General features: G+C 33.9%; 10 protein-coding genes and 1 pseudogene across 12 annotated transcripts; 8 read left to right on the top strand and 3 right to left on the bottom strand.

Annotated features, from left to right (window-relative positions):
- The first annotated feature begins 1,291 nt into the window (after window positions 1-1,291).
- Window positions 1,292-6,352, top strand: LOC129873515 (LRR receptor-like serine/threonine-protein kinase FLS2). The gene is made up of 2 exons (XM_055948626.1): window positions 1,292-5,112; window positions 5,577-6,352. Exons 1-2 carry the CDS (start codon window positions 1,968-1,970, stop codon window positions 5,945-5,947), a joined length of 3,516 nt encoding a protein of 1,171 aa, XP_055804601.1. The 5' UTR covers window positions 1,292-1,967; the 3' UTR covers window positions 5,948-6,352.
- A 3,616-nt stretch (window positions 6,353-9,968) lies between these two features.
- LOC129874889 (LRR receptor-like serine/threonine-protein kinase FLS2) lies at window positions 9,969-14,257 on the top strand. Its single transcript, XM_055950267.1, has 2 exons — window positions 9,969-13,120; window positions 13,571-14,257. Exons 1-2 carry the CDS (start codon window positions 9,988-9,990, stop codon window positions 13,939-13,941), a joined length of 3,504 nt encoding a protein of 1,167 aa, XP_055806242.1. The 5' UTR covers window positions 9,969-9,987; the 3' UTR covers window positions 13,942-14,257.
- Window positions 14,258-16,594: 2,337 nt separating this feature from the next.
- Window positions 16,595-17,564, top strand: LOC129875254 (chlorophyll a-b binding protein 1C, chloroplastic). The gene has a single exon (XM_055950707.1). The coding sequence runs from the start codon at window positions 16,672-16,674 to the stop codon at window positions 17,467-17,469; it is 798 nt and encodes a 265-aa protein (XP_055806682.1). The 5' UTR covers window positions 16,595-16,671; the 3' UTR covers window positions 17,470-17,564.
- A 2,499-nt stretch (window positions 17,565-20,063) lies between these two features.
- Window positions 20,064-21,045, top strand: LOC129875255 (chlorophyll a-b binding protein 1B, chloroplastic-like). The gene has a single exon (XM_055950708.1). It carries the CDS (start codon window positions 20,156-20,158, stop codon window positions 20,951-20,953), a length of 798 nt encoding a protein of 265 aa, XP_055806683.1. The 5' UTR covers window positions 20,064-20,155; the 3' UTR covers window positions 20,954-21,045.
- A 1,512-nt stretch (window positions 21,046-22,557) lies between these two features.
- LOC129874461 (chlorophyll a-b binding protein 1B, chloroplastic-like) lies at window positions 22,558-23,509 on the top strand (annotated as a pseudogene). Its single transcript, XR_008762899.1, has one exon. The product of XR_008762899.1 is annotated as a chlorophyll a-b binding protein 1B, chloroplastic-like (transcript).
- Window positions 23,510-24,951: 1,442 nt separating this feature from the next.
- Window positions 24,952-25,985, top strand: LOC129874460 (chlorophyll a-b binding protein 1B, chloroplastic-like). Its single transcript, XM_055949745.1, has one exon. The coding sequence runs from the start codon at window positions 25,111-25,113 to the stop codon at window positions 25,906-25,908; it is 798 nt and encodes a 265-aa protein (XP_055805720.1). The 5' UTR covers window positions 24,952-25,110; the 3' UTR covers window positions 25,909-25,985.
- A 1,642-nt stretch (window positions 25,986-27,627) lies between these two features.
- LOC129874515 (chlorophyll a-b binding protein 1C, chloroplastic-like) lies at window positions 27,628-28,612 on the top strand. The gene has a single exon (XM_055949807.1). The coding sequence runs from the start codon at window positions 27,721-27,723 to the stop codon at window positions 28,516-28,518; it is 798 nt and encodes a 265-aa protein (XP_055805782.1). The 5' UTR covers window positions 27,628-27,720; the 3' UTR covers window positions 28,519-28,612.
- Window positions 28,613-29,868: 1,256 nt separating this feature from the next.
- LOC129874514 (chlorophyll a-b binding protein 1C, chloroplastic-like) lies at window positions 29,869-30,921 on the top strand. Its single transcript, XM_055949806.1, has one exon. The coding sequence runs from the start codon at window positions 30,027-30,029 to the stop codon at window positions 30,822-30,824; it is 798 nt and encodes a 265-aa protein (XP_055805781.1). The 5' UTR covers window positions 29,869-30,026; the 3' UTR covers window positions 30,825-30,921.
- Window positions 30,922-31,019: 98 nt separating this feature from the next.
- Window positions 31,020-42,593, bottom strand: LOC129874512 (probable starch synthase 4, chloroplastic/amyloplastic). Of its 2 annotated transcripts, none has more exons than XM_055949805.1 (16): window positions 42,226-42,593; window positions 41,440-41,641; window positions 38,965-39,046; window positions 37,757-38,825; window positions 37,622-37,668; window positions 36,662-36,780; window positions 36,497-36,572; window positions 36,218-36,402; window positions 35,946-36,140; window positions 35,768-35,839; window positions 34,709-34,918; window positions 33,196-33,321; window positions 32,164-32,313; window positions 31,999-32,060; window positions 31,828-31,903; window positions 31,020-31,656 (listed from the first exon to the last, which is right to left on the bottom strand). In XM_055949805.1, exons 1-16 carry the CDS (start codon window positions 42,372-42,374, stop codon window positions 31,480-31,482), a joined length of 2,997 nt encoding a protein of 998 aa, XP_055805780.1. In that variant the 5' UTR covers window positions 42,375-42,593; the 3' UTR covers window positions 31,020-31,479. The 2 variants fall into 2 exon arrangements, with proteins under 2 accessions (XP_055805780.1, XP_055805779.1); XM_055949804.1 differs by having other exon boundaries at window positions 36,662-36,784; window positions 37,622-37,673; window positions 42,226-42,592.
- A 1,580-nt stretch (window positions 42,594-44,173) lies between these two features.
- On the bottom strand, window positions 44,174-46,457 carry LOC129874628 (probable purine permease 10). The gene is made up of 2 exons (XM_055949943.1): window positions 46,383-46,457; window positions 44,174-45,487 (listed from the first exon to the last, which is right to left on the bottom strand). Exons 1-2 carry the CDS (start codon window positions 46,417-46,419, stop codon window positions 44,364-44,366), a joined length of 1,161 nt encoding a protein of 386 aa, XP_055805918.1. The 5' UTR covers window positions 46,420-46,457; the 3' UTR covers window positions 44,174-44,363.
- Window positions 46,458-60,629: 14,172 nt separating this feature from the next.
- Window positions 60,630-62,138, bottom strand: LOC129873342 (purine permease 21-like). Its single transcript, XM_055948420.1, has 2 exons — window positions 61,979-62,138; window positions 60,630-61,881 (listed from the first exon to the last, which is right to left on the bottom strand). Exons 1-2 carry the CDS (start codon window positions 62,016-62,018, stop codon window positions 60,761-60,763), a joined length of 1,161 nt encoding a protein of 386 aa, XP_055804395.1. The 5' UTR covers window positions 62,019-62,138; the 3' UTR covers window positions 60,630-60,760.
- Window positions 62,139-71,112: the final 8,974 nt, after the last annotated feature.

Here is a 71,112-nt window from a genome sequence, read left to right on the forward strand (position 1 = left end):
CTTGCCTCTTTCGTGTGGTTTGCGAGCTATTGCATAGAAGTGAGGATTTTACCCTATGCGTACTCAAAGGATAGCGACTGCGGATTTTCCTTGTCATAAAAAAAATATATTACCACCAAAAATATGTATAAAATAACACAAGATCATGAGGGCAAAAAATTTTAAATCTAAATTGTAAGTGGGAATGAATAATAATATCACAACAATTTTAGAGCAAAAATTGAAGCATACATTAGAGAACCTATGGTTTCTTTTTTGTGAACTCTGTTATCTCATGTTTCTGAAAATTTCATTTGAACAATAGTTTTTATTTTTAAGAATAGGAATACAGGGGTTTACATGGATCAGATTGGTTCGAATTTTTTACAAACCAAACCAAACCATTTGTGTCGGGTTATTAAATCTATAAATCAAACCAAACCAATAAAAGTCGGGTTTTTCGATATCAATTTTTCTCGAATTTTTCGGATTTCTCATAGTATCTAATAAAAAGCACAGAGTAATGCTTCTTAAAAAGAGTTCTAGTACAAAATATCAACATATAAGATGGAGACAGAACACTGTTTGAAGTTTTAACTTTATAATATAACTTTATAAGATGAGCTTTTTTTGTATATTATTTCTATGAGCTTCTCAAGTCCAAATCTAAATGTAAGAAAGAAAGCAAAAATTATGAATTTTTTTTTTTTTTATAAATTACATTTTAATAAATATTTTTATGTATAACATAATTTAAAAGTAGAATATCTACAATCGGATCGGTTTGGGTTCGGTTTGACTTTTTTTAGTTAAAACCAAACCAACCCTATAATGGTCGGATTTTTTTTTCAAACACCAAATCAAGTCAAACCAAACCACTAGTCGGTTTTTTTTTCCGATTTAATTCAATTTGTCGGTTTGGTACGGTTTATCGGTTTGACCCCTACCACCAATGAATGCCAGTCTTTCCACTTCTTGACACCGAAAAGCCTTACTTTGCTAGGTAAATTTCTTTCTACCAAAGGAAACTCCATTTTCCATTGCGCAAACCCGAAATATCTTTGGTGGTATGTAGTCTGTCAACTTATCTTCTGCGAATGGATAACTCATATAATAAATTAATAATTCATCATATTCATATTGGACTCTCCTGCCCAACTTGCAATTCTTTTGATTTTCAAAATTGGCTCGTGACCATCTCTTGGACCCTATTCAATGCGCGTTCGGTACACAAATTTGTCATTCTTCTAGTAACATTATAATCTTCCCTCTTTTCAATTTAATATTTATTCACCTTTTTTCGTTTGTTTATTAGAGTAATGATTCTCTTCATTCGTGACTTTCCAGTACCTTCACACTAATACACTTGCACTAAAAAAAGTGACTATTGGAAGTATTTGAAACCTACATAAAACCATTAGTTACAGCCTATTGGCACTTTAAATAAAGTACATGGTTCATCTAACAATTTAAGTTGTATCAAAGTGAAATTGCCCCTTCCCTCACAATTCTATCTAGCTTGCCTAACTCTGCTCTTTCTTCAGAAACAACTTTCCCTTTCAAGAATAGAGCAAACGGAACTGAACTTGTATGATACTTCTGTCCATGTGCAACTTCTAGAAAAACAATTGACTCAATAAAATGTGAATGCGCAATTTGAGTTTACTATCTATATGGTGGTCAGATTGCTTTGATATTTTTTATTTACTCCTAGGTTTCAAGTAGGTGACATCGCTCTTGTTGTCTTTTCTTGTGTGGGGGTACATGCAACTTGTTCTTTAACACAGGACATCCTATATTAGAGGCATGCTTGGTATTTTCGAACAGATTCATAGAATGCCAGTCATTTTCCTTAGTATGAATAGATGACTAATTGGCTTCTACTGAAAGCAGTGGTATTCACTGAAAGATTCTCTAAGAAATGTGTATAAAGGCCTCATTGTCAGCATAAGTTTATTCAGTGAGTAAAGCTTCATTCTTTTGAACCAATGATGTCAAAGACAGTTGTATATGCTTTAGCCATATTTTCTATTACCTTTTTCATAGCTCTGTCATCTGGGCAAAGTCCAAGCTTGGAAGTTGAAGTTGCTGCGTTGAAAGCTTTCAAGAGCTCAATCTCTGACGATCCTTTTGGTGCACTTGTGGATTGGAATGATGCAAATCACCATTGCAACTGGTCTGGAATCATATGTGATCCTTCTTCAAACCATGTCATCAACATTTCGCTTATTGAGACGCAGCTCAAAGGCAAAATTTCTCCGTTTCTAGGAAACCTCTCCAAACTCCAGGTTCTTGATCTAACTTTGAATTCATTTACTGGAAATATCCCACCCCAGCTAGGGCATTGCACAAACTTGGCTGAGCTCGTTTTTTATCAAAACTATCTTTTTGGTGAAATTCCTGCCGAGCTTGGAAACCTAAAAAAGCTGCAGTTAATAGATTTTGGAAGTAACTTTCTGAATGGGAGTATACCTGATAGTATATGCAACTGCACTGAATTGTTGTTAGTAGGCTTCATCAACAACAGTCTCACAGGCAAATTACCGTCTGAAATTGGTAATTTGGCTAATCTTCAGTTGTTTGTAGCTTATAAAAACAATTTGGTCGGTTCTATTCCTACCTCCATTGGAATGCTGACAGCTCTGCAAACCCTTGATCTGAGTGAAAACCAGTTATCTGGACCTTTACCACCAGAAATTGGTAACTTGTCAAGTTTAGGAATTCTTCAGTTACATCTCAACTCTCTTTCTGGGAAAATCCCATCTGAACTTGGCCTCTGTATCAATCTTTCTATCTTGAATATGTATACTAATCAATTTACAGGAAGCATACCTCCTGAGCTTGGAAGTTTAAAAAACTTGCAAATACTCAGATTGTATGACAATAAGTTTAACTCCAGTATACCTGCCTCAATATTCCACCTGAAGTCATTAACTCATTTAGGACTCTCAGAGAATGAGCTAACTGGTAATATTCCTCCCGAGTTGGGATCGTTAACGTCACTAGAAGTGCTTACCCTTCACTCAAATAGGTTATCTGGGGAGATTCCATCAACTATAACAAACCTGGCAAACTTGACATATTTGTCTTTGAGCTTTAATTTATTGACTGGATCACTTCCATCGGAGTTTGGGTTACTCTATAATCTGAAGAATCTAACTGCAAATAATAACCTCCTGGAAGGATCTATTCCATCTAGCATAACAAATTGTTCACATCTTCTTGTTTTAACCCTCACTTATAATAGAATAACAGGGAAAATACCAAATGGATTGGGGCAGTTGTCCAATCTTACATTTTTGTCATTGGGATCAAACAAAATGATGGGGGAGATTCCTGATGATCTCTTTAACTGCTCAATGCTTGAAGTTCTAGATCTGAGTGTTAACAATTTCAGTGGGAAACTCAAACCAATGATTGACAGACTCTCTAAACTTCGAGTTTTAAGAGCCAGTACTAATTCATTTATTGGGCCAATCCCACCAGAGATTGGTAAATTGAGTCAACTGGTGGCTTTAGTGCTTCACAAAAACAGTTTCTCAGGTGTGATACCACCAGAAATTTCAATGCTTTCAAACCTCCAGGGTCTTTCGCTATCGGACAACAAGTTGGAAGGTGAACTTCCTGTGCAACTTTTTGAGCTTAAACAGCTTAATGAACTCCGGCTGCAGAACAATAATTTCTTCGGTCCAATACCCCATCATATATCCAAACTAGAATCACTTTCTCTCTTGGACATGAGTGGAAATAAGCTCAATGGTCCAATCCCAGAGAGCATGGAGAGCCTCCGCAGATTGATGACTGTAGATCTTTCACACAACCTTCTTTCCGGAACACTTCCTAGAGCAGTACTTGCCAGCATGAGAAGTATGCAACTTTACTTGAACTTTTCCAGCAACTTGCTGGACGGAGAGATCCCAGATGAGATACGCGTGTTAGAAATGGTTCAAGAGATTGACATATCAAACAATAATCTGTCAGGCAGCATTCCCAGATCACTAGAACACTGCAAAAACCTATTCTCACTGGACCTATCAGGAAACATGCTCTCTGGTCCTGCTTCAGGTGAAATTCTCACCAAATTAAGAGAGCTTGTGTTCTTGAACCTCTCAAGAAACAGATTAGAAGGCGAACTTCCTGAACTAGCAGGATTATCACATCTTCGCTCTCTTGATCTTTCACAAAACAAGTTCAAGGGAATCATTCCCGAGAGATTTGCCACTATGCCTGCATTGAAATATCTCAACCTTTCTTTCAACCAACTAGAAGGTCACATTCCAAAGGGGGGTGTATTCAACAATATAAGGTCGGAGGATTTACTGGGAAATCCATCTCTATGTGGAACAAAGTTTCTCAGCCCATGCAACATAAAAAGAAACCGAACAAGTTCTCATGGTTTTTCCAAGAAAACCTGGATCATAGTTGCAGTACTTGGATCTGTTTTCAGTCTCATTCTTCTTGTCATGGGAATATATTTATTTCATTGGTACATGAAGAAGAAGGAAAAAGTGAATGACACGGAGGATACAAATCCAAAGTATACCTCAGCACTGAGCCTCCAGAGATTTTGTCAAAAGGATTTGGAACATGCTACCAATAATTTTAGTCCAGAAAACATTATAGGAGCCAGCAGTTTAAGTACTGTGTACAAAGGTACACTGGAAGATGGGAAGATTGTAGCAGTTAAGAAACTGAATCACCAGTTCTCAGCAGAATCTAGTAAATGCTTTGATAGGGAAGTCAAGACTCTGAGCCAACTCAGACATAGGAACCTAGTTAAGGTGCTTGGTTATGCTTGGGAAAGCAAGAAGCTAAAGGCTTTAGTTTTAGAATACATGGAGAATGGGAACTTGGACAACATTATTCATGGTCAAATGGCAGATGACTGGACGTTGTCCAATAGGATTGATATTTTAGTTTCAGTTGCAAGTGGACTGTCATACCTGCATTCAGGATATGATTTTCCAATAGTGCACTGCGACTTGAAGCCTTCAAATATTCTTCTGGATAAAAATATGGAAGCACATGTGAGTGACTTTGGGACAGCTAGGATGTTGGGTATTCATCTCCAGGATGGGAGCAGCATATCATCAGCATCCGCATTTGAAGGAACTATTGGTTACATGGCGCCAGGTAATAATTCTTACAACTTCTTGACCCACACTTTACTAGATTCTACATTTACTAGATTCTTCGTTACAATTAACATGAATAAAATATGTCTATAATGTAAACAAGCTTATATGGGTACCACAAACCATATCCTGGTCAATGGTGAATGTTTCAAATACATTTCATTTTAGCATCATTCAGTAGTAACATCACTTCTGTCAATCACAATACACAGCGTAGCAGGAGTTTTTTCCTTTCAATCACAAAATACTGATTAACTTGTATGTGGAAGAATGGACAAGCACATAAATGATGCAATGCTTTGAACATATAATCTGAAAAGTATTTTTTAAAATGATAATGTCAGCTTTAATCTATCCAAAAAATGTTAGTGCCAGCTTTGAACTTCTGAATTTCTTGGACATTTCACATGCTCCTTATTAAGTTGAGACCTCACTTACATGAAATGTTTATCTATGAAACAGAGTTTGCATATATGAGGAAAGTGACCACAAAAGTGGATGTATTCAGCTTTGGTGTAATAACAATGGAGATCATTACAAAAAGAAGGCCAACAAGTCTTACAGGAGCAGATGAATTACCAATGACTTTGCATCAAATCGTTCAGAATGCCCTTTCGAATGGCATAAACAAGCTAGTCCAGATTGTGGATCCTAATCTAGCTTCATATGTCTCCAAGAAACAGGATGTAGTAGAGGGACTTCTTAACTTGGCTTTGTCCTGCACCTCACCTGATCCTGAAGATAGACCTGACATGGAAAAAGTTCTGTCTTCTCTTTCAAAGCTAAGTAAGATGGACTGCATGCATTCACGTGCTTGTTTGGTAAAAGATTAAATTTGATGTACAAGAATCTGGAGTATCATCACTCTTAATGTGAACCACCACCAAGTTTCCCTTGGTGGCCAATGGAACTAGTCCATAACAGAGTGTAATTACGATTTAAATAGAATTTACGTTTTTCAAGCCATAAATGATCTCTCAGGTATTCCTGCTTTACTAGAGAGATATAGTTAAATTAAGTTAAAGTTGACTTGCATCATGAAATTGAACAGAAGAGTATTTCACCTTAAAAAACAACTAGGGAACAAAAAGCAAGATCTTTACGAACTACTCTAGTGACATGAAATAGAGTCAGTGAGCAAGCAGTTGATTGCAAATCAAAGGGCTGATGTAGTTTGTCACTAAAGATTGTCTATAGGAAATGAGTACATTTATGAACACACATATATAGAAGTGAAATTAAGAAAAACTCAATAAAGGCCTTAATAAGCCGACAATTCATCCCGTCATATTTTACCTTGATATATGCATTCTAGAAATTTATTTACTAGAGAGGGAAGAAGCAACCTCATCTATTGGTGGATCCTTATGCATGAACTCATCAATGGTAGAGGGAAATTCAAAGCTTCCAACACCATGAGAAACCTCTGAATGAATAAGAGCAGCTTTGCCTAAAAGCAGATGAGCCAACCTGAATGATTCTCTTCTCTCTCCATAATTACTATCCAGAAAATGCTCAATCCAACCTTGTAACCTCTCCACTTCTTTTTGGCTTTTTGGCCCCTTAACCCCAACAATCTTTCCATAAAATGCATCATCACAGCCCAAATCCACTTCCACCCTTTTGGATCCTTCCCGTTTACTATCCGATAAACCCAATAGCTGCATCATCAGTTCAATCTCATCAGCCTCATTACCACCAGCTTCAACTATACCAACTCTTTCTTGAACTTGTGTAGAGTTTATCTGAGGTGGGGTTTCTTGGGCAAGTGGGCAATTAGAGAGAAATTGAAGTGGGGTTTCACTTATGTTGCTGGTGATGGAGTCAGCAGGGGTCTCATCACAGTTAAGGTATAATGGGCTGATCAAAGACTGGGTTGGTGTGTCGATGGCTTCTTGTTGAGTTGGGTCGTCAAGTTTCAATCTTTTCTCCAATTGTTTGAGAGAAGAGAAGAAATTTGAATGTGGAGAAGGTCTTTGCATCTTTTGTTGATGGAATCAAAACTTGAATTGGGGGTTTAGGGTTTTAGCTGTGAGTAAAGAAGGGCAAGTATTTGGCAACAGAGAAGAATTAAGAAAATGAGCGCCAATTGCTCAGAAAAGACTGTTGAATCGATAGTTAGAATAATTACTATAAGTCTTACGTATAAGATTATTTGATGATTTATTTAATATGAGAGTTATCGTGAAATAATTAAAATTTCTCTTAATCACTTATATTAAAAATCAGATTTCAATATGGGATATTAGATATGAATGAAGTGGAAAAAAAAGAATTTCTTTAATAAGTAGTAGCTTTTCTTTTCTTGAACAGGTATCTACCATGGAATGTAAAGGACTGTTTCTATTCTACTCTTTCTAGTTTCTTGTGATCCAAATGTTTAATTTTGATGTCAAATATGGTATTTCCTCGAGAAGGAAGGATGCTTTTTTAAAAAAATTGTGAATAAATTAAAGAGGATGGAGAAAGTGAGGTTTTACTGTGATATTTTGGCCAAAAACTTATTTATGAATTCTTCAAGGAAATTAATTAATTCTTTTCTTATTCATATTTATAATATCCAAGAAATTAGTTTTCTCAAATTTATTTATGGAGGACAAGGATTGAATAACATATGTTGTTGTGAACATGGATAGTCCTGATAGTGTTTATGGACAAGAAATCTAGCCAAGCTGTCGGGCCTGGGCATTGACTTATCACTCATTTTGATCTAAGATAAGAAAACTTGTACTATTAAACGGGAAACTATAATTACAAACAACTATTTTTTTATTTTTATATCTTTTATTTTTTAACTGTTAATTCGCATTTGCTATTTGATATCATTAAAATATATATATATATTCTCCGATGATGTCAAAGAGAAAGAAGCAGTGCTTCAATGAAAAAACACTACTCAGTTACTCCTTGATACCATTTGAGTATATACATAACAAACAATGTTTCGACGAAAAGACTATTCAATTACTGCTTGATACCATTAATATATATATATACCATTAGAATATATATACACACTCCGGTGGTATCAAGGATGAAGGATCATTGGTTCAATTGACAGAAAAAGGGGGAAATCAGGTAAATAGTTTGAGCCGTGGTCCAATCAGGGTAATAGTTTGAGTTTGGTCCAATTTAGATAAATACTTTACTTAGTGAGTCCAATTTGTGTAGTTATCCCTTTGATCTAAGTGAACTTTGTACGGAATGTATCATAATTCATTTATTGATTCATCTTTTTTAAACCCTCTAGACTCGACTAGTTTATTTGATGCTCCTAATAATTTTCTTCCAATAAAAATTGCTTGAAGTTGTTCAACTGGCATGTTTATTGAATTTTTGGGCAAATAACAATTTAATCCTTACATTATTGCAAGTTTTAGTCCATATATTATTCGTTTGAGCACATTAAATCTCTGATTAATTGAAATGTGTGATATATTGATTCTTTAAATTAACGGAAATAAAAAATTTAACAAAATTATTAGTTGAAAAGTTTGATGGATCAATGCAGCACGTTTTAATTAATGAAGGCTTAATGTGCTCAGTGAAATAACACAAAGGACTAAAATTGTTCACCCTTACTTTCCTGATCAACTCAATCTAATGATATCTAGTAGCAATAATGACTGAGATTTGGCGACTTATTTATAACATGAGTCTCTAACAGGCGTGTTGCCTACAAAACAGGTTATGATTAGTCAAATTTATTTATTTTCAAACAGAAACTACTTATTTGCATACTTTTTTCCACATTAATTCTCTTAGAGGTCAGATTAAAATTGTGTGTACATCATCTATTCAAACATGTTACCAACTACAAAAAATTATAAATTTGGGTCGTTGTTTGTCTCTCTTTGACCGAATGTTCAAAGTCTACACGAGTGAATGACAAATGATATAATAAACATATTATTATTTCATATAGAAGGTTTAGGGTACTGTTTATCACCTATTATTTCATTTTGAACAATAGTTTCAGGAATAGGAATTTATCGAAGGTATCCATAAAATTAAAGACACTATATTATTCAATTATTAGAAACAGAGGTGGATCTACTATTTCTATAAAAAAGGAAAGGAAAGGAAAAATAATAATAATGTGATAATTGATACTTGTTCCTTTGGGCAAAATAACTCAACATTCCACCAAGTGTATCATTTAGCCTTATTGGAATATGGGTGGCAACAAATAGTATTAGGTCAATCCCAGAAAATATTACATAAAATAACTAGTTTAATGGAAAGACCATGAGTTCGCGTGCACTAGAATAACTCGTATAGCCTATTGGCTATCAAATTTAGTTGTATCAAGAAATGAGATTTCTTGATATGTCTTTTTTTTTTTCCATTTGGTGTTCGGAGCTCGCATTGGAGCTTCGGCTAAATTCGGATAGCGCACTGAGCCCATTCAGATGTAGTGCTGACACCAAAATTTTCTCCATACCTAAGAGCTCGAACACGAGACATCTGATTAACGGTGGCGCAGTCCCATCACTGCACCACAATCTAGAAAAGCTGAAATGAACTTCTAGGATATTTCTGCTCCATATGCCACTTCTAGAAAACAAACAAACAAACAGTTGACTTAATGTAATGTGAATGCACTCAATTTTCTTAACAATAGGACTAGTTCTTGTAGTCTTTTCCAGTGTGGAGGAACAGATAACTTGTTCTTTAACGCGGGGAATCTAGATTAGAGGCATTCTTGGTATTTTCTTACAAACTCATAGAATACAAGTCATTTTACTTAGTTTTGATGACTAGTCGACTTCTTCAACAGAAATCATTGAACAAATATCACTAATAAATGTATAAAGTATTCATTTTCAGCTTAAGTTTGTAAGGAGAGTGAAGCTTCTTTCTTTCTGAACCAATGATGTCAATAACAACTGTATATACATTAGTCATATTTTCTGTTACCTTTTTCATAGCTCTGTCATCTGGGCAAAATCTAAGCTTGGAAGTTGAAGTTGCTGCTTTGAAAGCTTTCAAGAATTCAATATCTGATGACCCTTTTGGTGCACTTGTGGATTGGACTGATGCAAATCACAATTGCAACTGGTCTGGAATCATATGTGATCCTTCTTCAAACCATGTCATCAACATTTCGCTTATTGAGACGCAGCTCAAAGGCAAAATTTCTCCGTTTCTAGGAAACCTCTCCAAACTCCAGGTTCTTGATCTAACTTTGAATTCATTTACTGGAAATATCCCACCCCAGCTAGGGCATTGCACAAACCTGGTTGAGCTCGTTTTTGATCAAAACTATCTTTTTGGTGAAATTCCTGCCGAGCTTGGAAACCTAAAAAAGCTGCAGTTAATAGATTTTGGAAACAACTTTCTGAATAGGAGTATACCTGATAGTATATGCAACTGCACTGAATTGTTGTTAGTAGGCCTCATCAACAACAGTCTCACAGGCAAATTACCGTCTGAAATTGGTAATTTGGCTAATCTTCAATCGCTTGAAGCTTATAGAAACAATTTGGTTGGCTTTATTCCTACCTCCATAGGAATGCTGACAGCTCTGCAAACCCTTGATCTGAGTGAAAACCAGTTATCTGGACCTATACCACCAGAAATTGGCAACTTGTCAAGTTTAGGAATTCTTCAGTTACATCACAACTTTCTTTCTGGGAAAATCCCATCTGAACTTGGCCTCTGTATCAATCTTGTTACCTTGGACATGTATAATAACCAATTCACTGGAGGCGTACCTCCTGAGCTAAGAAATTTAGAAAACTTGCAAAGGCTCAGATTGTATAACAATCAGTTGAATTCTAGTATACCTGCCTCGTTGTTCCACCTGAAGTCATTAACTCATTTAGGACTCTCACATAATGAGCAAACTGGTAAAATTCCTCCTGAGTTGGGATCTTTAATGTCACTGCAAGTGCTTACCCTCCACTCAAATAGGTTGTATGGGGAGATTCCATCAACTTTAACAAACCTGGCAAACTTGACATATTTGTCTTTGAGCTTTAATTTATTGACCGGATCACTTCCACCGGAACTTGGGTTACTCTATAATCTGAAGAATCTAACTGCAAGTAATAATCTCCTAGAGGGATCTATTCCATCTAGCATAACAAATTGTTCACATCTTCGTGTTTTAACCCTCTCTTTTAATAGAATAACAGGGAAAATACCTACTGGGTTGGGGCAGTTGTCCAATCTTACATTTTTGTCTTTGGGATCAAACAAAATGTTGGGGGAGATTCCTGATGATCTCTTCAACTGTTCAATGCTTGAAGTTCTAGATCTGAGTGGTAATAATTTTAGCCGGAAACTCAAACCAATGATTGGCAGACTCTCTAAACTTCGAGTTCTAAGAGCTCATAGTAATTCATTTCTTGGGCCAATCCCACCAGAGATTGGTAAACTGAGTAAACTGGTAGATTTCGTGCTTCACAAAAACAGTTTCTCAGGTGTGATACCACCAGAAGTTTCAAAGCTTTCAAACCTCCAGGGCCTTTCTCTGTCAGACAACAAGCTGGAAGGTGAACTTCCTGTGCAACTTTTTGAGCTTAAACGCCTCTATGAACTCCTGCTGCAGAACAATAATTTCTTCGGTCCAATACCCCATCATATATCCAAACTAGAATCACTTTCTCTCCTGGACCTGAGTGGAAATAAGCTCAATGGTCCAATCCCAGAGAGCATGGAGAGCCTCCGCAGACTGATGACCTTAGATCTTTCACACAACCTTCTTACCGGAACTCTTTCTAGAGCAGTACTTGCCAGCATGAGAAGTATGCAATTTTACTTTAACGTTTCCAGCAACTTGTTGGATGGAGAGATCCTAGATGAGATTGGCATGTTAGAAATGGTTCAAGGGATTGACATGTCAAACAACAATCTATCAGGCAGCATTCCCAGATCCCTAGGACGTTGCAAAAACTTATTCTCACTGGACCTAGCAGGAAACATGCTTTCTGGTATTGCTCCAGGCGAAACTCTGATCAAATTAAGTGAGCTAGTATTCTTGAACCTCTCAAGGAACAGATTAGAAGGCAAGCTTCCTGAAATGGAAGGATTCCCACATCTTCACTCTCTTGATCTTTCACAAAACAAGTTCATGGGAATCATTCCTGAGAGATTTGCCAATATGCCTGCATTAAAATATCTCAACCTTTCTTTTAACCAACTTGAAGGTCACATTCCAAATGGGGGTGTATTCGACAATATAAGGTCTGTAGATTTACAGGGAAATCCATCTCTATGTGGAACAAAGTTTCTCCGGCCATGCAGCATCAAAAGCAACCAAACAAGTTCACATGGGTTTTCCAAGAAAACCTGGATCATACTAGGGCCTGTTTTGGTTCTCATTGTTCTTGTGTTGGGAATACTTTTGTTACATCAGTACAAGAAGAAGCAAAAAGTGAAAGACTCGGAGGATATAATTCCAAATTATGCCTCAGCACTGAGCCTCCAGAGATTTCATCAAAAGGATCTGGAACATGCTACTGATAATTTCAGTCCACAAAACATTATTGGAGCCAGCAGTTTAAGTAATGTGTACAAAGGAACACTGGAAGGTGGGAAGATTGTAGCAGTTAAGAAACTGAATCTACAGTTCTCAGCAGAATCTAGTAAATGCTTTGATAGGGAAGTCAAGACTCTGAGCCAACTCAGACACAGGAACCTAGTTAAGGTGCTTGGTTATGCTTGGGAAAGCAAGAAGCTAAAGGCTTTAGTTTTAGAATACATGGAGAATGGGAACTTGGACAACATTATTTATGGTCAAATGGCGGATGACTGGACGTTGTCCAATAGGATTGATATTTTAGTTTCAGTTGCAAGTGGGCTGTCATACCTGCATTCAGGATATGATTTTCCAGTAGTGCACTGTGACTTGAAGCCTTCAAATATTCTACTGGATAAAAATATGGAAGCACATGTGAGTGACTTTGGGACAGCTAGGATGTTGGGTATTCATCACCAGGATGGGAGCAGCATATCATCAGCATCCGCATTTGAAGGAACTATTGGTTACATGGCGCCAGGTGATAATTATTACAACATTATGACCCACATTTTATCTAGATTTTACGTCACAATTAACATGAATAAAATATTCTACAGTATAAACGAGCTTATACAAAACCACAAACCATATTTTGGTCAATGGTGAGTGTTTCAAAAACATTCCATTTTAGCATCATTCAATAGCAACATCACTTCTGTCAATCACAATACACAGCTTAGCAGATTTTTCCCCTCTGTCAATCACAAAATACTGATTAATTTGTATGTGGAATAGTGGACAAGCATGTAAATGATGCAATGTTTTTAACATATAATCTGAAAAGAATTTTTTTAATGATAATACCAGCTTTAGTCTAACCAAAAAATGCTAATGGGCCAGCTTTAGAATTTTGAATTTCTTGTACATTTTACATTATGCTGATTTAATTTGAGACCTAACTTACATGAAATGTTCCTCTATGAAACAGAGTTTGCATATATGAGGAAAGTGACCACAAAAGTAGATGTATTCAGCTTTGGTGTAATCGTGATGGAGATCATTACAAAAAGAAGGCCAACAAGCCTTACAGGAGCAGATGAATTACCAATGACTTTGCGTCAAATCATTCAGAATGCCCTTGCGAATGGCATAAACATGCTAGTCCAGATTGTGGATCCTAATTTAGCTTCATCTGTCTCCAAGAAACAGGAGATAGTAGAGGGACTTCTTAACTTGGCTTTGTCCTGCACCTCTCCTGATCCTGAAGATAGACCTGATATGGAACAAGTTCTATCTTCTCTTTCAAAGCTAAGTAAGATGGTGTTAATGCATTCACATGCTTGTTTAGTAAAGGATTAAATTTGATGTAGAAGAAGCTGGAGTATCATCAATCTTAATATGAACCATCACCAAGTTTCCCTTGGTGGTCAATGGAACTAGGCCATAACTTAAAATGTAATAAAATAATAACGATGTAAATAGAATTTCATTTTTTCAAGCCATAAATGATATGTCAGGTATTGCTGCTTTACTAGAGGGATATAATTGGAATTCTCACATTAGATTAAGTTAAAGTTGACTTGCATCATGAAATTGAACAGCATATCAAAGAGTATTCCACCTTAAAAACCAACAAAGGAGCAAAAAGCTAGATCTTTAATTCATATTCTGAATAAATTCATATTCTCACTCTTTGTCATCCAAGGTTAGATCCATAGGTTCAGGTACGGAATTCGAGAATCCAATAACTTTTGCTCACTCATATTCTATATATTAATTTTGGAAACGTGCGACGGACATATTTCATATAAATTTTGTATTGTAAATGTCATATTTTATTCCTTTTAAATCTATTGGTATTTACAAAAAAAAAAATCCACCATTTTTATGATAAAAGTACATTCTCTAACAAAACAATAGAAAATTGTACAAATAACAACAAACAAGAAACATAAACATTAAACAAAACAAATTAAAAGAGACAAGATAAGAGAGCATAGAGATTTTCTCATATATATTTTTAACTTTTTGAAGTGTATATAATATTATGTCAAATGTCACTATTTATAGGATAGGATTGAGGAATACAAAGAGTTGTCATGAATATGACATTAATCCATTTGAGATCATGGATGAGAGGTGGGAGTAAAGATCATGATGAATATAATTAGTGGAGTTACATATGTTTATATAATGGAGAGTTAGTGAAAATAATTTTTTTGTAATTTACTTCACATTAATACAAACAGTAAATCTAAATATAATTAAGCATCTAATTAAACGATAAATAATACAATAATATATTCATGATATATATCTATTTAAACAATACTACTAATATTTTAAACCACAATACAACAAACATCCCTTCCAAATTACTGCATCATCATTAATGTATGGAACATAAATGTAAATTCAACAAATGATATTAAAAAATAGACTACATTAGCTAAATTGTGTTATGTTATAAATGATTGAGGAGTTATCAGTATGGTTTTTTTCTTTTTGTGAAGGACAAACATAACCATTCATATTTTCAATTGGAAGATGAACAAAATAAAATATTCACGAATTTACTCGAGCATGAAATTAATACAAAGAATTCACATTCAAGAGACTTTATGGTGCTTGATTCATGTACTAATATGATGATTTACTATTTAATATTTAATTTATTAAATAGTTTATAATATTTTAATTTAATGTAGGGATAAAATCGCAATCTAACTTTTGCCTAACATTCTTCCCACTTTTAGTATAAATATGATATGATATATGATATGATGTATTAACATCTGATTATGTGAAAATATTCTCCTTCATATTTTGGGTGAAAAAATGTGGAGGCCAGAACCTGCATATGTTAGTCATAAATCTGTTTTATTATTACTACTCAAACGTAAATACAATCTCTATGGTACAATTTTAAAATATTTCTTTTTCGTCAAAGGAGGTTGTTTGACTCATCTTTTATAAATTACAAATTTTATTTAGAGAAATACATTAAATCACCTTAAATTTGATAGTAAAATTTATGTTAGCATTTTAACTAAACAGGTATTTAAATATTCTCTTATAATAACTTGAAGTGAATTAAATTCTACCATTAAATTATAATATTAATCTCATCCGTGAAATCATAACCACGCAAGTACCACATTATAACCATCTGATTTTCACTCATATTCTAGATACATTATGCGAAATTCCATTGTATTGGAGGAGTCAAGGATTTGCTGGAAATTTCGGATCGAAGAAGAGGCAGATCAAAATATGGTGTCAGCTGTCCACTCCACTTTCAAGATTGGTTGAGTCTTAAGTGTCCCCACGTCCGCTTTTCTTCGCCCGCAACAATTCAGATTTCCCAATCAGGAGTTGGCACGTATGGTGGTGGATTTTCAAAACATTTTCTTGGTTAGAATAATCTTATAGAGCAATCTTATAGTTCACTTGTTTCTGTGTGCCTAGTCGTAGGATCACTTGTAAATGAATGGTGGAGAATACGCGTGCTACCAAAACAAAATAAATAGTTATTAGCGATGGACAAATTTCGTAGTTGAACAATAACGAGCAATTCAACGATGAAGTTTGTAACTAATTTTTATTTTTATTTTATAGAACCATAACAATGAACTAACATAACATTCATTTTTTTTCCTCATTCCTTTCTATTTCACACTAAGAATGGATAAATACCGACTGTAATTACTTGAAAATGCCTGTAGGAGTGGTGGTTGTCTTTTACCCTGCTGGAAGAAAAATATCCAAAGAATTACCCAACAGAGAAAAGTAGAAGATATCTTACTGCAAATACAACAACACACACATGACAGAGAGCAATCTTTGTGGCCACACAACATTGGTTTGGTCCACTAGTAAAAATCTTGGAAGATTGATGGATTTGTGATTGCAAAGTGTGAATGAAGAGTAATCTTGATACCCAATGAGATTATAGATATAGATATCACTAGATAAGGACTCTTCGCCATCTTACTTGCTATATATAGTGAAGTTCCAAGCACTTCAGCTCATCACAACTAACTTCGATATATCATACTAGCAACCCCCTCACTTTCCTCTTTATAAACCATGGCAGCTGCTACAATGGCTCTTTCTTCCCCTTCTTTTGCTGGACAGGCAGTGAAACTCTCACCCTCTGCCTCAGAAATCTCTGGAAATGGAAGGATCACTATGAGAAAGGCCGTCGCCAAGTCTGCACCATCTAGCAGCCCATGGTATGGCCCAGACCGTGTTAAGTACTTGGGCCCATTCTCTGGTGAGTCCCCAAGCTACTTGACTGGTGAATTTCCCGGTGACTATGGGTGGGATACCGCTGGACTCTCAGCAGATCCAGAAACTTTTGCCAAGAACCGTGAACTCGAGGTGATCCACTGCAGATGGGCTATGCTTGGTGCTCTTGGATGTGTCTTCCCTGAGCTCTTGGCCCGTAATGGTGTCAAATTTGGTGAGGCTGTGTGGTTCAAGGCTGGATCCCAAATCTTCAGCGAGGGTGGACTTGACTACTTGGGCAACCCAAGCTTGGTCCATGCACAGAGCATCTTGGCCATCTGGGCTTGCCAAGTTGTGTTGATGGGAGCCGTTGAAGGTTACCGTATCGCTGGTGGACCTCTTGGTGAGGTTGTGGACCCACTCTATCCTGGTGGCAGCTTCGACCCATTAGGCCTTGCTGAAGATCCGGAGGCATTTGCTGAGCTCAAAGTAAAGGAGATTAAGAACGGCAGACTTGCAATGTTCTCTATGTTTGGATTCTTTGTTCAGGCCATTGTCACAGGAAAGGGTCCATTGGAAAACCTTGCTGACCACCTTGCAGACCCCGTTAACAACAATGCTTGGGCTTACGCCACAAACTTTGTCCCTGGAAAATGAAAATCTTAAAACAATCTTAAAATTTGATTGTTTGATGACTTTGTAAAGTTGCTATGATTTACTTGACAATAGAATGAATTTTTCTTCTATTCCAATTATATATATATGTTGTAGTCCTGAATTTCATTTTCCATTGGCATGAATGAACTATTGCCAGTTTCATATCAAAGGGGGGAAAAGACGACAAAGCTTTAAAAAAAAAAAACAAGTTACATTTGAGATGTGGTAAAAGCTTAAAACTTGAACAGACCAAGGGAACTTATGGAATGCAATTTATGCTCAAGAAGCATTACTCTCACTTAATGCCAAGAATAACATTGAACAACATGATGTTATTTACTTACATGATTCCTTATTTTTCTATTGAGAAGTGAAAGAGGAATTAAGAGGACATAATATTATTTCACTACTAGACCATTGACATTTCAGTGGTAAGGGAAAACCAATGTACAGTGTGTTTTGTAATGTGAACGTAGCAACTAAATATGAGTTTCCAGGTCATTATACTTATGTGTCTCTTAGTTAGCATAAACAAATTCATAAAGTTCTTGTACATTCCTACTTCCTTATATGCATGTGGTACTATCTTTAGAGAAGAACATGGCACATAGCAATGACCAGAGCCAAAACATACTAAGAAGAAAATACAAGTAAGCTATTCATGCATGGCACTTATTAGAGAGGAAATTAAGTTCACACTGACATTGTAAAAATTATACTTACACAATCATATCACTTATTTACAGGGGCAGAGGTAGACTTCAGCGATCAATGGATGCCTGGTGAATGAATAAAATCCTGGCCTCCTTATCAGGCTTAGGCAATTCTCTTCTCTTTTGAGCTAATTTTTCGGGTTGAGTTAGACCCAAGATCCATTTCTTTACATTCAGCATACATTGGTCCAACCCATATATGTGTTACGAAAAATCATTAAATATGTACAACAACTAAATTTAGAATCCATTTTCTAGCATTTAAGATCGTCGTCGTAGATTTCAGAACCCATAAAATTCAAATCTCGATCCATCTTAGCTTATTCAGTAATTACATGTTAATCATCATTATATCATATCATACTATATTAAAAGTGGGAAGCTCCTATCTTCAAAGTTAGATTACCATTTTACTCCTTTACTAAATCAACATCTATTTAATAATAATATTTTAATCACAAAAATGTTAAATTAGATTTAATCCTTCAAAATTAAAAATATATCTCTATTAAATGAATAAAATTCAATTCCATTAGATGTGGTTTAATTTTAAGTGTCATTACTTACATTCGTAACATTAATCTTCTCCCATTTTAGCTTTTATGATTTGTTTGATTTTCTTAATATTTATATTCTATTAATTAAATGAATAAAATTTAATTGAATGAACCGTGGTACAAATATTCTTAAATGTCAATTGTAACATCAATCTTTTCCCGTTCTTGCTTTTATTTGTTTGGTCTTCTCAATATCTATCAGATATACAATTTCTTCTTATTTATACTACACTCTATAAAGTAGACAAATAGAGTATCAATCACTTCGTTACTTTGTCCTTTATTTTTCTTCCAGGTAATAAGCTTCCCTCTTCCATGCAAGACTATTTTTTTTTTCATTGGTATTATTTTGCTCAACTCCAATTATAACATATGGATAAATTTGTTCTTCTTAGACAAACTCATTTTTTTGTTTCCTTTATATATTATTTGTTACAGGACTTCAACATATTTGATCTAACTCTTTGATCTTTAAATATTGTTTTATTCTAATAAAATTCATGTTTAGAGCAATGCAGAAATCGCATTATATACTATCATCTTTCGAGATGTACTGAATTATTTCATTTATTCAGTTCAAAGAATAGAAAAAGAAGAAGAAATTCCACCATCGTTCCTTTCTTTTCTTTATTTATGTCACTTCAATGTGCACGAAGGAAATTATTATCTATTTAAATTATATTTTCCTAGCAGATTATTTATTGTGGATGCTGTTATTTCAGAAAACAAAGAATAAGTTGAAATATAAAAGGCACGATTAAGAGAACATAAGTTATAAACAAAAATAAAGTTATTATATCTGATGGTATAATATATATAGTCTTTTCTAAATTAGTCTTTTTCACTTTATTTTTATAATTTTTTCAATCCAGGTCCCAATACTTCAAACTTTTCAGATTTAGCAATTAGGTGATCAATGTGCAATGCACGTTTTCAAGAACTAGTCTTTTGATAAACATTAATTGATAATATGATAAAAATGAATTTCAGCTTTTCCTCAATTTATTTAGAGAAAGGCTAAAGCATAGTACTACATTGAATGAACTACAGTGCTGAAAGATAAAATCTGGAAAATTCCCAAAGGATAATGATAAGAGATATCAGTATTGTAAGCTCAACAAATCACAGGGTAGAGTTCAATCCATGTAGCCACACATTGGAGGACAATATTGAATGGGTCCCTTTAGTAAACATCTTGGAAAATTGGAGATTGCCAAGTGTGCATTAATTGCTACACATGGGATCTTGATACCCAATGAGATCAAAGAATATATATCATTAGATAATTAGGACTCCTTCCCTCTTACACCCTATATATATGGTGAATTAATTCCCTTGGTAACTTCATCTCATCACAGCCAACTTCAACAATATTTCAAACCATCAAATACTTACTTTTCTCTTGATATAAACACAATGGCAGCTTCTACAATGGCTCTTTCTTCCCCTTCTTTTGCCGGACAGGCAGTGAAACTCTCGCCCTCTGCCTCAGAAATCACTGGAAATGGAAGGATCTCCATGCGAAAGGCTGCCCCCAAGTCTGCCTCATCTAACAGCCCATGGTATGGCCCAGACCGTGTTAAGTACTTGGGCCCATTCTCTGGTGAGTCCCCAAGCTACTTGACCGGTGAATTCCCTGGTGACTATGGGTGGGACACCGCTGGACTTTCAGCAGATCCAGAAACCTTTGCCAAGAACCGTGAACTTGAGGTGATCCACTGTAGATGGGCTATGCTTGGTGCTCTTGGATGTGTTTTCCCTGAGCTCTTGGCCCGTAACGGTGTCAAGTTTGGTGAGGCTGTGTGGTTCAAGGCTGGATCCCAAATCTTTAGTGAGGGTGGACTTGACTACTTGGGCAACCCAAGCTTGGTCCATGCACAAAGTATCTTGGCCATATGGGCTTGCCAAGTTGTGTTGATGGGAGCCGTTGAAGGTTACCGTATTGCTGGTGGACCTCTTGGTGAGATTGTCGACCCACTCTACCCCGGTGGCAGTTTTGACCCATTGGGTCTTGCTGATGATCCAGAGGCATTTGCTGAGCTCAAGGTAAAGGAGATCACGAACGGTAGACTTGCTATGTTCTCTATGTTTGGATTCTTTGTTCAGGCCATTGTTACCGGAAAGGGTCCATTGGAAAACCTTGCTGACCACCTTGCAGACCCTGTTAACAACAATGCCTGGGCTTATGCCACAAACTTTGCTCCCGGAAAATGAATATCGTAAAACAATCTTAAAATTTGATTGTTTGATGGCCTTGTAGTAATTGTGAGTTTACTTGACAATAGAATGGATTTTTCTTATATTCACATTATAGTGTAGTCCTGAATTTCATTTTCCAATGTAATGAATGAAATAGTGCCAGTTTCATATCAAAGGGGGAAAAGAAAAGATGACAGCAAAAAAAAAAAGAAGAAGCTACATTTGGGATGCGGTAAAAGCTTAAAACTTAAATATAAGCCCATAGGAACTTATGGAATTCACTTAATTCTCAAGAAGCAATACTCTTAACTTGGTGCCAAGGATAACATTGAACAGCATTATGTTATTTACATGATTCTTTATTTTTCTGTCTAGAAATGAGATGAATCAAGAGGACATAATATTATTTCACTACTACACCATTGACATTTCAATGATAAGGGAAAACCAATATACTATCTTTGTACCAATTTAAGTGTCTTAGTTTAACTGAGTACATAATTAAAAAAATAAAGAATCTTGAGGTTTTAAATTAAAGATGTATGTAGTCTTTTAAAGCATCATCTTAAACTCACCATGTAGGATGTTGGAATTGTAAAACTTAAATATTGAAAGAGACATTCTTTTTAGGATAGACTAAAAAGGAAGTAATGCACTTAAATTGAGACGGAGAGAGTGTATGTTCTGTAATATGAACGTAGCAAGTAATATATGAGTTTCCAGGCCATAATACTTATGTATCATTAATTTAGTTTGCATCTGTCATTTGGAACAAGTTCATAAATTTCTTATAGTCCTCATTCCTTACATGCATCTGGTACTATCTTTGGAGTAAAAACATCTGTGTGACAGATTATTTAACAGATGCTGGTATCCTTCCAAACATGGCACATAGTAATGACCAGAGCCAAAAGGACATAGTAAGCAGAATACATGACACTTATAAGAAAGGAAATTAAATTCTATGCAATATTGTAAAAGAATACTTACACAATCATATCATTACAGGGGCAGAGGTAGCCTTCGACATATCGGTTTTGAGATGTGTTAAGAAATTCATTATATGTACACAAATTAAATTTAGAATTTATTTACTAGTACATAAGGTCATCGTCCTAGATTCCAAAACGCCTAATATTCAAATCTTGATTCAGCTTTGTTTATTAAGTAATTAGAGGTTAATCTTTTGATAAACATTAATTGATAATCTGATAAAAAAAATGAATTTCAGATTTTCCTCAATTTATTCAGTGAAAGACTAAACCATAGTTCTACATTGAATGACATATAGTGGTGATACATAAAATCTGGAGAAATTCCGAATGGATAATGATAAGAGATCATAGTGTAAGCTCAACAAATCATAGAATAGAGTTCAAGCCTTGTAGCCACTTAAAGGTGGACAACATAGGTTGGGTCCCCACTGTAAAAAACCTGGAAAATTGAATGATTGGAGACTGCCAAATGTGCATTTATTGCTACACATGGGATCTTGATACCCAATGAAATCATAATATAGATATCAGTAGTAAGGACTCTTCCCCTCTTAATTAGTACTCCCTATATATGGTGAAGCCACTTGTAATTAACTTCATCTCACCACACCCAACTTCAACAATATTTCAAACACTCATAACGTTCTCTTGATACAAACCATGGCAGCTTCTACAATGGCTCTTTCTTCCCCTTCTTTTGCTGGACAGGCAGTCAAACTCTCACCTTCTGCCTCAGAAATCACTGGAAATGGAAGGATCACTATGAGAAAGGCTGTCCCAAAGTCCGCCTCATCTAGCAGCCCATGGTATGGTCCAGACCGTGTTAAGTACTTGGGTCCATTCTCTGGTGAGTCCCCAAGCTACTTGACAGGGGAATTCCCTGGTGACTACGGGTGGGATACTGCTGGACTTTCAGGATCCTGAAACCTTTGCCAAGAACCGTGAACTCGAGGTGATCCACTGCAGATGGGCTATGCTTGGTGCTCTTGGATGTGTCTTCCCTGAGCTCTTGGCCCGTAATGGTGTCAAATTTGGTGAGGCTGTGTGGTTCAAGGCTGGATCCCAAATCTTCAGCGAGGGTGGACTTGACTACTTGGGCAACCCAAGCTTGGTCCATGCACAGAGCATCTTGGCCATCTGGGCTTGCCAAGTTGTGTTGATGGGAGCCGTTGAAGGTTACCGTATTGCTGGTGGACCTCTTGGTGAGGTTGTCGACCCACTATACCCTGGTGGCAGCTTTGACCCATTAGGCCTTGCTGAAGACCCAGAGGCATTTGCTGAGCTCAAGGTGAAGGAAATTAAAAATGGCAGACTTGCTATGTTCTCCATGTTTGGATTCTTCGTGCAGGCCATTGTTACTGGAAAGGGTCCATTGGAAAACCTTGCTGACCACCTTGCAGACCCCGTAAACAACAATGCCTGGGCTTATGCCACAAACTTTGTCCCCGGAAAATGAAAATCGTAGAAAACAATCTTAAAATTTCATTGTTTGATGGCCTTGTAAAGTAGTAATTGTGATTTACTTGACAATAGAGTTGATTATTCTTATATTCCAATTATTGTGTAGTCCTAAATTTCATTTTTCCAATGGCATAAATGAAATACTGCCAGCTTCATATCAAAAGGGAAACAAAAAACGATGACAGCCAAAAAAAAGAAGCAGCCCAAGATACATTTGGGATGTGGCAATAGCTTAAAACTTGACTATAAGACCAGAGGAACTTTTGGAGCTCAAGAAGCGATACTCTAAGAACTTAGTGCCAAAAATAACATTGAACAACACGATGTTATTTACATGATTCCTTATTCTGAAATGAATTAAGAGGACATAACATTATTACACTACTACTTACGCCATTAACATTTCAATGATGAGAGAAAACCAATGAATATGTTTTGTAATCCGAAAGTAGCAAGTAGTCATTCATTTCAATTTATTTGTCCTACTTTCCTTTTTAGCCTGTTTAAAAAAATATCTCTTTTCTTTTTTGACAACTATTTAATTTCAACTTTCCACACGACATGTTTAAAACCACAAGATTAACAAATATTTTGGTACATTCCACATATCTTTAGTTTAAAACCACAAAATTCAAGTCTTTCTTCCTTTGTTAAACTCCACGTCAGGTTAAAACCAGACAAACAAATTGAAACGGATGAAGTAATATATATGAGTTTCCAGGTCATTCTATTTATGTGTCCTTTGTTTAATTAGCATCTTTAATTTGAAAAAATTCATTAACTTTTTGTATAGTCCTCCTTCCTTACATGCATGTGGTACTATATTTAGAGTAAAAGCATCTGGGTGACAGCTTATATAACAGAGGCAGGTATCCTTCATAGTAATGGCAGAAAAAGGACATCGTAAGCAGAAGTAAGCTATACATGACACTTATAAGAATGTAAAGTAAGTTCTATGCATAGACATGGTAAAAAAATACTTACACAATATATCATATCACTTATTAACTGGGGCAGAGTTAGCCTTCAGCATACCGATTGGACAGAACCAAGTAGCTTTGGCCCAAAACATGTACCTGTATTAAGAAATTCATTAAATATGTACACAAATTAAATTTAGAATCCATTTCCTAGCACTTAAGATTGTCGTCCTAGATTCCAGAACCCAAAAAGTTCAAATCTTGATCCACCTTAGCTTATTAAGTAATTACAGGTTTAGCTTTTGATAAACAACAAGTCAACAATAACAACATATCTAGTGTAATCCTAGAAATCAAGTCTAGGGATGGTAATGTATATGCGGACCTTACCCCGTAGTTCTACATTGAATGAGATCTAGTGTTGTTAGATAAAATCTAGAGAAATTCCCAATGGATAATGATAAGAGATATCAGTATTGAAAGTTCAACAAATCACAGAAAAGAGTTCAAGTCTTGTAGCCACTTATAGGTGGACAACATTGGGTGGGTCACCCTTGTAAACATCCTGGAAAATAGAAGGATTGGAGATTGCCAAATGTGCATTTATTGCTACACATGGCATGGGATCTTGATACCCAATGAGATCATAGATATAGATATCACTAGATAAGGACTCTTCCCCTCTTTCTTAATTCCTATATATGGTGAATTGATTCCCTTGGAACTTCATCTCATCACAGCCAACTTCAACAATATTTCAAACCATCAAATACTTACTTTTCTCTTGATATAAACCATGGCAGCTGCTATAATGGCTCTTTCTTCCCCTTCTTTTGCTGGACAGGCAGTCAAACTCTCACCATCTGCCTCAGAAATCACTGGAAATGGAAGGATCACTATGAGAAAGGCTGTCTCCAAGTCTGCCCCATCTAGCAGCCCATGGTATGGCCCTGACCGTGTTAAGTACTTGGGCCCATTCTCTGGTGAGTCCCCAAGCTACTTGACCGGTGAATTCCCTGGTGACTACGGGTGGGATACTGCTGGACTTTCAGCAGACCCTGAAACCTTTGCCAAAAACCGTGAACTCGAGGTGATCCACTGCAGATGGGCTATGCTTGGTGCTCTTGGATGTGTCTTCCCTGAGCTCTTGGCCCGTAACGGTGTCAAATTTGGTGAGGCTGTGTGGTTCAAGGCTGGATCCCAAATCTTCAGCGAGGGTGGACTTGACTACTTGGGCAACCCAAGCTTGGTCCATGCACAGAGCATCTTGGCCATCTGGGCTTGCCAAGTTGTGTTGATGGGAGCCGTTGAAGGTTACCGTATTGCTGGTGGACCTCTTGGTGAGGTTGTCGACCCACTCTACCCCGGTGGAAGCTTCGACCCATTAGGCCTTGCTGATGATCCAGAGGCATTTGCTGAGCTCAAGGTAAAGGAGATCAAAAACGGCAGACTTGCTATGTTCTCTATGTTTGGATTCTTTGTTCAGGCCATTGTTACCGGAAAGGGTCCATTGGAGAACCTCGCTGACCACCTTGCAGATCCAGTTAACAACAATGCCTGGGCTTACGCCACAAACTTTGTTCCCGGAAAATGAATATCATAAATTGATGGCCTTGTAAAGTTATAATTGTGAGTTTACTTGATAATAGAATGGAATTTTCTTATATGCAATTATTGTGTAGGCCTGAATTTCATTTTCCAATGGCATGAATGAAACACTGCAAGTTTCATATCAAAGGGGAAAAGAAGATGACTGAGCAAAAAATCGGGATAAATTTGGGATTTGGTAACTAACAGCTTAAACCTTGAATATACAGACCAGAGGAACTTATGGAATGCAATTAATCCTCAAGAAGCAATACTCTTACTTAGTGTCAAGAATAACATTGAACAACATGATGTTATTTACATGATTCTTTATTTTTCTGTCGAGAAGTGAGATGAATTAAGAGGACATAATATTATTTCACCACCACACCATTGACATTTCAATGATTAAAGGAAATCAATATGTATGTTCTGCAATCCGAACGTAACAAGTAAAAGCATCTGTGTGACAGCTTATTTAACAGAGGCAAGTATCCTTCAAACATGACACATAGTAATGACCAGAGCCAAAATTAAGGACATAGTAAGCAGAAGTAAGCTATACATCACATTTATTAGAAAGGAAATTAAGTTGTATGCATTGACATTGTAATAATACTAATACAAGCATATCACTTATTAACCGGGGAAGAGGTAGCCTTCATCCTACCGGTTTGACAGAACCAATTAAGTAGCTTTGACCCAAACCATATATATGTGTTAAGAAAACTCATTAAAAATGTACACAAATCCAATTAAAGAATCCATTTACTAGTACTTAATCCCCAAACCCCACTTGTGAGGATTACACAGGGTATGTTGTTGTTTGTTGTTACTAATACTTAAGGTCATCATCCTAGATTCTAGAACGCATAGTGTTCGAATCTTGATCCACCTTTGCTTATTCAATAATTACAGGTTAATCTTTTTGATAAACATTAATTGATAATCCAATAAAAATGGTATAATCTGTTGTCACAAGTTAAAACTTATGTAAATCCCAACAAAAATAAAAATCTATATCCTCATGTCCTTCTGAATTAGTTCTGTAATTCCAAGTCTCAGCATTCCTAGCGCGTGTAGTAGTTTAAATCCACGTACTAACCCATCGTTATACCTCTAAAAATGAAATTAACATTGTAACTTATATAGAACCTTATATGACTATATATACCTCTTCATGACCATAAGATTTAAGAAAATCCACGCATCGACCTTAGTTAAAAAAATAAAAAATTGAAAAGAAGTATGCATTGCCTGAATTTGTAAATCTTAAATTTGTAAAATCCAAAACCAGTATCTTCACTTTTATGTGAATTGAAACTCAAATAACTATGATATTGACTCTTGCTTATGCTTAGTATTTTCTATAGGGGGGAGTAAAAAGCAAGATAAATTGTGTGGCTAACTTTAATGACTTTATTAAATTCCAATAGCACATTAGTTTCAATCGCATTTCTTTTCATGCAATATAGTGGTGGTAGTTTTTACTGAGCTGGTAGATAGAATCTGGAGAAATTTCCAGTGGATAATGATAAGAGATATCACATTGTAAGCTCAACAAATCACAGAATAGAGTTCAACCACACATATGATTGGGTCCCTTTAGCAAGCATCTTGGAAAATGATTGCCAAGTGTGCATTAATTGCTACACATAGGATCTTCATACCCAATGACATAATAAATATAGATTTCACTAGATAAGGACTCTTTCCCTATATATGGTGAATTAATTCCCATGTAACTTCATCTCATCACAGCTAACTTCAACAATATTTCATACCATCAAATACTTACTTTTCTCTTGATATAAACACCATGGCAGCTGCTACAATGGCTCTTTCTTCCCCTTCTTTTGCTGGACAGGCAGTCAAACTCTCACCCTCTGCCTCAGAAATCACTGGAAATGGAAGGATCACTATGAGAAAGGCTGTCTCCAAGTCTGCCCCATCTAGCAGCCCATGGTATGGCCCTGACCGTGTTAAGTACTTGGGCCCATTCTCTGGTGAGTCCCCAAGCTACTTGACCGGTGAATTCCCTGGTGACTACGGGTGGGATACTGCTGGACTTTCAGCAGACCCTGAAACCTTTGCCAAAAACCGTGAACTCGAGGTGATCCACTGCAGATGGGCTATGCTTGGTGCTCTTGGATGTGTCTTCCCTGAGCTCTTGGCCCGTAATGGTGTCAAATTTGGTGAGGCTGTGTGGTTCAAGGCTGGATCCCAAATCTTCAGCGAGGGTGGACTTGACTACTTGGGCAACCCAAGCTTGGTCCATGCACAGAGCATCTTGGCCATCTGGGCTTGCCAAGTTGTGTTGATGGGAGCCGTTGAAGGTTACCGTATTGCTGGTGGACCTCTTGGTGAGGTTGTCGACCCACTATACCCTGGTGGCAGCTTTGACCCATTAGGCCTTGCTGAAGACCCAGAGGCATTTGCTGAGCTCAAGGTGAAGGAAATTAAAAATGGCAGACTTGCTATGTTCTCTATGTTTGGATTCTTCGTGCAGGCCATTGTTACTGGAAAGGGTCCATTGGAAAACCTTGCTGACCACCTTGCAGACCCCGTAAACAACAATGCCTGGGCTTATGCCACAAACTTTGTTCCCGGAAAGTGAAGATCATAAAATGTTCTAAAATTTTCATTGTTTGATGGCCTTGTAAAGTTGTTGTGAATGAGTTGACAATAGAATGAATTTTTCTTATATTCCATTGTCGCCGGTAAGGGTCCTGAATTTACATTAAAACATTCAAGAAATTAAATAGAGAATAAAATCCTAAATGAACACTTTGGACGATATGGTAATCAGAAAATCACAGTAAGTCTCTTTAAAATCTTTACAAAAATGTTACGTATGTACCATATATTGTTTGCTTAACCTTATAAATTACATTAATTTCCAGTTGGAAAAAATCTGCAGATTTTTATGCCAAAGCGCTGAAAATTGTAGCCCGACTAAAATTTTCCATTATCTCGTATGGTTGTGTATAGTGATCACTAGATTAATGCCTCTTCGTGACCATGCCAAGGGATTAACTAACAAAAATCTATTCATGAATCTATGTTAAACGAAAAAGAAAAAAGAAGAAGGATATATGCCGTTATTGCATTGTCTGCATTCATAAATCTTATTTGTAAAATCCATAAACCAGTATGTTCACTTTATGTGAATTATAACTTATAATATAACTACTCCATATGATATTATTAATTGACTCGATCTTGCTTATGCTCGGTGGCGGAACCAGGTTTATCAAGGTGGTTGGTAAACTCATAAAGAAGTCTTGAAAATTCAACAACTACTATATATACATAAAATGCAATTTTAATCATGTATAAGTAATATAATTTTCTGTCGAAGGGATTTGGATGAAGTCCTCGGCCCTACTTGGCTCCGCCCCTGCTTATCTTGATGAGTAGCATATATATATATAACTGGGAAACAAAAAATCTTAATTACTTTGTTTTTTTACTTTGTTAGTACTGATTCCCTGAAAGAAATGTATATTGAGAATATAGATGTCTGAAATTAAGGTATTATATATGCCACCTATAATCACCAAGTTCATTTGTTTTTTTGATTAACTAGGAAAGAATAAATTTGGCAGCAAATATCATCTGTTAATCTCATTGCTTTTTACAATCATAATTAAGCATACAAATTGTAAATAGTAATTCATTTCATATTTTCCTGCAGCTCTTACTTAGCTAACTAATGAAGTGTAAAAGCAGGGAGAGTAGATGCATGAAAAATATCAGGCATGGTCCTACATTGAATGAGCTAGCTGTAGAAACTTTTATCCTGCTGGTGGAGGTGTCGTATTGTAAACTCACAAAGATAGATAGAGTGCAATCCTTGTAGCCATACATAGGAAGATAACATTGGTAGGGCCCTCCTTGTAAGAATCATAGAAAGTAGATGGATTGGAGATGTGCATTAATTGCTACACATGGAATCTTGATACCCAATGAGATCATACATATAGATATCACTAGATAAGAGGATTATTTCTCTCGAATTACCTCCCATCCTATATATTCTGAACCCCAACTAGCTTCACCTTCATCACAACCAACTTCAACAATATTTCAAACACTCATCACTTTTCTCTTGATATAAACACCATGGCAGCTGCTACAATGGCTCTTTCATCCCCTTCTTTTGCCGGACAGGCAGTCAAACTCTCACCATCTGCCTCAGAAATCACGGGAAATGGAAGGATCACTATGAGAAAGGCTGTCTCCAAGTCTGCCCCATCTAGCAGCCCATGGTATGGCCCTGACCGTGTTAAGTACTTGGGCCCATTCTCTGGTGAGTCCCCAAGCTACTTGACCGGTGAATTCCCTGGTGACTACGGGTGGGACACTGCTGGGCTTTCAGCAGATCCAGAAACCTTTGCCAAGAACCGTGAACTTGAGGTGATCCACTGCAGATGGGCTATGCTTGGTGCTCTTGGATGTGTCTTCCCAGAGCTCTTGGCCCGTAACGGTGTCAAGTTTGGTGAGGCTGTGTGGTTCAAGGCCGGATCCCAGATCTTCAGTGAGGGTGGACTTGACTATTTGGGAAACCCAAGCTTGGTCCATGCACAGAGCATCTTGGCCATCTGGGCTTGCCAAGTTGTGTTGATGGGAGCCGTTGAAGGTTACCGTATTGCTGGTGGACCTCTTGGTGAGGTCGTCGACCCACTATACCCTGGTGGCAGCTTTGACCCATTAGGCCTTGCTGAAGACCCAGAGGCATTTGCTGAGCTCAAGGTAAAGGAGATCAAAAACGGCAGACTTGCTATGTTCTCTATGTTTGGATTCTTTGTTCAGGCCATTGTTACCGGAAAGGGTCCATTGGAGAACCTCGCTGACCACCTTGCTGATCCAGTTAACAACAATGCCTGGGCTTACGCCACAAACTTTGTTCCCGGAAAATGAAAATCTTTAAACATTCTCAAGTTTCTTATCGTCTGATGACATTGTAAAGCTGCGGTGTGCTACCTGACAATATAATGAAATTTTGATTGTGTTTGAATGACTATTCTCTACGGAGTTTCATTTTCCTAAGTCAAAACCCATGAATCAAGCACCAACAAATTATACAAAAAGAGGACCCCTCCACATATGAGTAACTAGAAAAACTGTAAAGCTATGTTAAAAGCTTTAACTTGAATTTACAACTAGAGCAGCTTATTGAATTTAATGAATTCTCTTTAAAAAATCTATACAGGATCTCACGTACATAAACAAGTTGACTACACTATATTCTTGCTTTAAGCAACTATGAAAAGTATATACTAACAACATATTTGGCCCAAAAGAATATATTTTACTAACATAAAGATTTACACACAATTGTAAATTAAACTGAGTTGCTCAATTTCTTGCCGGAAAAGCTTCACAGATGGTATGCCAATTCTGCCTTATACCTTTGATATCCGAGGTTGTACATGCATTATACTTGTGAAATTACAATGTTTTGTGAAGTGGTTGCTCGCCCTGCTATCCTCGAGTGGATGCTATTGCCACACAATGATGGCATATGCAAGCAGCTAACTAGATCAATGAATTAACAAATCGTGATGGAATGAGGTCAACTACGACTAGCAGCTCTTGCTCTCAACACAGCCTTCTCGTAAAGTTCTTCATATTGTGATGCTGATGAATCCCAACTAAAATCTATGCTCATGTCCTTCTGAACAAGCTCTTTCCAAGTCTCAGTATTGTTCATGTAATAGTTAAATGCACGTTCCAAGGCATTGTTGAATCCCTGATCATGGAACAGTGCAACATCAAACTTTATATATATGTTTAAGAACAATGCTTGATGCAGATTCTGATCTGTATTAATTTGCTAGAATGCCACAAAACTGAACTAGAATAGTGTCTTGGACAACTTTTTACTCATGTATTAGGCTCTTAGCTACTAAATTGCGGATACCTGTTCATCAGCAGTCACAAATGTAAATCCATTTCTAAACTGAATTGGGATTGAGTCATCGTCAATATCAAAAACACTGCAAGCAGATTTGAATCGTTAATAATAAATCTGAAACAGTATAACCATGAATGCTGACTAATAAAGAAGTCCTGCTGTTCCGCATTGACGAACCTATCATTCAAGCCCCCTGTTTTCCTAGCTATTGGTATTGACCCATATCTCATCGCTATCATCTGCACAAATGGAATTCAGATTCAAACATTAGAACCTAAAAATATTGAGTTATTCTACAGGTTCTTGATTTAATAGAAATCGTTCAGGCAATTGTGTAATGACCTGAGTAAGGCCGCAAGGCTCAAAGATGGAAGGGACAATAAGCATGTCAGATGCTGCATATATCAAATGGGAAAGAGCCTCATCATACTTCAATACCAACCGAGCATGCTTGTGATTTTGGAAATGGTTTCCAATATCCTCAAACTCCCTCTGCACAAATATTGATGTATGAGTTGACAAAGTTCTAAACATTATGCTAGGATGCACTAGGGGTAGAGCAACAGTGGAGGAGTCCACAGCAAAGTGCAGACAAGTTCACACGAATGGTTTGATAAGAAATAAACGTGGAAAAAGTAGAAGATATAACATACTAAAGTTGAGCCAAAAATATCTGACACTGACAGAGAAGAATTATATCCATCATATACAATTTTATTATTTTCCATGATTAACAATCCAAGGAGAAGCCACTAAAAGAATCAAAATCAAGCTTCAAATAGTTTAGTGTTTAAGTACCAATAGAAAGAATTCAAGTAAGAATGGGCAGATTTACCATAGTACATAGAAATTTAAAGAAACCAGCACCCCTGACCGTATCATCTCAAAGAAAAGAAAAGAAAAGAAAAGAAAAGACAAGCCAACCTTTTATAAGGAATATAACTGTGACTGATACCAACCATTCTTGAATCATCAGAAAGAGGTGCTATGGGTTTCCAAGTTTCGGATGTCTCCCTAAAGGCACGATTTCTGACTTGATTAGCACAGAAACAAAAAGGTGGAACTGCTAGACTGGAAGGATTTGATTACTGAATCGTTCATTCATGTACCCCCAACTAGAAGATTCAACACATAAAATTGAAAATCCAACAGATTTGTTCCTGTACAGGAGTGAATTCGCTTGACGAAACTGGACATGTAGAACCTTCTTTTACTTCTTCAGTATTTCTCATTTTATTGATAAACAAAGTTTAAAAGCCTGAGCTAACAAGGCTTATCTGTGTGCTACAAACAGCGAACTATATCACTTTGTATAATCATTAAGATGACATGATGATTGTATCTACATTTAGCATACGAAAAGGGAATCATTACCTGAATATGCGGCACTGGGCTAGAACCAAGAAGAACAAATTGACCTCCCAACTCCAAAGTCCTATATATGGCATGTCTAATAAGATGCACGCCCTTTTGAGGAACCAGTCTTGTTATGCAACCAACCTGTAGCCAAGCAATCTTAGGTTAAAATATGCAAGTGATATGGATGTTTTTATCCAAAAGGAAAGAATAATCACAGCAATTTATAATGCAATGTCAATTAGTATATCCACCCAACTGTTGTTCTTAAATCATTAGCTATTAATCCTCCACTATCGTGTTTGGAAGTTTTAACATTCCGTACACCATGCCTTTTTTGTTGTCTTTGCTTTTCAACTTCAGTTATAAGCAGTGAGTACATTTACATCAGAATTTGTGATATAAGGATGTGGATGCCAAGAAAGGTAAATTGGTACAATAAAATGAGTAGTGCAGCATTGTCATAATGTCATCCAAATATTATTAAGATAAATTAAAAGCAGTGGGATGATTCATGGAATGTAAAACATCACAACTGTCATAACTCATGCCATTCCAACATTTTCGATGAACTTAGACTTTATTCAAAACGTTTTTATTTGAAATGAAATGTTTCTAGAGTTAAATTTGATGAGATATTATCCCATATTAACTAACGGAGTGGTTGAGAGAAGGATAATAAACTATGCAAGATACAATGGAACTAAATGACACACACTAATACAAATATTTAGGAAGACCCACCAGCATGCTTTGCAGCTCTAGAGAATTCATAGTCAGATTTTAAGGTTAGGCTGAGGACTTCCAACTAATTTAGTCACTGCATGTAATCTTGCCTCTCTTTACAATCTTGTTCATGGAGTCAGTTAGTAATAAACAGAGTCATCACTTAGTGCATCTCTTTTTCTTTTTTTTTCTGAAGAAAATTCACACTAGTGGAATCCTCTGAAACCAATGGTAATTTCAGCAGTATTCCACTTCATTTAATATTTTTTTGCCACCGAATCCAAACTTGGAATCCCTGAATTCCACTGGAATGCAAACAGTTATGCTATAGCTAGTAGTTGCTCCCTTTGTTCTCCATTACATGTGACACACTTTCCTTTTTAGTTTTTTCCGAGAAGAATGAAATATTCTCTTTATGGAAACTATTTAATCTTAGCATCACATTTTACCTGAAATGACATGACTTGTTGAGACCCACTTGATATAAAATGAAAAGACATGTGGAACTCTCTCCATCACTCATTTAAAAGGAAAATACTATACTTCGCATATATTTGACCTACAGGTCAAAAGTCTTCTTTGTTCCTTAAACTCCAATCTAGTCAAATACCTTCACATAAAATGAGACGGAGGAAGTAATAGATTTTGTATTGTATCTCATAATTAAAAGGTAAGTCACAATCTAACCAAAGCATTGTGGTGTTATAGCAGTATAATACAGACATCATAATCATTCACAGATAAATAAATTACTGACATCATAACCATAAGTTGTAACTTAATAATAAACCAGGGAAATTCTTACCAATGGTCGTCTAAAGTCAGAAGAAGAGAGCCCTAGAAGTCTTCTTAAAGCTTCTTTATTTTCTATTTTTCCATCTATGTCACTGGCACTATATTGGACCTTAAGAAAATTATCAGAAGTTGGATTCCAAGCATCAGTATCAATTCCATTCAGAATTCCAGCAAACTTCTTAGAATGGGAGTTAATTGTTGCATGTAGTCCTTTTCCTCCCTGTACATCAGAAATGAAAATTTGACTCTGAGGCAGAAATTAGTCAGGCAAGGTGTAAAGTTTTTTCTAAACATGATAACAGGTTGTCAAAGTGACTTTTTGTGGGAGGGGATTATTTACTTGCAACATGCATAAGTAATTCATATCATCATCTTGCAAATTGCATCATTCTACAAACTTAACGATCATCATGTACCATATGAAACAAAGCTTAGAACTCAAATGACAGTGTACTAAATTTTTGAATAGAACTTGATCCTTCCGCCATATCACCTTTGGACTTCTCAGATCTCGAATAAGCGTCTGATCAAGTCAAATATCAGGTGTACCACCAATAAGTATCAAGGTCTTCTAAAGTTTTTGTCAAAAGTAGTATGTTTTACCATCTTGAAGATATATGGCCATATAGCTAACTTAAATCATCAATGAAGACCCAAAGACATGATCATTGGACCTTCTACAAATTATAAAATCAAGGATGTCTCTGATCACTTGTTTACAGAAGACATGAGATTCCATACCAATCCTTGAAGTCAACAGGGGAATATTCAGCATCTTTGGTACCAGAAAGAAAGACAAGGAAAAGAATATTGAAGAGGGAAAAGAAATATATTTCGAGACTCTTTGGCAATAACAGAAGTTTTTATTTATTTATGAAGATGGCAACAGGTCATTTCAGGCCCTACAGAAACTATAGTTAAAAAGTCCCATTTAAGTTGCATTTCAAACAAAACCTATCATGCCTCACTAGAGAAACCAATTACATAAGTATAAGATAAAAAAGAAATGACTGGATGCTGCATGAAAACAGAATGTGAGAGAAGATGCTTAGGAAAATGAAATTCATACCTGAGCAGAGCGGACCTCTTGAGCATAAGTTGGTGAAACTGTGGTAACAATGTTAGAAAACACAATTGCACCCTGGAACAAGAAAGAACCACATCGACAATGTATTTAAAAAGTTGACTTGATAGGAAAGGAGCCGCCAAGATCAGTTATAACCACTTATCAACAGATATCTTGCTACCTTCACGGGATTTATTCTATCGTTTGCTGAATTGTCCTGCATCCTATCTGGTCTGTTCAAGTGATAAGCATCAAGACCGCAAGATGTTAATTCTGATGCCGGTGCAGTCCCTTGATACTCAAAATTATGGCATGTAAAACAAATCCTCGCTGAGTCCAATCCTTTCGGCACATATATTTCCCAATAAAGTGGTGCCTTCATGAAATAATAGAATCCTGAATGTATGAAAAACAGCAGCTAAAAGGTACCAGAGAAATTGGAATCAATCTTACAACAAAAGCTGTTTGCCATTCATGGCAATGAATTATATCTGGTCTCTTTTCAGCCTGAAGTAGTAATTCAAGTGCTACCCTGCTAAAGAATGAAAATCGTTTGAAATCATCGTGCTCTCCATAAAGTTGTCCTCTACAGAAGAATTTACCAGGATGCTGAGGCTCAATAAAATAAACTGGAAGGCCTGAAAACAAAAATAAATAAACATGATATAGCCAAACCTACAGGCAGAAGATGTAACAAGAAATGGACCCTAGTGGACCGTAAATACTCTTGACCTTCAACAGTGCCCGTCCAGATATTATTTTTGTATAACCGACCATCAAAATATGACTCAACCACCACATCTAACACCTGTAAAAGCATATCCATTTATGTGATTGAAAATCATATCACAACCTGGCTACTAAGGTAATGATGTGAATGTCAACTTTTAAGCATACCTTCATGTCCTTAATTGACTCGTACTGCATACAATCATATTTAGGAAGAACAATTTCCACAAGGTGTCCTTTCTTCTGCAGAGCTTTGCCAAGACCTGCCACCACATCCCCTAGACCACCTACCTATGAGACAATTAAGAAACGCCTTTTAGATAATTTAAACATTACAAATGCCTCCAATAAAGTTGCTGCTTAATTTTAAGTATATTATTACATAGTTGTTGCTTAATTTGCCAAAACATTGTCCTTGAAGTTGTTGCTTAATTTACCAAAACATTGTCCTTGAAGATTATTATACATAAATAAGACGAATAATATGTTACTGTCTTTCAACAGAATGTGCAACTTTCAGAGGGCATAACAGACTAACAAAGAACGAAAACAAATAAAAGAAAGACACAAGATCACAACAGTATACTGGCTGCATTTGATTATCTCGCACAGTAACGAATAATTGAGACCGTTATGATAACTCTTGTTCCGTGTACTTGTTTTTATATACACTCATTGGCCAGCTATGATTGCAGCCTACTTTGCTAGTCTTGTACTAAACAAACATTTTTTTGAGAAAAGGTAAGTATACGCTTTCACCAAATAAACATTAGCATCAGCCACCAGGAAAATTCTACAATGCACAGATGAAGAGAAAACTTTTTTGTAGATTAGGTGCATATGTGATTCTGGTCTAACCTAGAGTTATCTGGAATTGTGATAAAGATGATCTATAACCAACTCATACTAATTGCCTTCATATTTAAATCAAGGTACTACAATTTAATTATTTTTAGTAACTTGTCTTTCCACCCTTTGTACATCGATATAAAGAGAAAACAACTTCGTCCTAAATACAGAACATACAATCCAATAATCCTTTCTGAAGAAATTGTTACACAAATAAACATAGCTTAAGTTTCATTATATTCATCTAACAAAGGACTGCAATCGGTGAGCCATTAATACCTTTGCAACAGGCGCCATCTCGGCTGCAATATGGATGATATGCAGTCCTGGACTATTGGTTGACCAGAAAAGAAACTGCAAGTTATATCCTTAAACTAGGAATATTCAGTTACGAATTATTGAAACCAGACATACCGTGTTGGTGATGAAGTAAATCTGAGAAATGCCGCTAGAATTTCATGATCATTCTTCTCCTTGCATGACATATATGCATCACAGATACGTCCATCTCTCTTCCAGACCAGTTCTCTTAACAATTTTGCATCATCCTTTGAGATTTTCTTTTCCATAGACCAACCTTCAATCATCAACAACAATCGACTCCAAAATTCCCAAGGCATATCGTTTACAGGTTCATCTAGAGGTTTTTTTTTAGTTTCCTTTTTCAAATTATCAAGTGTATCTTGAAACTCCTTGACAGAATCCTGATACAGCTGGACATAAGATTGTATCTCTTCATCAGACCTCTGAAGGCGTTCATCAAGAAGTTTTATCTTCTGCTGCATTTGTTCATTATACTGCTGTAACTTTTCAGATGAAAGCTTATAGATGCTAGCCTCTTCAAGAGATTCTTCAAGCCTGTCAACCTTTTTCAGTAGCTCTTGGTTTTGCTGTAGCACTGTTATTGCTTGATCTGCTTGTTTGGTTGCCTTAGCTAGCAACATTTGTAAGTGTTCCACCTTTTCATATAAATTTTTGCACTCCAATTTTAAAGCAGAGAGCTCTGAAACATCTTCCTGAGATGCAGCCAGTTTAGATTCCAACTCACTTAAAGAAGATTCAAGAACTGATCGTTCTTTCTCTAGCATTAAGATGTGTTCATCTGTTTCCTTGACTAAGCTAAGCTCTGACTTCATCGCTTGAAGATCTTTCTTCAATAATATATTTTCTTTCCTTAATGAATCCAATTCCTCACTCAATGAATTAACAGTATCACTATGTGAAAGAGGAACTGAATTATTCACATGAAGCACATTTTCCTCACTGCCTCTGCTGCTAGTCAATTCATTTTTCAGCTTTTCCAACTGGTCTTCTAGAAGTTTCACGTGTATTTTTTCTTGGGCAGCAACTCTGAGCACTGCATCAGTTTCTGCCAGCTTCATTTCTAAAATTTTGATCTCCTCATGCAAACCTTCTTTCTCTCCAAGAACTTTTTGAAGTTCTTCTAACACATGGACACGAGCTTCATTGATTTGATGAATATCTACAGATGTTATTCAGAAGGTAATGAAACTACACAACGATCTTTTGATTTTGATGAAATTCACACAAATTTCCCAAGACGCAACCATAAAATAGCAAAAATAAGTGAACTTAAAGAATAAAAACCAGAACTGTCTTACTCTTTTCCGCATTTCTTATCATGACAATCAGATCCTGAAGATGAACACTTGAAGGTTGTCCCTCCTCATTTGAATCGACGGACTGTTTCAATTACGAGGTATTCAATTATGATCCCAAGTAATTTGCACCATTAGGATAAATTGAACAAAAGAGAAAAATGCAAAAGACATCACTAATTAAAGACTGCATGAAACAAGAATCTTTTCAGTTTCTTTATTAGCAAGGAACAAAATGGCAAAGACCACTTGTTGGAACTTATTTCTGAGGATGTATGGCATGCATCAAACCTTTGTTGCATTGATAACCTTTTGCTCCTAACACAGCAATAAACTAGATGTTATTTGATGCTCTAAGTTGTTAGGTCCATATACACTATTGGTAAAAAAGGGTGAGATGAAGCTAGCAAGGTGAAAATCACAATATCTGTCTAGAGGTGGGAGACTGACTTTGATAAATTCTGTCCTTGATGCCCTCCCAACTTATATGATGTCAGTGTTTCCAGTTCCTCAGAGGGTCATCAACAGATTGGTAAAAATCATAAGAAAGTTTTTGTGGCAGGAAAACAATGAGAAAAAGTGTTATAACCTGGTCAAATGGGATGCTGTAACAGTGGGTAAGAGACATTGGGGATTGGGTATTAAGAGCTTGAAAAATCAGAGCAAGGGTCTCAGAATGAAATGGTTGTGGAAGTTTTGCAATGAAAATCAATCCTACTGGAAGGAAGTCATTAGTACAAAGTACGAAAGGGAAGATTACTGGATGAAAAAAACTGTAACTACACCTAACAGAGTAAGTGTATGGAGGTCCATTAGATCTTGTGGGATGATATCAAAAACAATGCAAGGATCAAAGTGACAAATGGGGAAAGAACTGACTTCAGGAAGGATGTATGACATGAGGCTGGCAGGCTAGAAAATATGTTTCCAGATATTAGTACCTTAGTGTCACACCAGCATAAGTCCATAGCTGATCATTGGTCTTCTCAAAGGTGGAACTTCAGTTTTAGATGACAGTTAAATGATAGGGAGATTCAGAGAGTTGCTGATTTTTACAACGCCAATGGTCCACTCAATGGTTTGGAGGGGGGGGCAAGATACTTTATGGTGGAAATGCAACAAAAAGGGTATTTTCAAGGTGAATTGTGCTTATAACGGGTTGAACAACTCCTACCAGTTAACAAGTAACTGGCCTTGGAAAGGAATCTAGGAATCCAAAATAGCCCTTAAAGTATCATGTTTTGTGTGGTTATTGGCTAAGGAAGCTGTTCTGACCCGAGACAACCTAATGAGGATAGGGATTCCACTGTGCTCAAGGTGCCTATCTTTGGGGGAAACTGCTGAGACTGTTAACCATCCTTTTCTACACTGCAGAGTAACTAGCCAACTCAGGAGACTATTCGTAAATCTCAAAGGCATGTCATGGGTCATGCCCGGCAAGATCGCTGAAGCCATTCAGCGTTGGGAAGAAGCTGGACTGCAGTCCAAGAGCAGAGAGAGATGGAGATATTGTCCTGGCTAGCATTTGGTGCGCAATATGGAAGGAGAGGAATTCCAAATGTTTTGATAGTATAGAAAACAGTATGCAAAAAGTCAAGATTAATTGCTTGTTGCTACAGTGTTTATGGTGTAATCAATCATACTCCAATGACACTATCTCCATAATTGGTGTACTAGACTCAATTTAGATCAGATAGCTGGATTTGATGAACTATTGTAAATATGGCTCAGTACTGCCTATTTACTGTTGTAGTAATATACAAAGTTACCTGTTTCAAAAAAGAAAAGATCAGATTCCACAATTATGTAAATGGTATCGTAGATATTATAGGTCCGTAGAAAATGTAAGGGAGTACTGGTAGATTGCAAAAGAGAAGAAGCAAAGAGAGGTCCAAGATAATTATCGCCTGCATTACATATATAGATTGGCATGAAATCTCAGGGGCCTATATACTCAGCTGAAAGAAATGCAGCATGAAGGTCTGGAAGGTGCATTCAGCTTTATTTGGTTTATCTTTTGGGAATTTTTTGAATACTAGTTAAACCATTTAAAGAACTCCATTTTTCTTACACTAAAACTCTAGTGTATATGAAAGCCATGTATTTTGATATTGAATATGAATACATTGGAATTCTCTTCTTCTAATGGAAGCACCCACCCTTGGCACATAGTTCATACTTCATAATATAAATTCTTATCCATCAAAAAAGCACAAGGTACAACAATTTAGTTCAAATGCTGAGAGGCACTTAGTTATTTGTCAATGGCAAAATAAGGGCATGTCTCCGCAAGGCACTCTTTGATGCATGCCTGAGATTTCCATATAGCTTTAATAGGGTTCAGGATTTGTGAAAAGCTCCACTCGGAGAATTCAATTAAAGGGGTAATTAGGATGACACACCTGAAAACCATTAATGAACATACATATAGTATAATGACTAGAAGTATCTCAAACCCTAATATCTCAAAGAGCATACCAAATAACTAATCTCATCTGAACTTTTGGTTTCCGTCAAAGTGGCAACTTTTTCTTCGATTGAAATTTCCTGATTTGAACTTGATAGGCTTTGTTTGGACATCTTTTCAGTATTGGAATCTACATCATCACTTGACTGAAGATCAACATCTGGTGGGCATTCAATATTTATCTTCTTGGTTTGTTGTTTCTTGTTCTGCAAACTGGAAATCTCAGAGCATAGTTAATTAATGCAGCAGGAGATAAAAAAGAAGATCGATTTCGTGTTCCCAACTATATGATCACTCGACTTCTAGAAATACATTTTTCACCAAGCCATTTAAGTAAAGCTCCAGATTATATAATAAATTGCAGCTTATTCACTAACAATTGTTTCATCTTTTGCAGTTCCAAGTTCCAGGAATCCTAACAATTCAAAAAACTCAAATGACTTCTCCACACGTACAAATATATAAATCACACAACCAACTCCTGCTAACCGAAACTATGGAAACTCAAAATCTACTCAACTACTCATCCCGGAAGGATTTCAAATAAACTCCTAAAACCTGATTTAATTTCCACAACACAAAACCTCAGAAAACAATAAACCAACTCCAACTAAAGCAACTGACTCTCCATTAATCAAAAACACCAAAACCTAATTAAACAACTCAAAAAAAAAAGTACAATCAATATTTTTTCCACATATAATTAAACCTGAAATCACTGAACGAAACCAGGTCAAGTACATCAGAAATGCAATAAGCCGATCCTTACAAAATGTACACTAGTCGAATTGGAGTACCTTAAATTGCGGCGCTGGCGAATTTTGCCGGAAGCTGGTTGCAGGCGTTGAGAAGGTAGTGGATAGAATCGAACATTTACTTGCCTAGAAAAAGGTGCTCCTCCGCACCATTTTTGCGTCGTAAAACAGTTGGAGATCTTCATCTCCATCTGCAGGAATGCAAAAATCTGAGCTGAAGGAAGAAGAGGAGAGGAGAGAAAGGAACAAACCGTTTCTTCGAACCAACGACTCCTGAAAACTATTTGGGTGTGTGTTGATAAAAGTGCACATATCTTCTTTTTTTTCTTTTTTTTTATTTTCCTTCCTGAAAAAAAGTGCACCTTTCTTCGGACTCAGTGGAGAAAAGAGAGGAAATATCTTGGAACTAGTGGAAACAGGATGATTCAGTACGCTATGGTCTAGGATAAGAGTTTGTCCTCCTAATTAAAAGGTGATTTGGTCTAATGGATTAAGTGAGTTATTTTTAAAAAAAAATGATATTTGATTCATGATATTTAACTTATATTGGAATAAATTTTTATGTAATTCATTTAAAGATACTTATATAATCTCAAGATAACATGAATATGAACTTAATGATCTATCGAGTTAATTCTACCAAAATAATCTAGGATTATATTAAAATTATCTATCTGTTAACCGTTATATATGAGGATTATTCATTCCAACTTGAAATGATGGGATCGTGAACTTGTGGTTATTAGAGAGCCTCACTCACATGACGGGAGAGTAATATGGTGTTCGATGGTGTAGGATAAGCTATTTCCAATAAGGAAGGAAGCATTTGGATAGGTGGGGTCGGACAAGATAAAGTGGGTCCCTTAAAGTTCCCGTGCTGATTGCATTTCTATTTTGGTCTTGACGTAGTATATAGCAATTAGATTTACTTATTTATTTATTCTTTCTTTTGGAGCTTTAAAGACCTACTAATATTTATTTAGAACCCGTTTGGATGGGCTTATAAGTTGATCAAATTAATTTATAAATCTTTTTTAGCTTATTGTAGTATTTGTCTAATGCTAACTTTAAGTTATAAAGTTTTTAAAGTCAATCAAAAATGAAAAGTTAGAATTTCTAACTTTTTTTTAAGTGTTTAAAGTCATTTTCTTTGATTATAGAAATTACTTTTATATTCCTTATATTTTAACTAAATTTCCAAACTACCCTTTTTATTCTTTTAACCCTAAAATTCACATTATTTTCCTCATTTCTAGCACTTTTATCCAAACACTCAATTGTTTATTTATAAAAATAACTTTCAGCAGTTCAAAGTTCTAAAAGTACTTCATACATAAAAGTTATTTTTTTTAAATTCATCCAAACGGGCTCTTAATATATTCGGTGGTATTGATAAATGCATTTTGTATTCGATATAGACGCATCACATGTTCACAATAATTTTAATTCTTCGCCTCTAAATGAAATCTAACAAAAGGAGAAGAATCAAGTTCATAAAGCATTCTAATTCTACAATTATATTGCCGGCCTAAATAAATAGATAAAAATTGATAAGAAAACTCTTCCTAATATATTTGATTACTTTTTTTTTTACTTCATAGCATCACTACTGAAGGAGGTAAAAAGCTCTGGTATAAGTTGGATATTAGTGAGCTCCAATCTTTTAAGTAATTAGAAATTAAAGTAATATAAAATAATTAATCAGGAAAGGGGTTGTAACAAGGTCTCGACTTTTGACTGATAAAAATTAATTACCCATACATAATGAGATTTTTATGCATGCAACTAGTTCCGCATACACATATAAAGATACTGTTTAAAGAACCTTCTTTTCTTTAATTTAAGTCACCGCTTTGAGGAAAAAACATTTACATTATTAATAGCGTTTTGAAAAAAGTCACACTTTTCTATTGATATTTATCCGTTGTACTAATTGAAGATTGATTCGAATTAGTTTTTGACTGCAAGGAAAAATGCAAAGCATATGATATATATTTCAAAAAAGAAAATAACAACAAACAAACAACATCCTTATGATAGAAATACTAATACATTATATTTAAAATAAAAACAGCCTAGCTAGAGCTAGCTAGCTAATTAATCTATATATAGAGAATTTTCTTTGCACATCAACCACTTACACTTTTTCAAAACAAAAAAAAATAGATAGAAGTCAGTTGTCAATCGGTGGACTTATCCTCAATGCCGTTGTGATCAGCTTTGTGCTTTAGCTCATCAAGGTACTGCTGATAAGCATAAGAAGAAAATCCCCAAATAGCTAAAACAATTGAAATTGCTTTCACCCCACTCATCTTATCATTAAAGATAATCACAGACATAATCGGAATTAACGGCGCACCCAACGTAGTAATCACATTTGCAAACACAGCAGACACCTTCATAATCAACCCAAGCAGACAATAAGTATATAGCTGCCAACACACACTAATCCAAAATATTATCATAACATAAGATAATTTTCCAAGCTCGAAATTATGCATCTCCGTCTTCAAGTTCCTCCACTCTTTACTTGCAAATAAGCCAATCAGAATTATACACGTCGCGAAAAACGACTGACAAATGATAACGTCCATGATTTCTCTCAACGTATTTTTTTTTAGGATTTTTCTGAACATGAGTTCTGTTAAGGACAATAGTAAACCGAAACCAGCTGAAGCAATTAGCGTACATATAAATCCAATTGCATAATGATGCTTAGACGACGACGTTTTGTTTGAAGATTCATCGGGTTGTAACGCTAGGAGAACGGAGGAAATGGTGACGAGGGCGATAGAATTCGCGACGAGAGGCGTAATTTTTTCTAGTCTCATGAAGAGGGAGAACAAGACATTGAAGGCTAATTGACTTGAGGAAATTAGAGAAAAAGTTGAGGCTGGGAGGTATAAAAGGCCAATTGAAAATAAACCACAGCCTCCCCCAACTAGAAAGCCAAGAAATACATAGATAGATAACTTGACCATCATAGAAGGAGACTTTGCATCTTCTTCTAATTTAGGGATTTTATTGTTATTATTATTGGTCCAATTAAGGATCATAGGAATTAGGAGAATAGGAAAACCAATAGTTTCTGTAAGTGAAACCAACCAGGTACTGTTTCCGCCTTTGTCGTAATACAATTTTCCAAGTATTGTAGCTACTGACTGGCTAACAAGGACAATGAAGGTGTGGATACCTATCTCGAGCCATTTCTTGTACTTATTAACGGTCTTTGGAGTCGTCAATGATTCAGGTAAGACAATTACTGCATCCATCTTCTTCGTTTCTCCATCAGTTTCTTCTTGAACTGTGAATAATAAGCAAAGCGATTCTAAGTTAGCTAGCGTTTTTATTCATAATAAACATAAACAAGAACAAAGAAAATGCACATATAAAGCAAGGATAACGCAAACAATCTTTATAAAGTCATGGTATTATAAAAAAAAAATATCTATAGAATGAGATTACTTTAAGCATAATAATTTTATTATGTGTGGTACTATTAATGATGTAAAAAGAGTATTTATGTGATCATGTCAGTTACAAGGTGAGTAGAAACAAATCTTTATGATAAACATTGATTGTGTTACAACAAGTATTATTAAGTCACAATCTCAAACAAATTAATTGGTACCGATCATATATATATATATATATATATATATATATGCATCCTTCCACAGACATAGGTATAAATTTCTGAAAGGCTAAACAACTCTTAGAAGAGGATAAATGTGAAGCAAAATTAAAGTCCTAACATGACAACATTGATGACATAAAAGGTCTTCACATACACTACTGTCATGTAGATTGCATCCTTCCACTACATAAACATCGTGTGTTTTAATTTAATCTTAGTTGGCATTTATGATCTTCAATATTTATGATTTTTAATTTTGGGTGTTCACAAATATACATTTAAACTTGTACAAAGTTGAACAAATAGACACACATCGACGTCCTACGTGAAAACTCGCATGAGATATACTCGAGCTGATTTCTATATGTCATGTAACGCGCGTGTGTCTACTTGTTCAACTTATACAAGTTTAAGTACTTACTTATCCGCAGACCCAAAGCTGGAGGGCATATAAATGTCAGCTGAGGCAAGTTAAAAAACACATTTATGTATTATGCCATTTAAAAACAAGTACAGAGATAAACTTATTGAGTTGAAAATTCAACAATGTGAGAAATCTTACTGATGATTTCCAGCTCCTTTTCTGCAACACTTCCCATGGCAATTGACAAACTCTGTCTAAACTTCCTCTCTCTGTATATACTGGATTTAAGGAAAAGGTTGAATGAATCTCATGTTAGGATTCTGATGGCTTTAAATTGCATGAGAACAAAGGCAGAGTCAGGTAGGGGCGTAGGGCCCAAGGGTAGTTCATTCGAAACCATTTCGATAAAAAATTACATTGTTTATATATGATTAAATTATTTTTTTTATATATATATAGTAGATGTTGAATTCCCTTTGAATTCTTCTTAGGGGAGGAGCTAGAATACGGATTTGGCCGAATCCAATAACTTTTGCTCAAATAGTCTATTTGTATTAAGAAGTTAAATATGTATAAATATTAAATTTAGAATCCAGTAATAAACACTTGACATTCGTATAAATACAGAACCCATAAGGTTAATATTCTGATCTCGCCTTTGTTTCTTCATGTATTTATTTTTTCATATTTTAAATACACTTAATAAAAATCTTTGATTCCGTGAGCATGTGAAAGATGAGGTGGGTCAGAGGAGGGGGATGGGGTGAATTGTAGAGAAAAGAAAGGAAAAAAAAGGTTAAAGAATACATCAAAATAATTTGAATATTTTTGAACGGCTTTTACCATTCTTATGACATGCAGATACGTGGTACGTATCCTACTTTCTAATATTTGCACAAATTATTTACCTTCAATAATTGAAAAAATGGTCTTAAGTTGGATAACATGCTAATATAAGTTTAAACAGAAGGTCTGACGATGGAGCAGCTAAAGTTTGTTTTAAATTAGATTTTAGGAAGCAGAATAATTGAGTTTCCTTCTAATTTTATCACAAAAATGGTTTCTGTGTCACAATATGAAGAATTTACAGCAAAATGTCTTGGTCAAGATATTTATTTAAAAGTTCCCCTCGGATTTGGTTGATATAATTAGCAAGGATCAAATATATATTAACATCCAAAAATGGACCTTTCCCTTTCAATGTTACAAATAATAGCACAAGATTTTTATATTCAATTCATGATTACCTTTTCTTAATTAATAACAAAATAACAGTCGTCTATTTTGAATCACCTATTATTGTGGTATACAATGTGAAACAATTGATAACCGGATGGTTCTTGTTTTTCATTACTCAATCTTTCCCACACACCATACTCTCAGAGTAATATATCTTACTAATTAATTTCTTTTTGATTTGTTGAAAAAAGATGTCACTTTAAAAATATTTGAAAGGGTCCAATATTCTCTTCTACTATCTGAAAGAGTTTAATAAATATATCCTTCGTTATATTCTCAATCAAAAATAAATATCTTTTATTATACTTTCGGTCCAAATATATCACTTTTATTATACTTTAACACAAATTTATCCTAAATTTTGTTGGAAAGACGTGTGTCAAGCTCATAATCAAATGACCTACCCTCAATTTTAAATACACAATTTTTTTAGAACCCGTTTAACCCTACCCAAACTTATTTTCTTTTACTTTTCTTTTCTTTTTCTTTTCATCTTCTTGTCTGTGTGTGTTTTTGTTGATTTTGTTGTCCAAGATCAATCTTGAAACTTTTGGAAGTTCAATTGATGTGGTGCTTGACATTCCATTGGTTTGAATTATAGCTGTTAACTGGGACGAGCCGGGTCAAATCAGCCCATTTTTTTGTCCCATCGGTTCATGGGCCGGGTCGGGTTGGACTCAAGTTCGGCCCGGTCTCAATAGTGAAAATAATGTGAAAAAATCGGCCCATGACCCATTAAGGAATAGTGGCTGGAATTAATGGGTCGGGGCCGGGTGGGCCCATTGGGCCAGGCCGGATTGGCCCTTAAGGGTTGATTTTTTTTTCCAGCGTTTATGTATTCGAAAATTTGAGTCAATCATCAATATAGTGTATCGTTATCTAGTTAATTTAGAAGTAATTATAACAATTTATATACTCACAATATACTATCTATTATAGTGATATACTTAATTATATATTATATATATACTTACAATCTATATCTAATATACTAACATTATACTATATATGATAGTGATATAATTAATTATATATATACTTACAAAGTCTATCAAATATACTCACAATATACTATTTATTAGTATGTATATACTTACATTATACTATATATACATACTATGTATATCAAGTATACTAACATTATACTATCTATTATAGTGATATACTTACATTATATATACTTACAATGAATATCTAATATAATTTCAATATACTATCTATTATAATAATATACTTATGTTATATATTATATATATTTATAATGTATATGTAATATACCCACAATATACTATCTATTATAATAATATACTCACTATATACTCACAATATATTATCTATTAGTATGTATATACTTACATTATACTATATATACTTAGTATGTATATCAATTATACAAACATTATACTATCTATTATAGTGATATACTTACATTATATATACTTACAATGTATATCTAATATAATCACAATATACTATCTATTATAATAACATACTTATGTTATATAGTATATATACCTAAAGTAAAAATAATTATTTAATTGAATCATACAAAATTTGTATGGAAAAAATTAAGAAATGCAAAGACTTTGACTTTATTAATATATTGATAAAATTCAAAACATACAGATTGATATTTGACTTCTACATATTTTGAATCATTTTCTCCAATTCATCTGTATTAACATTAATAGGAATTGACTCATAATTTTCAAAATCAACAAATCCTTAATTTAGAGCAACTTGTGCCGAATGATCTCCAATTGACATTATTTATTCAAGTTCTTCGTCTTCTTCCGTGTCTTCTGCTCTTCCTTTATTCTTACGCTCTGATCTAATTCAATCTAAGAGGCAAAATAAAACATTCATGGCATTGCTCCCTAAAGAGTGTCGATTGTCTTCGATCTACTGTCTTTCTTGACTAAATGTGCTCTCCGATGCAACAGTTGGCATTGGAACATTTAGCACATCCCTAGCTATGGTTGATATTACTGAAAATTGTTTTTGATTGTTCTTCCACCATTCCAGTGTAGTGACACAATTTTCATCAAAGGTCTCTGCAATTTGTCTCAAATAATAATTAAGCTCGACCTGATTTATGCTCTGTTGTGATGTAGGTTATATTCTATTCCAAATAGATAAATTAAAAAAACCATGGACATGCATACCACGTGTTTGTCTTTTAGAAGATGATGGCACATCAGAAGGATAAGATAGAGGAACATTATGACTAGGGGTAGCATTATCAAGTAAATCGATAATGATTATATAATGTTTGAATATAATCATTTGTATCACTCATCGCCAGGATTTTCATCTTTTTCAATTTCTATAGAAGTATATATAAGGCGAACACATTCAGACATAATATTAAATTTCATATATGGATTTCACATAGCATTAATTAAATAAATAGGAGAAATAGAAAAAATATATTTTTAAATTTTTTCTATCATTCCAGCGACAGCTTCTTGGTAATCATTTTTCTTTTTATATTTCATAAGCAATACAAAAATTTCAACTAAATAAGCTCAAAAATTAAAAACAATAGGATAATAAGCGGCGAAAAATTCAAGAGTAGCCAAATAAATATTTTCTAAAAACAAAACAACATCATCAATTTTAGTCCAATCAGATTCTTCCAACATGACTTCAGAAATTTATATGAATATTGATTAAAAGTTATTGTTATAGGGGTTTTATAAATACTACAAGTCTTTAAAAAATCATAAGTCGAATTCCATGTAGTCTCAATTTATTCGGGCATTAATCTAGGTCTAAGATTATTTTCCTCGCATTTTTTTTAAAATTCTTTAAGTCTAGCTTTTCTATTATTTTCTTGAATAAAATCAACTGCATGCCTAATTTTTTTCAATTGTTGGCTCAAAAAAATAAAGTTCATCTTTTACAATTAAATTATATATATGACAAGCACATCTAAAATGAAAAATATCATCCAAAGGGAGGAAAGCTCAATTTTCAAAGAATTAATAGTAGCGATGTTGTTAGATGCATTATCAAAAGAAAATAAATAAAACTGTGTTGAATACCATAATATTTTGCAACCATTGATATAGAATCAGAAATAAATTGTGCATTATGTCTTCGGTCTTCATCATATTGAAATGCTAAAATACGTTTTTGCATAATAAAATCACTATTTATCCAATGACAAGTAACAGTTAAATAATTATTTTTATTTATAGCACGAAAACTATAAATGGAAGATTTGTTAATAACCAACATAAATAATATGCATATTATTCATAAAGTCTAAAAATATCTGATCTACAAGTACTACTAGGAATACCGTTAAACATGGATTATAAATTAATTGTATATAATAAATAAAAGAATCAGAAGAAGCAAATGAAAAAGGTAGACAACTCGCAGCTATCATTTTCGCTATAACTTCACGATCCCTCATTTTATTATGCGTCCCAATTAATTTTTTGGTCTGTGGTTTTTTTTTACATTGAACTGGCCCAGTAGCACCCTATTCGTTCTTTCCAACCAGGATGCTCATTGTCTAGATGTCTAGTCAATTGATCTATTCCACCTCAATTACCCCCGATCTTATGCTCGAATTTTTTTTGACACTCTTTACTTTGAACATTAGTTGTTTCGACTATGCTTCAAAATAGTGACATACTAGACTAGTTTTTTTCTTTCTTTTATAGGTCGTGGTAGAAGATTAATAGTTCTCGATTGAGCATTACCTAAATTTACATCAGGATTAGTTGGTGTAACATCCACATCATCATTATCATCTTGTTCTATTTCTACTTCAAATTATTTGGTTCTTCTATACCGTAAGTTTCTTGAAATTCATTTTCATTCATATCATGTGCACCTACACCTATTTCTCCAAATTCACTAGGTGGTGCTTCAGGCATACAAGAATAATCTCTACTTGTACTACCTCTACCGGAAGCATTTTTTTTCTTACTATCACTACCTCCGTCGGGATACAAATTTTTAACATTTTTCCCTATATTTTTTAATCTATCCATTATGCATATTAAACTAATAAAAATTATAAACACAAAAATTAAATATTTAAATATACTAAAATTAATTTGCTAAATAAAAACAAGAGAATGAACGATTATACCAAATTATCGGAATCAAACAAAGAATCGTAAAATTGATGAAATGTTGAACACTTGAAAGTTGAAAACTTCCACTTGATGTTGTTAATTGCAAAAAAATAATAAAAGATTGATATCACTTTAAGAGATAATTGAGAAATTGAGAGAATTAGATGATTGTTGGTGAAAAAAATGATTAAATGTTGTAGGTATTTATAGAAAAAATAATTAATTAATTAATTTTTTTTAAAAAAAAATAATTAAGCATATATTCAGATTTGGCAGTTAGGCCAACGGCTATATAGCCGTTGGGCCCAACGGCTCTTTTGGAAAATTGCCCAAAAGTTAATTTCCGGGAAAAAAAAAATCTCGAACTGGGCCGGTCTTACCGGTCCGAGTCCAAAAATAGATCGGAGCGGCCCAAAATATTTTTTTTACGTTAGGCCGGTGCCCGGTCCGATCTCCCCCGTGCCGGGCTCTTAATAGGCTGGTCTTAGGGGGGCGGTTAAGGGTCCGAGTCCAAAAATAGATCAGAGCGGGCCATTTTTTTTTTACGTTGTGCCGTGTCCGGTCCGATCTCTCCCGTGTCGGGCTTTTAATAGGCCGGCTTTAGGGGGCGGTTAAGGGGCGAACCGGCCCATTTGACGGGTCTAGTTTGAATTGACGAGCTAAATGTAGAATACGATTGTTATTTAAATTAGCAGTCAAAACTGATTTGAAGAAAAAACTTTGACTTTACTCCGTTGTTGATATTTGAAGCTTCATTAGGGTTAGGTTATGGGTTATTTTGGGTTCTGACAGGGACAAAAATAATCTGGATCCTTTGAATTAATCCCAACCCTTCACGTGTTCATTTTAAGATTGGAACTTATAATTAACGGATGAGAGGCATATTATAGAATGGATATATTTAGATTAAAAAAAAAGGACAATTTTCGCATATAGTCACTCAAAAATATCTTAATTATGTTTTATAGCTATAGTTTGCTAATTACAATTCGTAGCTATAGTTATAGCAGCGTTTATATAATTCGCGCATCGTTTGTATACGTTTGTATAATTTGTTATACAATTCGCAGTTTTTGTATAGCATTTGTATATTTTACTATACAATTCATACACAACGTTTGTATAATTCGCTATATAATTTGCAGTGTTTGTATATTTCACTATACAATTCGATTCATGGACAACGTTTGTATAAATAACGCGAATTATACAAAACTTAAACTGTATTCATGCACATCGTTTGTATAATCACTCGAATTATACAAAACTCAAAGTATAATTACAGCTAGATGTTTGTCGCGAGCCTCAATTAATTCAACTATAGCTATGTTAGCTAATTAACTAGTCTATATTTGCTATTCCATGTCATTTTCCCTAAAAAATTATAATAAATAATATATTTAAACTATTTTTGATAACACAGAAATAAATACGAACCTTTCCGTTAAAAATAAAATTTGGTAAATTGAGATCGAGATGTTGATAAGGAAAGATTCAAACCAAGTAAAGACGTACTCTTAAAATCTTTAGGGCAAGTATGATGCCAGAGAGGAGGTTCTCCATAAACAAATGTACTTTAGCTAAATTAGTCGAAAAAATACGTGCAAGAATCTTTTTCTAACTGAAAGCAAGTTCATTATTTAATATATTTTAAGTAAAGTAAAATCCATTTAGTTAATCTTTTTATTTCTCTTCTTTCTTAGAAGGTGTTCAATTTATTAAAAAGAGAAAATACACGTGGATTTACTTCAAGCACAAAGTCTGAACTTGTCATATAAATTGGAACATAAGAAATAACTCAATTAGCATTTTATAATTTTTCATATGTTGGATCTTAGCTTCAAAAAAGAATATGATTTTATATACTTGTGTGGCATCATACATTGCAATTTGCGGGTGATATATTCAAACTGATTTGTATATATCACGTACGACGTGTGTATCTATTTATACACACTCAAAATTTGGAGAATCAAGTTAAAAGATACACTGCATTCATGACAGTCTGGATCCATTACCTAATAACACTTTCCAAAATACAATTCATACGTATGTCCAAGTGCCTAACTCAGAGTCATGCAAAACATGCTTCTGAAAAATTCGTTTAAAAATACTGAGTTCTGGTCCCTACGTAAAGTCTGCTGAAATATCTTTCAATAACTCAATAAATATAGAGCTCTTTTGGATTTACTGAATTTAAGTAGCTTTTAAGTTTCAAGTGCTTAATGATTTTACTGAATAATAATTATTTATGGTAAAAAAAATTAACGAATTAATCAAAGCAGAATAATTGTTAAGCTAAAATAAGCCAAAACCAATAGGTTGGATAACTACTAAAACTTATTGTTTTTTTACTTAAAAACTACTCTGAATTTTACCTAAACACTCCAAAAAGTTAAAACAAACAAACAAACTTAAAAGCATTACATGTTCGGTGTAGGTATTTTCATTCAGGACCGTTTCAATTAACAAGATTGAGGGTCTAAATCAAATTCAAACTTCATAGAGAGATATTAATTTTTTTTATGATTTGATATATATAATATATATATAAATTGAATAACAATAAGACATCCAATGTTAAGGTCTACGAAAAATATGATGTACACATATAGACCTTATAAAGTAAGAAATGTAAAGAATGCAAGTTTTGAATGAAAAAAATATAAATATAAACTTTGTATGATAAAAACTTGGCTCAAGAATTTGAGAAGTTGGTATAATGATATCAAAATAGTGTGCACTATTTCAATATAATGATAACTTGTTTTAATGCCTGAAATTTAAAAAAAACACAAAAAAAATTGATCGTTTTGTAAATAGACAACAATAGATTTTGCATAATGTAAAAGGTTTGATCATTTGGGAAACTTCAGGATATTCAATAGTAATAGAGCAAAAATAGTGAAAGGTGAACGAGGAAGGTAAATATAGGGATAATAATGTGGGTTTATGTTAGTCGTCAGGATATAAATAAGGTAACAAAACAGACATGCACATAAGAAAGTATACTATAATTACGGATTGTCTAAAAGCTATTCTATTTCTCCATTGTTACAACGATTCTCACATTAAATAAGGCAAAAACTTATTAAATTTTCTAACCAAAAACTTCTTTTCAAATTTAACATTACATGAAATCTTTTTTAACAATATATATAATTTTATAAAATAAATTAACTTAGAAAAATAAGAAGGAGAGAGTAAGAAAAAGAGAGAATGGAGAAGATCAGAGAATTTCCGAAGTTCTTTCATTGAAAAATATGGCCATTTTATAGCCAGAGAAAGAGAAAAAGTAGTGGGCAACTTGCCCCCCTTTTAAGTGGGTCCCACAAAGTGGAACATCCACTTTAATAACACTTCCCTTTGGATGTGCACGTGTAATGTGTCTCATTAAAAACTTTATAAGAAACAATATACATAGTTATCCTGCACACCCATAAATATTGTGTCTCATTAAAACCTTATTAGGAAAAATCCAGTGGAAAAAAGCCTAGTGAAAGAAAAAGAGTACACACTTTTCATAATACGCCTTCAATGTTGCCTTAGTAAAAACCTTAGCAGAAACACCCAGTGGGACAAAACCTTGGTTAAGAAAAAAAGAGTACAACGCGTATTTTACTCCCCCTGATGAAAACTTCATTTGATATTTTGGAGATGACACATTCCAATCTTATATCTTAGCTTTTCAAAAGTGGATGTTGGTAATGCCTTCGTGAATAAATCTACAAGATTATCACTCGAACGAACTTATTGTACATCAATATCACTATTCTTCTGCAGATCATGTGTTAAAAATAATTTTGGTGAAATATATTTCGTTCTGTCTCCTTTTATGAAGCCACCTTTCAATTAAGATATGCACGCGACATTGTCTTCGAATATAATTATGGGTACTTTAACATCATTTTCCAGGCCGCATCTTTTTTTGATGAACTATCTCATCGATCTCAACCACATATATCTCTACTTGCTTCATTAATTGCTATTATTTCAGCATGATTTGAAGAAGTAGCAATAATAGACTATTTTATAGATCGACATGATATAGCAGTTCCTTCATGTGCAAATAGATAGCCTGTTTGAGATCGAGTTTTATGTAGGTCTGATAAATAACCTGCATCTGCATAACCAATAAGGTTTGCACAACCTTTGTTAGTATAAAACAAACCCATATCAATGGTACCTTTTAGGTATCACAAAATATGTTTGATACTGTTCCAATGTCTTTGCATTGAGGATGAACTATATCTTGCCAGCAAATTAACAAAAAATGTTATATCAGGTCTGGTTGTGTTAGTAAGATGCATAAGTGCACCAATAACACTAAGATATGGTACTTCAAGACTAAGAAGTTCTTCATTCTCTTCTGAAGGTCGAAATGGATCTTTGTCCACTTCAAGTGATCGAACAACCATTGTACTACTTAATGGATGCTCTTTGTCCATGTAAAATCATTTTAAGATTTTCTCAGTGTAGATAGATTGGTGGACAAAGACCCCATCTGCTAAATGTTCAATTTGCAGATCCAGACAAAGTTTAGTCTTTTGCAAGATCTTTCATCTCAAATTCTTTCTTTAGCTATTCAATTACCTTTTGGACCTCTTCAGGGGTTTCAATACGATTTATGTCATCAACATAAACGGCGATATAACAAACTCTGATTCCGTTTTCTTAATAAAAACACATGGATAAATGATATCATTTATATAACCTTCATTTATCAAGTACTCAAGACGATTATACTATATACACCCTGATTGTTTTAGATCATATAATGATCTTTGCAATTTGATTGAGTACATCTCATGAAACTTAGTACATGTTTCAGGTAATTTTAATCCTTCTGAAATTTTCATGTAAATTTCATTATCAAGGGAACCATAAAGGTAAGTTGTAACTACATCCATTAGATATATTTCAAGATTTTTATATACAGCTAAACTGATGATATATCGAAAAGTTATTTTATCTATAACAGGTGAATATGTTTTCTTCATAGTTGACCCCGGGTCTTTGTGAGAATTCTTGTGCAACAAGGCGTGCCTTGTATCTTACAATTTCATTAATCTCATTTTATTTTTGCATAAAAACCTATTTATAGCCGATTGATTTTACACCTTCAGGGGTTTGGACTAAAGGGCCAAAAAATCTCATGTTTAGCAAGTGAGTCTAATTCTGATTGAATTGCCGTTTGTCATTCTGGTCAATCACATCCACATCGACATTCTTCGACATATTTAGGCTCAACACTTTCACTATCTTGCATGAGGTTAAGTGCAATATTATATGCAAAAATATTATCAATCATGATTTTTGATCGAGTTATCTCATCACTGATAGAACTTATTGAAAGTTCTTCATTCACTTGAGTCTCGGGTTCATTGATTTCTTTAGGAAAATCAAGATTACTCAAATCTTGACCTTCTTCAGGAGGTTCTTTTGTAGTATCATCTTTATTATCTCTCACGCTTCTCTTTCTAGGATTTTTATCCTTTGAATCCAATAGTCTACCGCGCTTTAGGTGTGTTTGGGATATTGAAGCTATGATACTAGTAGATGGTCCTTTTGAGACATCAATCCAGATAGGCACATTCACTATAAGAATATGTGACTTAGTTATCAGTTTCAAATTAGTAAATGCATTTGACATTTGATTTGCTATTTTCTGTAAGTGGATGATATTCTGGACTTCCTGCTCACATGTGCGGGTACGTGGAGCAAAATGAGATATTGATAAAAATTTTCCACACAATTTCTCTTTCGAGTTTCTTTTTCTCTCCCCCTAATTGCTAGAAAATTATTTCATCAAATCGACAACCTATCTCCTGTCAACGGTTCAAAGTAGCGAATTATGGAGGATGAGTCAAACCCAACATATATGCCCAACCTTTGTTGAGGGCCCATTTTTGTACGCTGTGGTGGTGATATATGAATGTATGCCGCACAACCACAAATTCATAGATGAGCTATATTTGGCTCATAACCAAATACTAATTGTGATATAGAGTATTTATTATAATTTATCGGTTTGAGACAACAAGTGCTGCTGCATGTAAGATAGCATGACCCCAAACTGTAATCGACAATTTTGTTTTCATAAGTAGAGGTCTTGCTATCAATTGTAGTCTCTTAATAAATGACTCTGCAAGGCCATTTTGAGTATGAACATGAGCAACAGGATGCTCAATTTTTGTCCTAATTGATAAGCAATAATCATCAAAAGCTTGGGATGTAAATTCTCCAGCATTATCAAAGCGAATAGCCTTAATTGAATAATCTGAGAATTGTGCCCTTAATCTTATTATTTGTGTTAATAACATCGCAAACGCCAGGTTGCAAGATGATAACAGGCACACATGAGACCATCTTGATGATGCATCGATTAAAACCATAAAATATCTAAACAATTCACTAGGTGGATGAATAGGTCTACATATATCCCCTTGTATACACTCTAAAAATAAAGGAGATTCGATGCCAACCTTTAGGGTTGATGGTCTGACAATTCATTTGCCTTGATAACAAGCAACGTATGAAAATTCATCATTCGTAAGAATCTTCAGGTTCTTTAACGAATGTCTAGATGAATTTTTTTCATCTCATCATTATTGATCCAGCATGACCTATTCGATCATGCCATAGCACAAATATATTTAGATAAGTAAACTTCTGGTTTACGATCAAATGTGTTTCAATTGCACTAAGTTTTACATAATATAGGCCAGGACAAAGTTGGTAATTTTTTTAAAATATATTTCTGGCCTGAGACACTCTTGGTAATACCAAGGTATTCAATACTCATTTCATTTAGTGTCTCAACATGATATCGATTTCTGCGGATATCTTTAAAACTTAAGAAGTTTCTTGGGATTTAGAAGAGAATAGTGCATCTTTTATAACAATCTTTGTCCCCTTAAGCAGAAATATAGTAGCACTTTCAGAGCTTTCAACAATTTTTGAATTATTAGAAATTATAGTAACATTTGCTTTTTTTTCGAAGCAAGTAGAAAAAATATTTCTCATCTTTAAAAATGAAATAAGTTGTTTCACTATCAATTAAACAAACATCCTCGTGATTGATCATTGATCCAAATAAAATTTAACGTATATCTATATTTTTCTTCAAAAAGAAATAAAGTAAACATTATAATTAATACATGACGTATTATACAAATTTTATTTATTTATATTAATTTAGAGAAATATAAACATATGATTTAATACAATCAAATGGAAAGAAAATTATTTAAATATTATCAGGGTTATCAATATTCATATTTCTTTCTGGGAAATTGAAGAAATCATCTACATCTAGATGTATAGGCTCAATATTGTTTTCAGAGATAAAATTTGTCTCTGAATTATTTTCTGTTCTTTTTAAAGATGCCTGATATAGCTGAACCAGACATTTTGATGATCGACAAGTCCGTGACCAGTGCCTCATACCTGCACATCTATGACATATACTTTCTGAATTTTTCTTTGATATAACTTCTTATTTTTCACTCTTCTTTTTATATTGCTGATCATTTTTCAGTGCCAGTCGAGCATCATGATTATAATTCTTCTTTAATCACGACCACGACAAGGGTCATGACCTTTTTCTTGTTGGTTATAGTTTTTGTGATTCACTTCAGGGAGTAGGAAAGAACCAACGGACCGACTATCATGATTTTTCATTAACAGATTCTTATGGCGTTCAGCAATAAGAACATGAAAAAGTAATTCAGAATATTTTTTAAAACCTTTTTCGCAATATTGCTGCTGTAGGAGCATATTCGTGGGTGGAAATGTGGAGTATGGTTTTTAAGTTTTTCTTGCTCAGTGATTTCTTCTCTGCATAAATTTTACTGTGCTATAATTCTAAACAAGACAGAATTATATTATATTATATTTTTAGAATCCATTAATCTCAAATTGAGCCAATCATGACGTGTTTGTGGAAGGATGACCAACTTCAGGTGATCATATCTTTCTTTTAGATTCTTCCACAATTTAAGAGAGTCTTTTAATGTGAGGTACTGTAATTTTAATCCCTTGTCAAGATGGTGACGAAGAAATATCATGGCTTTGACACACTCTTGACTAGATGCCTTATTGTCATCTTTGATGGTGTCTGTCAGACCCATCGATTCTAAGTGTATTTCGGCATCTAGTACCCATGATGAGTAGTCATTTCCATATATATCAAGAGCAACAAATTCAAGTTTAGAAATATTAGATATTTGAAGAAAATAAAATTCTTACCCTTTTGTTACCTTTTTAAAAATAGCTCAAAGTGATGGAGGTTCGTACTGATAACGTGTTATAAAATAAACTAACTTCGCAAAATAAGAAGAAAAGAATAAGAAAAAGAGAGGATGGAGAAGATCCGAGAATTCCGAGTGCTCTTTCATTGAAAAATATGGCCATTTTATAGTTAGAAAAGGAGAAAAAGTGATGGACAACTTACCCCTTTTAAGTGAGTCCCACAAAATGGAACATCCACGTTCATAACATATAATACATTTTTTTGTAAAAAAGGACCCTAATAAATTGGGGCCCAAATTGTTACTTTAGTTGCTATCTATAATCAAGCCAAGCCTTGTAATTTCCATTATAGGTGCATGGGTAATGGATTGATTTGTTAATTGCATTAGGTTATGTTAGGAAGGGGTAGGTATGCCAAACGCAACTCTATAGGATATTGACATAAATTTTAATAAATTAATGCAAATGAGAGAGTTACAAATAGTAACTTTTAAAATGAACTGATTGTGATTTATGTTGATTGAAATCTCCACTCTATTAGACTTCATCATATTCCGACAAAATTCCAATGCACGAAAATTTAAAATTAACTACAGAATTTATCTGAATTCCCTAGCTAATCAGTCACTAAAAAACTCTCACTTGATTGAATTTTCTTATAAATTATCGTTAATTTGTAGCTAAATGAGATTAGCATGAAATTTTTATCGTTTAACTACAAAATTTTGCTCATCACTAATGTCTTATTTTTCTAGTAGTACGTTCAGTGTCATTTTTAGTCCAATTAACTTAATCATAATAAAACATGAAACAAGAAACTATTTGTACGTTGAAGAACAAAAACAAAAGCTAAACCTTGTCACAATAACTTAGAAGTAGAGATATAATTATTAGAGCAAACAAATTAAGAAAGTATCCATAAATTAACACTAAAAGTAAAGTAAAAAAAAAAAAGGCATTAATCTTTTGTAGAATTAATACTATTAATTAGCTAGGTCTATGTTTCATTCCACTTTCAACAAGTGATACTTCAGATTCTTCTTTTGCCTTTGACAAATCAGCTTTGAGCTTAACTTCATCAAGATACTGCTGATAACCATAGGACAAAAATCCCCAAATTGCCAAAATCATTGAAATTACTTTCACCCCACTCATTTTCTCATTGAAAACAATTAGAGCAAGAACTGGAATAAGTGGAACACTTAATGCAGTAATCACATTAGCAAATAATGCAGATACTTTCATAATCAAACTTAATAGACCAATTGTGTAAATCTGCCAAGTCAATGCATTCCACACTAATGTCATGACATATGACACTTGCCCAAGCTTATATTCTTGCATCTCTGTTTTAATCCATTTCCATTCGCCGCTCGCGAATAGGCCAATCAGAATTGCACAAGTGGCGAAAAACGATTGCCAAATCACTACTTTCATCACTTCTTTCAAAGTGCGTTTTCTCATGATGTTTCTGAATATTCGCTCGGTCGCTGATAACAGCAACGCATACCCTGCTGAACCGAAGAGAGTACAGATGAACCCAATTAGCATGTAGCCTTTTTCTTTTGACGATCCGCCTGAAGATGAATCGTCGGGTTGGAAGACAAGGAGAATTGAGGAAATTGTGAGTAGGACTATAGAATTTGCTATATAAGTTGTTATTTTTTGGGAATTGAGGAAGAAGGAGAACAGGGCGTTGAATCCCAATTGGCTAGCCGAAATTAACGAAAATGTTGAAACGGGAAGGTGTAATAATCCGACGGCGTTTAATATACAACTTCCGCCTAATAGAAATCCGAGAAAAACATAGACGGATAAAAACATCCAAACAGACGGATTGTTGATATTATTTTTGTGTGTATGATCGTCGTGGTTTTCTTCTCTCTTTTTCAAGAGGAGAATAGGGAAAAGTATCGGAAATCCAACCATTTGTACTAATGAATTCATCCAAGTGCTTTTTCCACCTTCTCTGTAGTAAAGTTCACCGAGGAGTGTTGCAGTTGATAAACAAATTAGGATTAATAAGGAATTGAAGCCTATTTCAAGCCATCTCTTGTATTTTTCACGCCATGAAGTCAAATTATTCACCATATTGGCTTCCTTTTCAACTATATGAATTAGTGGAAAAAATACTAATTAGTTTAGACAATTGGTAAAAACAGAAAAAAAAGAAGATGCAGAGTGAAAGTGTGAGAAAAAACTTACAAGAAATGTTGAGCTGATTTTCTACTTGAGGTTCTCCCATTGGAAAAATAAAGCAAAGTTTTTCAGACGGATGTAGACTTTTATGTTTTGTTTGTAGTTGTAGTAGTAATAATTGTCTTTTAACTTTTTTGTGAAATTGCAGTATATAACGCACATCATCAAAGGAACGAATGATGAAATTGTGGATTCGTTTAGTAGGTGGTGGATTGCGTTTGGAGTAGGTGGGGAATGTGGAAAATTGGGAAGTAAATGTCATTTTAGTGAAAAAAATAAAATTGTCTCTGGATAAGTTTCACTTTAGGAATTTAGATAAAAATGAGTATTTCCTTTAATTCATATTAAGTAAATTATTGGAATTTTTTTCATAATTTAAAATAAGTAAATTTTTTAAAGTTGAATTGTTGAGACTTTTTTTTTCATATTTACCCTTTCTTCTATTTAGGTTCTTAACTATTTTACCTTTTTTAAGAGAATCATTTAGGATTAATAATAGTGGAAAGTAGACTTTAATTTTTGTCCTTAAATATTTTTCTTAAAGGGTGTGTCATTCTCCAATAATTCATGTAATATGGACTAGAGTCTAGAGGGAGTATGTGTAACACCCCTAAAAAAATATTGTATATGGTGTTTCAATTCTCGACGAAAATGATATTTTTTAAGTATTTTGGGGATAACTTTTCAGATAATGGTCCAAATTAGGTGATTCAAATTTCTGAATAACCCAACATCATTACCTACAACTTTCATGAAGACCATAGCTTAAGATTCGGAGGTTAATTAAGTCAAATAAATTAAGTTTTGCAAACCTAGTGCTATGACGAAATGGAGTAATTGTAGAAGAAAAATCATATCTCTGTAGGATAGTTCAAATCATTTGATTCTTGAAGGATATAGAAGAAGACTCCTAGAGCTACAATTCATATGAAGGCATCAAATACTAATTAGGAAGTTATCTTGTTCAAACATAGCTCTGAAAAAGGGTATTTCGTAAAAAGAAGATTCATTTCACCAATCATAGAAGATCTAGATCCATTTGACATCACCAATGACATTAATAGTCCTCCATTTGGCATCACCCATGGCATCACAATCCTCTATTAAATTTTTAGATTTTTCTTTATAATTATTTTAATTATTGTTAGGGGTCTCCTTCACATCTATAAATACCCACCTTATTTTATCATTTTGTTCATCAAAGTTTTCTCAAGAAACTCTTCTCTCTATACACTTCTTTACTAATTCTCAAAATGTAGTTTTAGTTCTTAGTAGTGTAGAAATACTATTTCGGTGATTCATATATTTCGGGTAGTACACAAAACGCTCTGGCGAGGAGAAAAGGGTAGGATTCAAGAGTGTTCATTAAGTCCTTCGATTCTGAGTAATGCTTCGGATTCCAGGTATGTAAGACTTCAATGAGAATAATCATTCTACTCTCATGCCTAAAGTATTTTGATTATATGATAAATTATATTTATTTTCTTTAAGCTTTACTCTAAGGTATGTAGGTATTTATCCATTGATTCTTTCACCCATGTAGTTCAAAACTTTTTCAACTAAATCTCTTGATTTCAAGTAAGATTTTGTTATGGGCAATTCTTATTTCTACTTAATAGCATGAATCATGGTTAAACTAATGATTATTGATCTATCTTGATGCAAAATAATTTCATATGTATGAATTGATGATTTGCAAGTAATTTCTCTATTTATCTCTTTAAAGATTCTTGAAATTCATGGTGGGTTTTTAAAGCATGATTTTTAATTAACGGATTTCAAAGTATTTATGCATAATTTCATTTACATACATGTTTGAAAGTTGAAGTGACTTAAACCCACCTAGTTTTACTATATTTTTAATGAAGTTTGACTTGAAAGCTTTGACTCCAAATAAATATTTATGAAAGCAATGCTTATTATAAAAAGGGAGTCTTATAAAATAAAAGAATGATGAAATGCTATGAATGATGGATTCTTTATGCTATAAGGACAATTCTTGCATTTTTGAATCACTAAAGATTTTTATGAGTTATTCCACCAAATGTGATGTTTTGAATTCTCAAGCTATATGCTATGACTATTTTTAAGTATTAAACTATTTCGTGGGATTGACTTAGCACCGAATGAGGCATTGATGTAAGATTCGGTAAGGGAATCCTAGTAGCAATCTCTTGTCTCATTAACTATGTGCCAACATAGGAGCCCTTGTAGGCTTAGGCTGATGGATCCACAAATAGCCCTTAAAGTTAAAGTTAAAGAAATGAATAAAGTTGACGGAGTTCTACCCGACAAGTAGTCTCCCCGGCCAACGTAGGGGGTTATGTTGGATTTCCAGTAATAGCTCGCATTGTCTTAAATGTCGGTTATGGTCATCTTCCCACAAAATGAATGTTTTAAAGGACATCTATATGATTGATTATACATGCATTGCATTATGTTTCATATTACATAAATGTTTTAATGTTTTCTCAATGTTCATGCATGCCTACATACATAGTAAATTCAAAGTACTAACACATATTCTTTTGCCTACATGATATCACCATGTAGGGACCGATGCTCCTCCTCGTTCTTCTCCACGTGGCTAGTTGGGATTTCGTTTGGAGACTACTTTTGGTGAGTTCCCATGTTTCGGGAACAATACTCCTTTATCTTTCTAGCTTATGATATATTGAGATCTTTAGACACTTACTATGACATTTCTTTCTACTATGATTGAGGGTGAGCTAGAGACTTGTCTTAGCCCGTTAAATATAAAAGTTAGAGGTATTGTTGGACATATGTAAGTTGAATATTTACTATTATGATTTCCGCTTGTTTATTTATTGTCATTATCTATGAAAGACTAAAAGAATGTTAAAAGGCTTGTTTGAGGTACTTTCGGGTTCCTCATTCGCCATGTCACATCTAGGCCCTAGGATTGGGTCGTGATAGTATGTTTTTTGAATTATACGATTATACTCCATCTTCTTAATAGTGTTCAATTTTAATTAAAGAATCATTTATTAAATAGAAATAGTTAAGTAAACTACACATTATATATATAATTATTTTTAATTATCATAATTTTTATTAAGACGACATAGTAACCAGCAATATGTTAGGGAAAAAAAAACGAGAAAAGCGTAATTATTCTAGTATTTGTTGCCAATCATGAAATGTGCGTTGTTTTATCAGTGTTCTTGTCTATTCATTTGTTTGTTTTTTCTGCCTAACCAACTTGTTCTTGTCTATTCACCTTCCGGAAGGTCACTTTTTTTGCCCTTTTTTGTTTCTCACGGTTATTTGATACTTATTTTGGACCGAATAATGTTGATTTACATCAAAAGTTTCATTACGAAGTAAAACACTTTTTAAAATTCATGTAAATTACACTTAATATCTTGATATTTTGACCTTCTCTTGCTTCATGGCAAATCTTTAATGTCAAAAGATAAAATTTGTTAAATTTGAAACTTTGCCCATAGAACAAGTGAGTTCAAATATTCAATATCATTCACCTTTAAAATCATTCTTGTAAATTACACCTTTATATTGAAACTCAAATACAAATGATGGAATTGAATTTATCAATCTACTCTAATCTTCAACGGTTGAAAGTCACTTTTTTTCACCGTATAACAAGTTGGATTAGGAACATGAGCTGTATTTGCTATTTTTACCTAATTATGCCAATCAAATTATTGAACTTAACTTATAATATACAATATTATATCATCGTGATCTGGTTTGTAGGATTAAGAGAATACTCTATGATTGTATTGAGTTGGTGGAGAGGGTAGATTTCATGGTAAATTCTAAAAGCAAATTCTAATTCTGGTTCATTTCTCATATTGGAAGTAGTTTTTGGGTATAATACACTTATAAATGATGTTAATTAGTTCATTAAATTATTACATTGTCCTCCTCCTAAATTTTACCTTTATAAATACATCATTATGAGTGATGAAAAATAAATGATTTATCACCATAATATAACGGCTAGAGTTTGCAGGTAGAATACACCATGTATCTCCTTAAAACATATTTAAGTTGTGGACAAATAAAATTCATACATTTCGTCAGGATTTTTGACGATCGATAACTCAAGTTGTGATTATTGTGCATAAATTCGCTTTCGCAAGGAAAAATCCGTTAGTCTCTTAACTAGGATTAGTATTTTGGTAATATACTACATCTCGGAAATGAATTCAACAACAATAACAAAAAAAAATCATGACAAATAAAAATAAAGATACATACTTGAAACTAGGGCTGTACAGGACAAACCGATAAACCGCATCAAACCGACAAACCGAACCAAACCGGAAAAAAAAACCGACTAGTGGTTTGGTTTGACTTGGTTTGGTGTTTGAAAAAAAAACCCGACCATTATAGGGTTGGTTTGGTTTTAACTAAAAAAAATTAAACCGAACCCAAACCGACCCGATTATAAATATACTACTTTTAAATTATGTTATACTAAAAATATTTATTAAAATATAATTTATAAATATTTTTTAAAATTTTTTCATAATTTTTGTTTTCTTTCTTACATTTAGATTTGGACTTGAGTAGCCCATCTAAATAATATACAAAAAAAACTTATCTTATAAAGTTATATTATAAAGTTAAAACTTCAAACAGTGTTGTGCCTCCATCTTATATGTTGATATTTTGTACTAGAACTCATTTTAAGAAGCACTGCTCTGTGCTTTTTATTAGATACTATGAGAAACCCAAAAAAATCCGAAAAAATCCAAAAAACCCGAGAAACCCGAAAAATCCGAAAAACCCGAGAAAAATTGATATCGAAAAACCCGACTTTTATTGGTTTGGTTTGGTTTATAGATTTAATAACCCGACACAAATGGTTTGGTTTGGTTTGTAAAAAATCCGAACCAACCCGGTCCATGTACACCCCTACTTGAAACATAAGTTTTTTTGTATTATCAATTGCAGCCTAAAAGTCGTAGAATTTTTTTTTTTTTTTAAAAGCAATTAGAGTGCATTAGTTATTTAATGTATATACATGTCCGAGATATATTTCACACACACATATATAGATAGAAAAATTTGAGAAAATTTATCCATCTATAAATTCCACTCTAAATATTAAATAAAATTATGTAAAAGTGTTTGAGATACTGAGATACAGCTAACATGTAATAATTTGGCATAACAGATTTCTACCAAATAAATATAAAAAGGTGTTGTAAAACAAGTCAACAAGTGGATGTTTATGAGACATATTTTCACCGTAGTAAATAGTATTTTCACGCGTTTTATGTTGTAGTTCGATCGTTTTTTAACAAAGTTTGCCTATAAAAGGTATTGAATCTACAATACAAAGAACACACAAAAAATATTACTACTCTACATTTTCTCTTCCTTTGCCAGTTCTCTCTCTCTATCTTCCTTTATTATACTTTCTTTCTTTATTATCCATATATTATTATTATTATTATTTTATAATAAAAGGAATATTGTCCATTTTCACAATTGCATTATTATATGTTTTGAATCAACGCAAAATCATCAAAAGTCAACATTGTCCGATGAATTTAATCAAACAATGATCAATTCTTAAAATAAATGTTGGCGTTAATTGTTTAATTTTAATTAATATACCTATTAGTTCAACTAAACTAATCTAGAAGATTTCTTGGAGTAATTTAAATATGAATTCCCCCATGTGATATTTTACGAGCTGTTCACTTACTAGGTTGATTTAGGAGGCGGAGCCACCTTGAATTCAGGAGTTCATTCAAAAAATCTCTTCAGCAAAAAATTATATTATTTATTTATGATTAAAATAATTTATATATATATGCCAAACCCATTTTAGCTAATTTATATATCCCCTCTTTAAAATTTGAATCTCATTATTAAAAATTTGACCAAGCATGAACTTGAGTAGTGCGAGTTGGAAACCCCAATTATTTCCCATTATCACAAATAAAGCATAATATATAATGTACCACCAAAAACAACAGGAGGAAAAAGGTTTAAAACGGAAGGAAAGTAGAAAACGACAATAATAAAAGCAAAAAGCCAAAAAGTGGAAGTGGCATTTTGATTTTAAACGGCAAGTCTGGTTGAAACAAACTCACCGAAATCGGATGCTTACGTCAAACTAATGTATAAATATAAGATATATAATTATTATTTAAATAGATGTATATATATATTTTTTATTAAACTATTTAATTATAATAAGTTGCATCAATTTAATATAAACATTCAATGCACATAATTATTTACCAATTTTATACTCTTTTCTCGTGATATATTTCCTTTTTAATTAGTATATTTTGTAAAAAAATATATATAATTCAATATCTATTTTTATGATTATAATAATATTTATAGCCACATAAATATCTATAAAAAATATTTTCTTAAATTTTGAACGTATCTAATACCATCACATAAATTAGACAGAAGGAGTAACAAAGATGAAAATACTAAATTAAAATTTTTCAATCATTATTAAATGGCAGAAAGATTAGAAATTTTATGTTTGACCTTTAGAAATTGAGAAGAATCCTAAGCGAAAGCGCTTCTTCTTTTTAATAGAACTTATACTGTACAAAAATTAAATTAATTTGGCCAGCAAATAAATGATACAAATTATTATACAAGAGAAGAAAAGAAGATTAAGCTTGTTTTGTTGCTAATTTTTATAAGCAAACTACTGTTTTAGTTTGTCATGTAAGACCAAGATTAATAATTAGTAATATCAAAATAGTGTCGTTAGGTTTCTTCCACACTAGAGACATAATTTGAATAAGTCTTATTGGTTCATACAACTAACATGTTTTTCTTTTTCAAGAACTTACATATAAACAATGTTTATACCAAATTCATGTATATAACATGTGGTTTTACGTATATTTTTCATTTAATAATAATTAATTAATTGGTAAATTTAGTGTAAACACCTGTTTAATACACTAACCCAATCTGATTATCAAAGCAATTTAATCTGAAAATCTTTTTGATAAAATATTCGAGACCAAACAGGTGGAAACGATGGCCAAACAGTGAAGTTTTAGCAGAAAATTTTTACCCCTTCTCCTAATTACAAGCATAAGTTTGTATATTTTGTATCATAACATCTCATAAGATATGTCTGGGCATGACTTCAGTTCCTAAAAAATTAATGCCTAGTGGGGCATAAATTGACTGATAAAGGGCAAAAATAAAAGATCAATTTACATATATTTCATAGTGTTAAGAGTTAATTGCATTATTTCCCTACTCTTTTTCAAATTACAAAAATCTCTTAAAATTTATGAATTTTGGATACATCACTGGACTTCAGCAGACATCCAGATACATAGGCGAGGAATGTATCGAAGAGGGAATAGGACATCCGGATACAGAAGAAAGGGATGTATACGAGGGGGGATGTTCAGAGAGGGGAGGGATGTATCCGAGAGGGGGATAGGAATATATCGGCAAGAGAGGAGTGATGTATCCGAAAGGAGATTTTTGAATTTTTTTTAAATGGTAGAAATTTTTTGAGAATATGATAAAATAAAAATTGTATTCAGGTAGTTTTTCCAAAATAAAAGACTAGCCCATTTGAAGGAGAAGACGTGGAAATTTTATGCTTCTTGCTGTCTAGCTTACTAAACCTCAATTTCAACCCAATCCGTGGGTGTTTTTGGTCCAAATTAGAACAAATAATCCTTTTTACAAAAAGTTTTTTTTTTTAATTGACGAAGTAATGAATATAAACACCATCTTACATCAACTCGGGCAAAGTCATTCCCTACATAACCCAATCGACCAGGAAAAAAATAAATAAACAATCAAAAACAAAACACTCAACACTTTGAACCTTCTTGTCCCGTTTATGCACAAATAATCCCAATCCGTGTGTGGCTCTAGTTCAAATTGTGTTGGGCATCTCTAAGACATAATGGGCCATGCATAGCCCAATTATGAGATTAAGGAAGTTGCGGTGTTGGGAGGTATCGCGTTGCAGCCTCCATGTTTTAGAACTTTGAATTGCGAAAAGGAAAAATTACTTAATTGAGTGTTTTTTAAAAATTAATTACTGATTTTAGCAATATTTTTTATTTATTATAATTTATAGCAATACATAGCAATATTATGATAAATCTACACTTGTATTAAAAGTAAATTATGCATACAATATAAATGTATTATAAGTGTTTTAAAATATATATTATGTTTGTGTAGTAAGAAATTGACATAATGTATTATAAATCTATTAAAGTATGTGATAAATGTATTATCTATCTATAAAACTTGTATTATATATGTTTTATAAATAGTTCTCTACAATATGTATTAAAACTGTATTGTAAGTGTTCAGTGAATTTTTTTTTATTGCTATAGATGATAAATATTTTCATAATATTGTATATTTATGTAAGTTTCCCATGGGAAAATTACATTTATGTACACGATATATAGACAGTATATTATATATCATATATACATATAATATACATACTTATACACAACATATACAACTGAAGTATATCAATATTCATGTATACTTTATCCATGTTGGTAAACTACATAGCTGAAGAGTAAATTTACGCAAGTTTTGTGCTCTGATATGAGGTGTTAAGTCAGCATATTGGATCCATGTTAAAATGGGTGAGTCAATAAATAAGTCATTATTCAAATTGTCCGATTAGATTACAATTTTCCCCTCCTGTAAATTTAAATTAAATTGATCAATCCACATTAATCATCGTTTATTGTGGTTTTTTTTTTTTATTGTCTGATTTATCAACGTTTTTACATTAACATCAGGAAGTATCTGCCGTTTTCACTCTCTTGAACTTTCTTCATCTGTGAGTTGTGACAGAAATTGGTGTGGACTGAGGAGTTTCACTTGAAACTTAATTAAAAAAATATTTATTCAAAAGCACAAATGAAAAGGAGTAAGAAGAAGTGAGTTAGAAAGAGAGTAATAAAAAATATTTTATGGAGTTTTGGACTCAACTCTTGTCTAGAACTTGTTGAGTTATATAGTATTGTTGGGTTGATCTATTCTGAACTAGTGGATAAGTCAAGAAAATTTCTACTCGACTAATAAAAACTTGTTATAATAGACTTGAATCTCTTTAAAAAAAAAGAGAGATTTTTGTTCCTTAATCTGAAGATATTTT

The sequence above is a fragment of the Solanum dulcamara genome, chromosome 11 (assembly GCF_947179165.1).
Source record: "Solanum dulcamara chromosome 11, daSolDulc1.2, whole genome shotgun sequence".
Taxonomy (NCBI): domain Eukaryota; kingdom Viridiplantae; phylum Streptophyta; class Magnoliopsida; order Solanales; family Solanaceae; genus Solanum; species Solanum dulcamara.

What these genes read in the sequence shown, in the direction of transcription:
- LOC129874515 (XM_055949807.1), top strand. Translation starts at nt 27,721, where the DNA reads ATGGCAGCTGCTACAATGGCTCTTTCTTCCCCTTCTTTTGCTGGACAG.
- LOC129873515 (XM_055948626.1), top strand. Translation starts at nt 1,968, where the DNA reads ATGATGTCAAAGACAGTTGTATATGCTTTAGCCATATTTTCTATTACC. An exon ending in TATTGGTTACATGGCGCCAG is followed by an intron (nt 5,113 to 5,576) that starts GTAATAATTCTT and finishes TCTATGAAACAG; the next exon opens with AGTTTGCATATATGAGGAAA.
- LOC129874628 (XM_055949943.1), bottom strand. Translation starts at nt 46,419, where the DNA reads ATGGGAAGTGTTGCAGAAAAGGAGCTGGAAATCATCA. An exon ending in AAAGGAGCTGGAAATCATCA is followed by an intron (nt 45,488 to 46,382) that starts GTAAGATTTCTC and finishes TATTATTCACAG; the next exon opens with TTCAAGAAGAAACTGATGGA.
- LOC129875254 (XM_055950707.1), top strand. Translation starts at nt 16,672, where the DNA reads ATGGCAGCTGCTACAATGGCTCTTTCTTCCCCTTCTTTTGCTGGACAG.
- LOC129874889 (XM_055950267.1), top strand. Translation starts at nt 9,988, where the DNA reads ATGATGTCAATAACAACTGTATATACATTAGTCATATTTTCTGTTACC. An exon ending in TATTGGTTACATGGCGCCAG is followed by an intron (nt 13,121 to 13,570) that starts GTGATAATTATT and finishes TCTATGAAACAG; the next exon opens with AGTTTGCATATATGAGGAAA.
- LOC129874512 (XM_055949804.1), bottom strand. Translation starts at nt 42,374, where the DNA reads ATGGAGATGAAGATCTCCAACTGTTTTACGACGCAAAAATGGTGCGGA. An exon ending in TTTACTTCATCACCAACACG is followed by an intron (nt 37,674 to 37,756) that starts GTATGTCTGGTT and finishes GTCAACCAATAG; the next exon opens with TCCAGGACTGCATATCATCC. An exon ending in AGTCAATTAAGGACATGAAG is followed by an intron (nt 36,573 to 36,661) that starts GTATGCTTAAAA and finishes ATGCTTTTACAG; the next exon opens with GTGTTAGATGTGGTGGTTGA.
- LOC129873342 (XM_055948420.1), bottom strand. Translation starts at nt 62,018, where the DNA reads ATGGGAGAACCTCAAGTAGAAAATCAGCTCAACATTTCTT. An exon ending in AAATCAGCTCAACATTTCTT is followed by an intron (nt 61,882 to 61,978) that starts GTAAGTTTTTTC and finishes TAATTCATATAG; the next exon opens with TTGAAAAGGAAGCCAATATG.
- LOC129874514 (XM_055949806.1), top strand. Translation starts at nt 30,027, where the DNA reads ATGGCAGCTGCTACAATGGCTCTTTCATCCCCTTCTTTTGCCGGACAG.
- LOC129874460 (XM_055949745.1), top strand. Translation starts at nt 25,111, where the DNA reads ATGGCAGCTGCTATAATGGCTCTTTCTTCCCCTTCTTTTGCTGGACAG.
- LOC129875255 (XM_055950708.1), top strand. Translation starts at nt 20,156, where the DNA reads ATGGCAGCTTCTACAATGGCTCTTTCTTCCCCTTCTTTTGCCGGACAG.